Source organism: Phoenix dactylifera, chromosome 5, assembly GCF_051530095.1.
Source record: "Phoenix dactylifera cultivar Ajwa chromosome 5, Ajwa_hap1_PhDact_Kaust_v1.1, whole genome shotgun sequence".
Taxonomy (NCBI): domain Eukaryota; kingdom Viridiplantae; phylum Streptophyta; class Magnoliopsida; order Arecales; family Arecaceae; genus Phoenix; species Phoenix dactylifera.
Genome location: NC_143194.1, coordinates 7081265 through 7152691, shown reverse-complemented (window position 1 = coordinate 7152691; position 71427 = coordinate 7081265). Strand labels below are relative to the sequence as shown.

General features: G+C 38.0%; 5 protein-coding genes across 10 annotated transcripts in view; 4 read left to right on the top strand and 1 right to left on the bottom strand.

Annotated features, from left to right (window-relative positions):
* LOC103715335 (Plasma-membrane choline transporter family protein) overlaps positions 1-1488 on the bottom strand; it is a 23100-nt gene extending 21612 nt beyond the window's left edge. The window contains exons 1-2 of the mRNA XM_008802922.6: positions 1262-1488; positions 662-1158 (exon numbers count right to left, since the gene is read on the bottom strand). Coding sequence (XP_008801144.3) covers positions 662-1158; positions 1262-1339 — 575 coding nt within the window. The 5' untranslated portion in view covers positions 1340-1488. The remainder of the gene's footprint in view (positions 1-661; positions 1159-1261) is intronic.
* A 12319-nt stretch (positions 1489-13807) lies between these two features.
* LOC103715336 (CURVATURE THYLAKOID 1A-like protein) lies at positions 13808-16496 on the top strand. Its single transcript, XM_008802923.6, has 5 exons — positions 13808-14062; positions 15086-15183; positions 15295-15402; positions 15580-15651; positions 16281-16496. Exons 1-5 carry the CDS (start codon positions 13897-13899, stop codon positions 16347-16349), a joined length of 513 nt encoding a protein of 170 aa, XP_008801145.3. The 5' UTR covers positions 13808-13896; the 3' UTR covers positions 16350-16496.
* Positions 16497-23812: 7316 nt separating this feature from the next.
* LOC103715337 (14-3-3-like protein) lies at positions 23813-38753 on the top strand. 5 transcript variants are annotated; one of them, XM_039129354.3, is made up of 6 exons: positions 23813-24024; positions 24738-25191; positions 25277-25355; positions 25654-25776; positions 36890-37006; positions 37103-38753. In XM_039129354.3, exons 2-6 carry the CDS (start codon positions 24785-24787, stop codon positions 37160-37162), a joined length of 786 nt encoding a protein of 261 aa, XP_038985282.2. In that variant the 5' UTR covers positions 23813-24024; positions 24738-24784; the 3' UTR covers positions 37163-38753. The 5 variants fall into 5 exon arrangements, with proteins under 5 accessions (XP_038985282.2, XP_008801148.3, XP_008801149.3 ...); XM_008802926.5 differs by having other exon boundaries at positions 23814-24120; XM_008802927.6 differs by having other exon boundaries at positions 23814-24126.
* An 895-nt stretch (positions 38754-39648) lies between these two features.
* On the top strand, positions 39649-45294 carry LOC103715350 (acylphosphatase family). The gene is made up of 2 exons (XM_026807784.4): positions 39649-44708; positions 44817-45294. Exons 1-2 carry the CDS (start codon positions 44487-44489, stop codon positions 45084-45086), a joined length of 492 nt encoding a protein of 163 aa, XP_026663585.3. The 5' UTR covers positions 39649-44486; the 3' UTR covers positions 45087-45294.
* Positions 45295-57237: 11943 nt separating this feature from the next.
* LOC103715338 (uncharacterized) lies at positions 57238-67839 on the top strand. Of its 2 annotated transcripts, none has more exons than XM_008802928.6 (7): positions 57238-57568; positions 61839-61997; positions 62078-62144; positions 62231-62311; positions 62424-62542; positions 66147-66226; positions 66579-67839. In XM_008802928.6, the coding sequence occupies exons 1-7, from the start codon at positions 57336-57338 to the stop codon at positions 67454-67456; spliced, it is 1617 nt and encodes a 538-aa protein (XP_008801150.4). In that variant the 5' UTR covers positions 57238-57335; the 3' UTR covers positions 67457-67839. The 2 variants fall into 2 exon arrangements, with proteins under 2 accessions (XP_008801150.4, XP_088577646.2); XM_088721520.2 differs by lacking the exon at positions 57238-57568 and adding an exon at positions 57764-57950.
* Positions 67840-71427: the final 3588 nt, after the last annotated feature.

Below are 71427 nucleotides of genomic sequence, written 5' to 3'. Positions count from 1 at the left end.
CAAAGAAAAAGACTGTCCAAACTCCAAAATGCATGCCATCTTATGAAATTGGAGCACATCTTCAAAAAACAATAAAGGGCTGTATCCTATTGCTCCATTGCTGTCCAACTGCTTAGGCCTTGACTAAATTCAGCCTCTGTACTTCTTAATTCTTAGTCAAGTTGGCTCATCCTCTTATACATGACTTTTTTCCCTTCTTTTATAAAAATTCTTTCCATTAGATTTTGAAAAGCAAATGGCGAGACTTTGTTCAGTCACCTTATATTAACAATTTATTGTTTTCCTTATCTTTAATAATAAAAAGACTTGGTAAGAGTCATGCTATCTGCATCCTAATCCAATTTAAAGGTATCCCACCAGTCGCTTCATTAACTGTTTCGTTAGACCCTAACTAAACTATAGGACCACCCCTTCTGAATCTATTTTTATAAGTTAAGCTTCTCCATGGCCTTCAAGCATAAACAAAAATGTATACAGGTCTAGTGATGTTCAAAGTTAGTGCCCAATAGTTGAATCATGCCTGTTCCTTGGTTATTCCCTAATTCATATGCAACACTTTGAAAATTCCATTTGGGGGTTATTTGCTTAAACCAAAAGCAATTCCTTTAAAGAGACAATTAGAGGGAAAAAATTGCAAAGAAAAGCATGGATGAAGCAATACCTATCTAACACCGACATCACATACAAGAAGTGCAGGGCAGCGCCGACCGCGAAAGCAATCCCCCAGAAGACGTGCTGGCCCCAGAAGCACAACACACTGATCACAGCCAGATAGGTGGTAAGGCTATGGATGGAAACCTTCATCATCTGACTTGCCTTGGAGCCGAGAAGCGAAAGCCACGCCCACGCCAGCACGATCCCGACCCCGCCCGCAACCCCGTAGAAAGGCCAGAACGTCTCCGTCAAGTCGCCCCGTGGCTGCTCCTGGGGATGGCTGGCATTTCCCATACCGGTGATGTTGGTGAAGCGATCTATATTGAGGCGGTCCGCCTTCCGGAACCGGTTGATCCCGAGGAGGGCGAGCACCGAGCCGAGGGCAACCAGGTGGACCAAGAAAACCAAAAGCCAGAACACGTCCCGCCAGTGCCTCGACGGCTCCGACGCCCTCGCCGCCCCAAGCGACGATGTCTCGCTCCCGTTCCTGCTCCGTCGCCCGTCCTGAATTGCGATCGAAAGAAATAACCAAAAAAATCGAGGAAAAAAAAAAGATATCAAGAGGAAATTTAATGCTTTTGCGGTGGAAAAAGGAGAGCAGCAGCACCTCATCATCCTCTTCGATGGTGGGGGAGGAGGCGAGATCGGTGTCGGAGAAGGCGGCCGGGGGGTCTCTGAAGCTCATGCCTGGTTTCTTGCTTGCTCTCGTGGAATGCGAGAGGGAGTTGGAGCGGGGTGAGAAGAAGGCGGAGAGAAGGAGGTCAACAGGGGGAGTGCGTAGTGAGAGGAAAAGCAGGGGAGGAAATAAATAACGGCAGGGTTTGAATGGGAACGGACGACTCCAATGCCGAAGTGGGACTCATTCAACCGATGGGAACTCACGCATCAAAAATAAATAAATAAATAAATAAAAATATGGAACCTGGAGGAGGATTTGGAACATTTCGAGCGGACTTCGGACTCGGCCCATGCCTGAGGGCTGAGAGCCCAATGGATTGGTTTTGGCTGCAGAGGGAGTAGTTTATTTAGTAATAGCTTTTATTTAATTGGATCCTTACTGATACGGATGTTGCCATGGTGGCGTCTATGATGAGTTGCTAGTGCTGGCCACGTGAGTTTCATGTCGAATAAAAAGTGGTGAGAACATTGGTGGGCCTATCCTGTTGCATCACCAAAAGCAAACGTCGCGAGCTTTACTTATAAAATATTTCTTTTGACGTGGCATTTGTTCAAAGTTCTCAAAGATTATCCAAGTATTAGAAAGCACATTAAATCATGAGAAGTTAGGATTATGATCAAGGAATTATATTTATGCAATCCCCTTCCAACCATGATGATGCTTCCTTGACTGTCCATTATGTATTGACTTAACTGCAGAGATGGCTTGGGCATCACCAGCAAACTGTGACAACGGATGAAAAGGGACATCCATGTCTGCTTTAAACCACTTTAAGCTTCGAAGTAGGTGGTTGCCATCAAGCCCATATGGTTTTACAGGAACGGTATCCTTCATGTTGGCATCCTTTTCAATAGTAATCTTCTATAAGCAGCTCTGGCTCCAGCATATAATTAATAAAGATTAATTGGAATAGCTTTAGCAAAATAATCCATATGATTGTGGCAGCAATTGTCCAAAAAGAGAGAGAGAGAGAGAGAGAGAGTCTGGGGTCGACTCTGATGGACTATTAATAAGCTACATTTCTAAGTCTTTTCTAGATCCATAGTGAAGAAGCATGATCCGATCCAGAATAGTTTTGGCTAGGTAGCATTCAAAGTGCAAGTGGTGGCAAGTCTTCTCCCTCATTTTGCTAATTCTAAATTGCTGGGTCAACATCATCCTTAGCCTAAAAGGAAACTGATTTGCGGGGAACCTTCACAAAGATGCTTCCCAGAAGAATTTTGATATGGACAATGGACTTGATTGGTTGAGGAATATTCCAACACTTGCCTCTTTTCATGAACCTTGATGTTTGTTTCCTTCAAGAAAAACATAGTTGGATCTGTTCTTGACCAAGTCTAATATTCTTCTATATATATATATATATATATATATATATATATATATATAAGCAAATGAATGGTTGAGTCTAGAGAAGAGAATGGTGACTGTAGTTCAACCTCTACCGAGGGTAATTTCTTAGTCTCACTGAACTTGATTTTTTCCAAGTATCAACACTCGGCTTTTCTGACCTATATTTTTCTTTGTCTTTATAGGGATGAAGTTCAACCTCCACGAGCTCATTAAAACCGCCCATAAAAGGAAGCTTGGCGTGAGTGAGGCTAGGCCGTCGAGGAAAAGAAAGGTGACGACACCTGCCGCTCCCTTCATCTTTGACACTGAGCTCCCTGCAGCTCCAAACTCGACAAGTGTTGCTCAAGCCAAGGGCAACCTAGCGAGGTGAGGTCACATGAGGTGGAGGTGATCGCCTCAGTTTCTATCCATCCACCTATCTCAGTGGATCCCCTGACGGCAATTCTTAAAAGGGCCCCCGAGGTGGCGCCAGTTTCTATGTCCGAGACTCCTGTGGATCTGACCTTGGATTTTGCAGCCGCTGCAGAGTTTGTTCAGACACTAGAGACCATTGATTAAGCTACTTTTGCCCTCGAGCCTGCCTCTACACCAAAACTTGCTCCAACTCATGCCATTGAGGCTCTAGGAGCATCGACCTCCCAACTGCCCTTGTCTTCATCTCAGGGAGCCAAGCTGGATATCTACCAACCAGCATGGTCGATCAAGACCACTGACTCAGTCATCGATTCCCATGAGTACTTTGGCGAGTTAGTTAGATGGTTGATGCTTTCAGAAGACGAGAAGCATCTTCAGGCGATGATGGTAAGAGAGCTCATCAATGCCACTTACATTAGGACATTGAGGTGAGCATCGAGGTTTCAGAGTTTTCATTTAGTATGTCTGATTCTTCTTATTGTCTTGACTTTCTCATTTTGACTATAGTGCGCCTACACTATCCATGCCATCTGAGCTATTCTTGTAGCCTTCCTGTAGAGGGTAGTGGTGGCCAAGCGCCAAGCCTGCAAAGCCAAGCATGGAAGGGCCTTGGAGGAGTCGGAGTTAGCGATGGCTCAAAAGACAAAAGAGCGTCTCGAGGAGCAAGCTCGTCTTACCTGGGAGAAGAAATACCACTTCAAGTCTGCACTCTCTGAGGTGCAAAAGAGGCTCGAGGTGGCAAGGCAAAAGTCAGAGAAGACAATGGTTCAGCTCAAAGAAGAGATTGCTCGGCTCAAGGAGGTAACAACAGAGGTAGAGGGTAGAATTTCTTGAGTCGGGGAGCAATTCACCTTGGCAAAGAGCTGAGTAGTCTGAATCAAGGAGCAAGATGTCGGGGATGAGGAGATGGCTATTCAAGTTGAGGAGCAAGCTGCCAAGGTCGAGAAGAAAGCTCGACAGACAATCAAGGACTTAAGGACTCACAGGACTTCTGCAGCGAAATGTTGAAGGCAGCCATGACTCCTTTAAGAAAGGGTTTGAGGCATGCTGCATGATGGTCAGCGAGCTATGCCCACATATTGACCTCAGTCGCATCGTTCCTGGAGGACCTGCTGCTGCCGAAGAGGAAGGAGAAGGAGAAGAAGGAGAGGAGTAGAATAGGTTTTTTTTTTGGCTTGGCCTTGAGGCAAGCTTTCTTCTGTATTTTTCTTTTTCTACTCCTACCATTTTGCAATCATCCTATAGTTTTTTAATATAAAGAATAGCTTCTTAAGAATCTCGTCCCTTTCTTTATTTTGGTGACAAGTGTTGTAGCTTGGGCCAATACTAATAGCTCATCTATAGAATTCATAGAGCTCATTTGTTGACGTCTTTTGGTCTACGCTTGGAAAAATCTTGAACTTTCAATCTACTTACTCTTTAATTTCAATTCAGCCGAGATCAAAGATCACTAACTCTCGAGGCCACTTGGTAGCTTTTTGAACAGGAGATTGAGTGACGTCACTTCAACTGTCTTCGATTGTTTTGAAAAAGTTTTCTCAATCCCACTATTCAGAGAGATTATTTTATCAAATCCTAAGTCATCTTTATGAGGGCTCTAATTGCACAGCGATGATCTCCAAAAGTTGAGCCTCAGGGAGAATTTCCTAAAGGAAGGCCTACCATTAGGGCTCCAAGGGCATGTCACGTGTCCAGCGATCATAGGGACTCAAAGGCACGCCATATGTCCGACAATTAGGCCAGGTGAGTTAATCCCAGTCATTAAGGTTCTTTATAAAAGGAGGAGAATTATCCCTCGTGGATGGCATAAATCCCATCCATTTTCTTCTTCCTTGTCAAGCCTAAAGGATGAATTTTGATGATTACAAAACACTTGAGATGATGCTGTGTACTAATGACATTGGCTTAATTGTGAAGTTTTATAAGTCAAGAAAAATCAGAAGAATTGAAGCACTGCAAAATCTTAAGTTCTTCGTAAATATCTCATTGGACATGTTCTAAAAGGAAATGATCTTAATCTAGTCCATGGAGATCATAGATGAAGTCTAAAGTTTTCTGTTTGAAAGACTTGAGTCAACCCCTAAGCAAAAAAGGACAAGTTTATGTTGATTCTGATATATTTTATTCAAGAAACACAGTCAATGAGTCGACCCCCACAAAACATGAGTCGACCCTTGTATAGTTCAAAGTAAACATAAAGCTTTCACCGCCTGAGACAAAGTCTGAAGAGTCGACCCCCGAAATTGAAGAGTCGATCCTTGCGTTTGAAAAGTCGACCCCTGCTCAGTCTCAGCGCCGGCCGAAAAACCAAAGCGTGAGCCGACCCTTGTGTTTAAAGAGACGACTCCTGATGAAGATGAGCCGACCCTTATGGATAAAGAGTCGACCCTTTGCAAATATTACAGCATAAGCCTTCTCGGCATTTTGAAGTGCCGATCCAGAATGAACATGAGTCGACCCCTGAGTTACATGAGTCGACCCTTGTACTGCTGGGACCACAATAGAAAATTTTGAACGACTTTTGTCTTCTTCTATAACAGAAAAAGATTCTCATCAGAATGGGAAAAAAGAATTTCAAATCCCGCCGAAGAATTTGTCTATAAATACGAGGAAACCTCAGAATGGAAACAACAAGAATAAGGAAAAAATTTTATAGAAAACAAAAAGGTTTCCACTAAGAAAAAGAGAAGAAAAGCTTAACAGTTCATCATCCTCACTGGCATTGAATCAAAAACTTTCTTCTGTGAGGAAATCAGTCGAAGCTTCTCACTGCAACGTGAATAGCTACTGTTCGGACATTGGAACATCCTTCCATAGCCAACTTCTTCATCGACTTCAGTTTTTATTTTCATTGATTCACTCTTTATATTCTGAAGCTTTAAGTTTACTGGTTACAGCATTCTTTTAGTTGGATTAATTGTTGCTGTAACAGTTTCATTGATTTAAAACTTGTAAAGGCTCTTCCAAGCCTCGATTGGAAGTTGCAGAATCGGGAACATTCAGGAAGGTTTAGAGTTTTGGTTGGTTTATCTAAAAACCGACTGGGTTGTTTGTGAGCCCGGAAAAACAAACGGTATAGAGTTTTTGGTTGGTTTATCTGAAAACCAACTGGGTTGTTTGTGATCCTGAAAAACAAAAAATTTTCGGTTGGATGCCTAAGAAAACCAACTGGGTTTTGATTATGAGCCCGAAAAATAATCAAGCTGTAATCTGCTGGGTTATAGTGAAATCTCAAGCTAGGCTTGAGGAGTGGATGTAGGTGCTGGGAGTGTACCGAACTACTATAAACATTGGTGTTTGTGATTGTGGTTCTTCTCTTCCTTTCCTCTGTATTTTTCTGACTGCTTTTCTAACTTTATTCGCTATCCTATTTATGTAATCTTATTTCCGCTGCTGAATCTATAAGATAACAGTAACCCATACTCTCTATACATTTTATCTTTAATTATTTTTTAAAGAGACCCAATTCATCCCCCCTTCCTCTTGGGCTACACCTCTGGGCAACATTCCTCCACCTCCTTTGTTCTTCAATCACATAGACCCTTTGCCGGTGAACTGACTTTCCAATCACCTCGAGGCACTCTAGTTCATCCTATCATAGGCCATAGAAAGAGTGGCCAAAATTGAGATAGAGCTAGAGCTTCTATGAAGTCAGTTGACTACAAAGAAGGCCGCTGATGCTTGTCAGAGGGTAACAGAAATGAAGGCTGAGCTAAGAGAAGCCCAAGTTGGGACGGAGGTGGAGCTTCGGCTTTTTGAGCTCAGGAAGGAGTTGGGGGTTGCTTGCCATCAAGCTGCAGAAGCAGAGAGGAAGGTTGCTCGAGCGATGGAGTGGGAGTCTTTGGCCGAGTTCAAGTGAGACATCATCAAGTCCTCACTAGGAACTAATCAAGGAAGGATGCCTCCTTCATGAAAGAGCATAGTGTGAGGTGAAGGCCGGATTCCTTCTAGATATTGTAGTCAACGAAGACTCCTAAATATTGTAGTCAACAAAAATCCAGCCAATCTCCAGCTACTTTTGGATGAGGGTGAAGCATTGACTAAGAGGAAGTATGGCTTCTCATCTAATTTGTAGAGTCAATCTCGTAGTATCCAAGTCTTGTACTCATTTTGTCAAATCTTTTAGCCTTCAAGGTGACGCCATTTTGTAATTATAGTAATGAATGGAAGTGACTTTGGCTCACATTTTCTCACTTCATTTGTTTGAACTTGTATATGAAAATGTTCATTGGCCTGATAAGGTGGGTAGGTCAACTTCATACATGGTTGTCCCGATCAACCCTCATGTCAATGCATTCAAAAGTCGAGAAACTAGATCATCCATAGTAGATAGTAGGGACTTTGCTTTTCTTCAGCTAGTCATAGGGGCTATGCCCCCATTCCTAGCCTCCTTGGTTGAAAATGGGGAGTTGTACTCTTTTGAGGAAGCATCCATGGGCTCGATGAGCTCGCCACTGGTCATAGGGGCCTTTCTCCCATTTGTGGCCATGCTTGGATGAAGCTGGGGACTTAAAATTTTTGTTGAGAAAGCATCCACAGGCTTGGTGGACTTAGGGCATGTATTTGAGCTCTTAAGATCTAAGGATTGCATTGTTGTCAACAAAAGTGATGGAGCTTGGAATTATGTGTCGTTGTAGGCATCAGCTGCCTTGAGATAATCAAATCTCCTTGATGGAGAGATTTAGTTGCCTTCATGATTATCTGAAAGTCGTCATCTCCATTCGGGCCATCGTGACCTAAAGAGGTAGGTTAGCTAGTCAGATCATCAATGCGAGGGATGATTTGTCCACCCAAGCCATTCCGACCTAGAGAGGTCAATTAGCTTACCAGGCCTTCGGCACGAGGGCTAGTTTCTCTACCTGGGTTGTCCTAACCTAGAGAGGCCGGTTAGTTTGCTGAATCTTCAGTGCGAGGATTGATTCCTCCACTCAAGCCCTCCCAGCCTAGAGAGGTTTGTTAGCTCACTAGGTCTTCGATGCAAGGGCCGATAACCTCCTCAGGGCATTAGATGGCCTGACTGATCTATGGTTGCTACGTAGACTTGTAGGATGGAGGTGTTGCCTCCTTGAGGCCATTAGATGGCTAACTCGACCTATAAAATCCGCATATGCTGGCAGGACAGAGGTGCAACCTCCTCGAAGATGTTAGATTCTTGCCCGATCTATGACAAGCATATAGGCTTGTAGGTTGGTGGTCAATTAAGTAGACTTTTCTGGCTTGGAGCTCATGATCCACATTTTTTGGGAGGGGCACCCGATTAAGAGAGATTTAAGCATGTACGCCTATTGAGGGTTCGATGGTCGGTGGTCCTTGAAGGATGCATCCGACTCTTTATTGTTCGCTAGAGAGCGAGTCATCCAACCTGAAACACTGACAATTTTTAGAGAAAAAGATGATTCATTTGATGAGGTCAAGTTTACATAACAATAAGATTTGTCTTACTGATAGTTTATGTGGAGATTGGTAAAGTTCTATATTCAAGGTATAGGTGTCCCGTTGAGATGTTGATGCTCCAAATGGTGGGTTCCAAGGCGAACAACCTCTGACACTTTGTATGGCCCTTCTTAGTTCAGTGCAAGCTTGCCTTGTTCTATGGGCTCTGACACCTTGGTCTTCCAGAGCACCAAATCTTTGAGTTGGAAGAACATGACTTTCACTCGAGAATTATAATGTCAAGCTACTCACCGCTGATAAGCTGCCATAGGATCCAGATTTGCTTCCTCGCTTCTTCTAGTAGGTCGAGGTTGGCTCAAAAGTGCTCTGGATATTGCTACTTGTTGAATGAGTCCATCCTATGAGACAATAAGCCAACCTCCAATGGAATTACAACTTCTAAGCCGAATGCAAGGTTGAAGGGAATTTCTCCTATTGGGGTTCAATCTGTGGTTTGGAATGCCCAGAGAATATTATATAGCTTATCTGTCCAAAGTAATTTTGCTCGGTCCAGCCTTATCTTCAAGCCCTATATGATGGTTCTGTTGGCACTTTGGCTTCTTCATTAGTCTGAGGATGCCTGAGTGAAGTCAACCAATGGTCAATTTGAAGCTCAGCTTAGAACTCCTTGAAGCGAGCGTTGTCAACTGCCTCAGTGATGACTACCTGAGGAAGTCCAAATTAGCAAATAATGGCCTTCCAGATAATGTCTCGAGCATTATTCTTGACGATTTGGGCCAATAAGTCAACCTCGACCTACTTGGTGAAGGCCACTATGAGGAACTTCCTTTGCCCAATTACTGGTGGGTAAGGCCCGAGGATATTTATCCTTTATTGCATAAAAGGCCAAAGGGCACTGATCAGCATGAGTAGTGCCACCAACTACCGCTAGATGTTCACATGCCATTGGTATCCATTACACCTCTTCATGAAGTCAGTAGTATCCTTTTGAATGGTCGACTAGTAGTAGCCTTGCTGCAGGACTTTGTATGCTAAGGCCAGACCCCCCAGATTGTTGCCATGAATTTTCTCATGAACTTTTCGAAGGGCTTAGTTTGCCTCGAAAGGTCGGAGGCACCTAAAAAGAGGTAGGATGAATGACTATTTATACAATATCCCATGTTGGAGGACGTAGCGAACTTTCGGGGATTTGAGTCTCCTCAATCTTCTGGAAGCTTTTCATCTAGAAGATACACCCTCATAACTCAACGATATCACAAATTAATTTATAAAAATAAATTAGTTATCATGTCTAAATAATATAATTTATTCTACTCTTTCCATATTTTCTATAGTTGTACAGCTCCCTCATAACTTAACGATATCACAAATTGATTGTCATAATCTTTTCTTATCAGAAAATTATATCCACAAATTAGGTTTGAGATGGAGGGAGTTTCTTATGTGGGAAGTCGCATCAATTGTTTCCATAAAAGAAGAATCCTATCTATTTATTTCTATTAACCATGGTATAGGAAGAAATAAATAAGCTAGAACTAAGATGGATAGGATTGGAGACAATGTTATGGAATAAATAATAGGCTCTAGGCCTCACAATTTCAATGGCATTAGAGAGGCTCCCAATACAAAACTAAAGTCGATCACTATGGGCGAGATAGGTTTCTATATGAGCTAACCATATCCATATATTTTTTTTCTCCAGACTACAAAAATACCCTTCATCCAAGAAGTCTTTTCGCATGGAAGTATATACTACTAGGACACATGGCAGATAGAGAGCAATATTGTTTGGACACATGGCTGATGGAGAGATTTGAGCTAACAAAGCCTTCCTTTAACTAACTAACTAACTATATATATATATATATATATATATATATATATATATATATATATATATATATATATATATATATATATATATATATATATATATATATATATATATATATATATATATATGATGTATAGTACTGATCATATTATATTTTATTTTTAGTTAATTTATTTTAACTAAAGGGTTGTTGCTTTTCAGCCAATATAATCTGAGTTCTTGTTTTCTCTTTTTTTTTGTTGAATCAGCAGCTTACACATCCCTTAAATAAATACACCCACTTGCATCAGCCATCAACAAATCCCAAAATTGACTAGGTAATGTAAAGGAGGATTCCTACAACTTAGATCTACCATGATCAGAAACAAAGGATGCTACCTAGTTAGCCACTCTATTAGCCTCTTCGAAGATATGTTTTCTTCACACAAAGTGATAGTCGGCTTTAATCTCCAAATGTCCAACATTAATGGATGAGTATGTCCCTGCAAATGATCATCTGACATAATCCCAAAAATAACTATTCTAGAATCTCCTTCCAACATGATATGATCAGCATGTAAAACTATGACAGCATAAACCAATCCTTCCTAAACATCTCTCAGTTTAGTCATATGGACCATAATATCAGTGAGATGGGAGCCTCCTACCAAAGCCAGCTCCACTAAATTAGCCTTTATTCCACACATTGCCATCAAAATTGATTTTGAGAAAATTAGGGGGTCGAGGTTTCCTAGTGAAATAAATTAACTGAGATGTAGGAACTACAAATAGGAAACCCCAGATTTTCCTAACACTCATCACTCATCAACAACCAGCGCGCCCAGCATTTCTTCTTTGACTACCACCTCCAATAGTTTGAAGAATATTCTCTAAATTCCAAGGATTGGTATGATGTGAGTCGCTTTAGGACACTCAAAAAGGATATAATCAATAATTTCTTCTAGATCAATGCATTGATCATGATAAAGAGATATAGGAATGCATGTATGATAAAGAACCACTCTACATGGTATCCTATTCCAAACCACTTTCCAGATAAACAAACCCACTTGGGCAAACCTCTAGCTTCCGGACCCAGACTGCATCCTGTTCCCACCTCGAGGGGCTCCTAAGAAGATTGTAAAGTTCACTGACTTTGGCCTGATTGCCACTCGTTCCATCCCATTTAATACTATCAACTGATTCTCCTAATGAAATTTCTAAAGGCAACACATGGGAACTCAACTCATCTCCAATACTCTGCTCAATAGATCCTTTGTCCCCTTTTCTTCCACCAACAACTGTGAGGTCTCACATAACCTTATCTTCTAGAGCCTCATAATCAATAAGAGAAGGGCAGTGAGCCCATGGTACTGTACATATCTAAGGATCACTAAATTACATTAAAGTTCTATCATCACTAATCATCCATCTGAATTTGAATGTCAAGGTAGGCATGAATGAGTAAACTGCTTTCCAAATAAATAGACCTTTACGATGAAAGTTTATAGAAGTGCCTAATCCTCCCTCCCCATACTTTGCTCTTATCAACATACTCCAAAAATTTTGAGGCTCCAATAAAAACTTCACCGTTTATCTCATCACCCATGCGTCCTATCTCACTGCTAGCAAGTGGATGCCAAGACCACCATTCTAAACTAGTTGGCACACTATGTCCCATGAGAGAAGATGGATCCTCCTTGCCTGATCAGAACTCAATAAGATTTTTCTACATAATATGGACATCAATCAATACATTTGGTGTATATGTTGAAGCAAAATGGTCCCAGTGTTGCCACTTACTTGTCAAAAGAAAAAAAGAAAAAGAAAAGAAAGAAAGAAAAAGGGAATCAGCTTGAGGTGGCTATGTTAATGCCAGAAGCATGAAACAAGTGAGTTAGCAAAATAAGTTCATATATAGCCATGACTATGGCTCTATATTTGATACTATAAATATTTTTCTTGTCTTCTAATGCATAGGATTGGAACCAAGTAGAATATAAAATTCTGTTGCAGAGTAATGCATTGTTAAACAACTAAACCAATTTGAATCACAGTATACACGTGATTATAAAAAAATGTTAATTAGTTGATTATGCAAGGCCTTCACCGGTTATTCTTTGAAATATCTCAATAAATGAAGAGCAACTTCCACTTGTGATTAATGAGATTAATATCCAACTATGTGACTGTAAATTAATCAGAGTAGACAATAAATGGGATGAACAAGTGGAAGCTCACCATTAAACGTGGCCGATCTAATGATTTGTTTTATTTGAAATTCAGCTGTATGGGCACTAGTGAGACAAGAACCATAAAGAACATTTAGAATTCTACTTCTGCTAGTTGATGAGTAAGATTTGGAGCAGGCTACCTCAATGCCAAGAAATACTTAAGCTGGCCAAGTTCTTTCATATGAAAGTGTTAGTGTAGATACAACTTGATGAATGAAAAGAGAATTCTTTGATAATTATGATATCATGAACATGCACTAGCACAAGAATAACACTGCCATTCTTATGCATGGAGAATAATGAATAGTAATAAGCTCTCGATTATGTAAAATTAGCTTTGAAGAGCATATGAAAATTTTGCAAATTAATTTCTGAAAGCTTACTTTAATGCATAAATCATCTTATCAAGATGACAAACCATATTCTACCGCTTGCTACAATACCTAGGAGGATATATAAACTTCTTCATCCAATGGTCCATGTAAAATCTGCAATAGAAATTGAGCTAGAGTAAGATTTAGTTTTTATTTGCAATGGCGACAAGTAAAACATTAATATTCTCAAGTTTTGCTACAGGGATAAATATCTCATGCACTCTAATATGAGTACAACGTTTGGCAAATAAAATGAACTTTATAGCACTTGATTAACCCATCTAAATATCTTGCAAGTAACAGGAGAATTGACCATGTGGTATTAGCTTGAAGTGCTGAAATTTTAGTATTCATAGCAGCATGCTATACTTGAAATTGGCATTTTTTTGGGGTTCAACAAGGAATACCAAGGAAGCAAGGACCAATTGAACACAATATAAGAAATAAAGAATTTCAAGTGAAAAGGCATTGGTAATTTAGAAACATAGCATTGGGCGATTGGAACGACATGAACATCAAGAAGGTGAAGGTTTAGGACTAATTTCGAGCTCGAAAAACTAAATCAAGCTTGGCATGATTGATCTAAATTATAACTTGAACCTGAAAATAATCCAAATTCGAGTAGCTTGAATCAATTACCTGCCCTCCTACTGTTAAAGCAGTTACATTGTATGATAGACGACTGGTATTACAACGTAAGGTCAAAACCACGGCCATAGGTTACATTGCCCGGCCAAGGGGGATATGTGCACTCAAAGGCCTAAGAGCAGCCCTGGATTTTAAGATAGGCTCTCAGCCAATCAGAGCCAACCTTAGTTGCCACGCGTCCAGCGGCCTCCAAGCGAGTGGTCACAGCGAAGGCGAGGTCGAAAAGATTCGGGAAAAAAAAGAACGTGAGGATTAGAGGGGAAAAAGAACGACAGGAAAGAGAGGCGAGTCAACAACCGCCGCGAGCGGAAGATAAAGTGAAGGCGAAGCTCCATGGCGGCGGCGACAACAACGGCGGCGTACACGGCGGTGCTGGGGGGAACTCGCCTCCCCTCGGCGGCTTCCGCCGCTCCTCGGAACCCCTACCTCCTCCTCTCGCCTTCCCCTCGCCGCTTCTCTTCCTCCTCCCTCCCTCTTGCTTCGTCGTCTCTCCTCCCAGGTAACTCCAATTCCCCACCTTTTCTAACTGGAAAGTTTTGGTTTATATTTGATTTCGTATCTCAGGGATGTCCGTAGCTTAAATTTTTGTTCCTAATTCTCCTATTTTTTAGCTTAATTTCGGAATTATGTTGGAAGTGAGCTTCGTTTCTGTCTAGTAGTATAGAAGTTTGGATCTTTCACATCAGGGCTAATAGGGGAACTCTGGCATGATAATTCTGCACAACCTTATCAAGCATTGTGAATTTCTAGAAACGGGAGTTTTTACGAGAAAAATACGTTCTGCTGGGTGCTGCATGCTTGTTTTGTTTCGTTCCAGCTTGTTAGAAATTTGTTTGGGTTTCACAACTAAGAGAATTTTGAACTCTGATGTTCAAATTTTAGATGTGCTAATCACTTACTTTTGGTGTTGTTAATCGCTCTTTCAGTAATAGAATGTAAAATCTAGATGATTTAATACAAGAAGTTTCCCTTGACTACTTTGATTTGTTGTTCAAAATGTCCCTTTTAATAGAGAAATTGGGAATTTTAAGATAGTGCATCTTGCTTGCTCTCAACTTATTTAAATCTTCTTCTTCTTCCCCCCTCCCCTCCTGTAGAAAGCTTCCTCCAATCTATAATTATTAAGATTCAGCTCTCACTTTTCGAGTTGTAGGCAATGTTATTGATTCTACTTACTCTAGTATTCTTGTAATTATACCATTTTTTTTGTCTTTTTTTTTTTTTTTTGGGGGGGGGGGGGGGGGTGAGAATGTAAGACCTACAAGATAATTTAAAAGATCCCTAAAATTTTTTAATTCAATTTGCCAAAATTCCCCTTTGGACTGGTTGAGAGAGTAAAAGAGTTGTGCTCTTCCTTTATTTTCATATGCCCTTGATTTTGCTTAAACTAGTCTCCATCTATTTGGACAGATTAAGAGGACTAAATGGACTGCTCTTACTCATTTGCTATAGGTGGGAAACTAGATTCTTTTTTTCTTATAAGAGATACTAGAAGGCATTTAATTTAAATTCTTTTTGACAGATGCACACAGGTTTTCTTCACTCCATGTAAAAGCCACTTCTTCGTCAGAAGAGACATCTAGTTCTGCTGACGACCTCCTGGCGGATTTAAAGGAGAAGGTATTGTCTATTTACTCACCAAAAAGCTTCTTTTTTTTAATATTCTTCTACAAAAAAAGCTATTTTTGTTGCTGTATTCTTAATGGTTTATTAACAACATTATGGTCACAGTGGGATGCTATCGAGAACAAATCCACAGTTTTCCTTTATGGAGGAGGTGCAGTTGTTGCAGTTTGGCTGTCTTCCATTCTTGTTGGTGCCATCAATTCTGTCCCGCTGGTATTTGCTTGACTTGCATTGCTTCATCCTTCAATTGATTTCTGCTCTAGATAAAATAATGCTCTGTTGTAGCTTTTATATGTTTCACTTTGCAAAATTTATACCAGTTGGGCCGCAACTCTTGAACTTTGTGCTTCTAATTAGTACCTTTCATACCTCTTCTCCCATGGATAACAGCTTCCGAAGCTAATGGAGTTAGTGGGGCTTGGATATACTGGATGGTTTGTGTATCGCTACCTACTTTTCAAGGTAATTTTAGAGATTTCTTGTAGTTGGTATCATAGTAAATTATAAAATATCTTCTTTCATGATCTCTTGCATCTTTGTTCTGAGACATGTGACTGAGCAATCTGTGCCAGCCATGCTTTGTCCAGTTAATTATTATACACATGATCCAACATTATTGTATTGTACAACATTATGGATACTAATCATACAGCATTTAATAAGGAAATTCCTTATGCAAACCAAAGGATGTATAATATATGCCATTAGATGATACTGCATATCTAACAGCTTATGTGGGAAGTACCTACACATAAGGAAAATTCTTTTGGATGCCGTGCTGTTCATTCTAAAACAATTAAACTGAAGATAATTAATTTTATATTCTTCCAGTTTAACTGCCAGAATGTAGTTTTGATGATCATAACCATTAAATAATCCAAGGAGAATGACACAATGTGCAGCATTCGATATAGAAAAAAATTTCTCTATAATCATCATCTGGTTTCGTGAAATGCTTCTTTCTATTTAATTATCTCATGTTTGACTTCATTCCAGATAGCTAAGCGGAATTATGCTAAATTCTGTTCTCTTCTCATCTTATCCTTTTCATCTGTCTGTTCTTGCTGACAAAATGAACTTCTCTTCCACAGCAAAGCAGAAAAGAGTTAGCCAGCGATATTGAAGCTTTAAAGAAAAAGATTGCAGGAACAGGTGAATAACTGCAGTTGGCCTAGCAATTTCTGAAGTACCTCCAGACCGCCTGTATTAGAGACATTTTCAATAATGTATTTGTAACTGCTGTATGTCATTTCTATTATTGAACAGTTTTTCTCCCTATAATGGCATTAACTATTTGTGATTAACAATTTTTATTTGAAGTATGTTGTTTTCTTATACAATCCTTTGTCTTTTTCTCCTTTTCCCTTCCAAAGAACTAAACCTTTCTTCCCTTTGTGTTAGTTTTGGATCTCTGCCCTTATGACATGGCTATTTGGATTTTTCATTTAAAACCATGTAGAGTAATATAATTTAGAGTGGATACTGATGCTGATATGGTATCAAAGGAATATAGTACTACATAAGAAAAGCATAATATCTGCTGTTTGATCAACTAAAGTATAGGATACTTCAACCAAACCACGGTGTAGAAGTTATTTGTCCAGGGCACGGGCTCAACTAATTTAGTTTCAAGATTATCCTCCTCCAATGGTCTCGCTACACCATCATCTTTTGCCTCGCAGAATCATTGGTGTCCTGGTATGCTTTGCATCTATCCTTCATGGTGGACTTCCGAATGACTTTGAAACATTGTTAGTGATGCAGTGACACATTGTTTTGACTAAAATGGGATCTTGTCTACATCCATCGAACATTTTTACAAAATAACTAAGTCAGTCCATAACTTATTGGTCTAGTTAGCATTGCATAGATATTTACAATCTATACAAGATAGAAGAAAACAACACATTATTATTCAAATGTATGCCTGATTCACCAGGCTCAGTTAGGTATACAACATCTCTAACATGTCTATCTTTTCCTTCCATAGAGTTTCCACATAGGACCTAGCTTCTTATTACCTAAGGATTCTAGATATAGCACTCGGGTACTTCTTGACAAAGTTCTTAAAGAAGTTTCTCTTACAAACCATATGCTTAACATGTTAAAATGTTAGGACTTCATTCGCAAAGGTTTATCCAGTGCATAGCCAATACAAAACTAAACACATATCTATTCGGATTTTTATATACTCTCTCGGTTCAACCCTAGATGTCCTTGCCAACCCAAAGTTCACATTCATGCAAATACATTTACAAGTACCATAAATCCAATTGCAAATGCCATAATCGGCCCGTGTTTAGCCCTAATAGGCCCATGCTTGTAGGCTGGCTTCGAATATCTGTGCCTTGCTCCCTTGCCTGAAGAGGCTGGTTATTTGGCCATTTGAGTCTTTGATTGTTTATTTAGAGCTTGGCTTGTCATTCCAGTGCTTCATTCCCCTTTCTTGAAAAGGTGGGGGTTTGGCCCTTTGGGTCTTCAATGTTTGTTTAGCCCTCATCTCCTTATCCTGTTGCATGGTTCCCCTTTCCTAAAAAGATGGGTAGTTTGGTTTTCTAGGTCTTTGGTTGGCTAGTTGGAGATTAGCTTGTCATCCCGGTGCCAGTTTCCCTTTCTTGAATAGGCAAGTAGTTTGGTCCTTTGAGGCTTTGGCTGATTGGGTGTTTCGGACAACTAGCACCTCGTCGATCATGCTAGGCATGCTTCCTCTAATCTGAGCCCTATTTCAACTAGGTCCGTGACTTGAGTATAACATCGTCAGTGGTCATTATGTGACTTATTTGATATTTTATTTGTGATCGGTGATTTGGCATTCTTGCCAGGCCCACAAAAATTGTGATTGGCGATCTATAAGAGACTCATCCGACAGTTGCTTTTGGAAATTTCTTTGTCGGCAATTGGGGCATCTGACCTGCAGTACCTGGCTATTTTTGGAGCATAAATACAAATTTTATTATTATCAAAAATAAAGGAGTACAAAGTTTAAAATTACAACTCTTATTGATGGTATGCTTAGAGGTTATCAGAGTTTCATAACCGAGGTACTAATGTTCAATCAAATTGCTCGAGTTGGTAGGCATCTAGTCGAATGACTTTCATAATTCTATACGATCCTTCCCACTTAGGTGCATATTTCCGATGGTTGCCTTATTAGGTCACCTCGTCTTTTATGAAGATGAGTTCCCCCAATTAGAAGAGCTTTGCCTTGATTCTGGAGTTGTAGTACTAGGCTACACATTGCTAGTAGGCAATCAACCCGTGCTCATTCTCTTACTCTTCTAGTAAGTCCAAGTTGCCATGGAGACCCTTGGTGTTAACTTGCTTGTTATATGACTCCACCCGGTAGGATGGGAGGTTGATCTCTATAGGAATAATGGCTTCAGAACCAAAGGAGAGGTTAAATGGGGTTTCTCCAGTTTGGACACAAAAAGTTGAGGGTAGGCCTATAGAATACTGGGCAGCTCATCTGCCCAAAGGCCCTTGGCTCGATCAAGTCTAGTCTACAATCCCTACAAAATAGTGTAGTTAGTTACCTCAGCCTCTTCATTGGCTTGAGGATGTTTGACTCAAGTAAGCTGAACGGTCGATGTTGAGCTCGGTGCAAAATTTCTTAAACTGAGCATTGTTGAATTGTCGGCTATTATCGATGATGAGGACTCGAGGAATTATGAATCGATGGATTATGGATTTTCAAGTGAAACTCCATGCATTCTCTTCGGTGTTTAGAACTAAAGGTTCCGCTTTGACCCATTTCATGAAATAGTCAACAACGACGATGAGGAACTTTCTCAAATTGGTAGCTTGTGGAAAAGTGCTAAGAATGTCCTTATTAGGCAAACGACTATGGAGTGCCGATCGGAGTTAACTCTACAACTGTTTGGTGTTGAATATTAGCATTTCTCTGGTAGTGATCGCTCTACTTCATGAAATGAGTAACATTCTTTTGCAGTGTTAGCCAGAAATACCCCTACCTTTGTACCTTATGTGCTAGGGCTCTGCCCCTCAAGTGTTTTTTGCAAATTCTTCATGGACTTCTTGGAGGCATACTCAACTTTAGTAGGTTGGAGGCACTTGAGGAATGGCAAAATAAAGGACCTCTTGTATAGTCGGTCGCCAATCAGAGTATATCAAGCAGCCTAATGCTTAATCTTATGAGCCTCCTTCTGATCAGCGAGGAGTCCTCCCTCTTTGAGATAATAGATGATGGGATCCATCTAGCTCGGCTCGTCCTCTACTTAGAGTATTTGGTCATGTTCTTCCTCAATACTAGGCTTATCAAGAACTTCAAAATAAGTTGTCCCGCACAAGTTAGAGCATTCTGAATTGGCTAATTTGCATAGAGCCTTCATGTTGTCTTCCCAAGTATCTTCCGAATTTCAAATGTGTCAAAGGTAGAGGTCTCTCTCACATTCTATAGATACTTCATCATGGTCAAATCTCAGGCTTTGTACTTTTCTTGCACTTGATTAATGACTAGCTAGGAATCGTTGTAGGTCTTAAGTCAGGTTACCCCAACAGCTTGGGCTAAATTTTAGTCTGGTGATCAGTACATGGTATTCACCTTATTATTGAAGGGCTTAAAGTGGAACCTCAAAGCATACTAGGTGATGACGTCCTTAGGGTTGGCCAAAATCAATCCAACTCCACATCCACCTGCATTAAGGACCCGCCAACATGAAGTGTCCAAAAAGGTTGTGCCTCTGATTCATTTTGCTCGTGCTCGGCTTTGGCTTTTGCTTTGTCCTCATCCTTGGCTTCTTTCGGCACAGTGCACTCAACAATGAAGCCAGCAAGTACATGCGCCTTAATGGAGAGATGATCCACTTAACTAGCGGTCAAAAGTTATTGGCTTCTGCACTACCGACCTCAGCGACTAATGGGTCATCACCATGATGGTATGAGTTTGAAAGTATGGTCATAGTTTTTATGCTGAAATGATCAAGACATAGGCCATTTTTTCCGTTCTTGGGTACCTTGTCTTAGCATCCTAAAGTAACTTGCTCATATAGTAGATTACGCTTTGATTTCCGCCCTCTTCCCTAATGAGGACCAAGCTAATTGCCAAGGGAGAGACGACCATGTAAAGATGCTGATTCTCTTCAACCTCGGGCTTAGTGAGAAGTGGAGGAGATTCGTAGTACTACTCTAGTTGATTGAACACCGATTGGCATTCCTCAATCAATTCAAATTTTTTGGTATTTCTTACAACCTTGAAAAAAGGGAGACACCTTTCTGCTGACCTAATACATATCGGCTGAGGGTGGTCACCTAACCAGCAAGCCATTGGACCTCCTTCGCTGTTTTTGGAACAATCATTCTTAACACTGCTTGGATCTTCTCTAGATTGGCTTCAATTCCTCACTGGATTACCATGAAGCCTAGAAACTTTCTTGACAAGCCGTTAGTATGTAGCTCCAACATTCTTGAATCCAAATGGAATCATCCGATAACAATATAGCCTCTTGTCGGTCGAACAAGATTTTGTCCTCATCTTTTAGGAACATCTTGATCTGATCGTATCCCGAGAATGCATCCATAAAACTAAGGAGCTGTTGACCCAAAAGTGGTGTCAACAAGTTTGTCGATCCTCAGTAGTGAAAACTATCCTTTGAACTCGCTTTATTAAGATCAGCAAAGTCTGTCCAACGCTTATTAGCCTTTTTAATGAGCACCACATTAGCTAACCATTCTAGGTAGTCAACTTCACGGATGATCTCAGCCTCCATAAGCTTGCTAATCTTTTCGTCAAAGGCTTGTCGCCATTCAAGGGTGAAGCTCTCTTTTTCTGCCACACTAGTTGATGCTTGGAGTCTACATTCAACCTATGCATCACAAAAAATTTATACCTAGCATATTGATGGTCGATAAGCAAATATGTCGATGTTGGAGCGAAGGAACTGAATGAGTCAGTTCTTCATATCTTTGTCAAGTAACGAGCTGATTTGGACTGCTCGGTTGTCTTCTTGGTCGAAAGCGGGATGAAGGTGAGCTCCTTGATGGGTCCTCATGTTGTTCCTTCTGTTCATATTGGATGTCCAGATTTTCAATGAGCAACCTCTCTAGAGGCTTGGTATTTTTTCTGAGGGTGGCTACATAACACTGCCGAGCCACTGCCTGGTCATCTCTAACTTTGCCAACCCCATTGCTGTTGTAGAATCTCATCATTAGGTGATAAGTGGATACCACGACTCACATTATATTTAATCCGGGCCGGCTAAGAATAACGTTGTATGCTGAGGAGACCTTGACGATCAGGAAGTGTAACATGACGGTCCCATATCAACATTCTCAGCCTATTATGATGAAAGGGTGATTACTCCTTCCGTACGTACATGGTCTCTGAAAAAACTGATCAAAGGAGAGTCAATCCTCCTTAGTCAATCTGCTAGTAAATTTATTTTTTAGAATGCCTCATAGAATAAGATATCTACAAAGCTTTCATTATCCACTAATACTCTTCTTACATCATCATTTCCTAATGTCGGAAATTTTACAACTACGTCACCATGGAGGGTTTGCAGTTGTTGTATGACCAGATTAAATTGCTTGGCCATTACTACCTTGAGAGCTGGCTGTAGAGTCGAAGATTGTTGAGGGCTAGTTTGGAAGTTATTAGACTCTTGCTAGAGTTGGTGGGTGAAATGATGATTGTTTCTTCTGAACTTTATTTCTTGTAAATATCCAAGAAAATCTTAAAATAAGAGGATCCTTCCTCTGGAGCCAATATGTTGCTACTCAAAATCCGATTTGATGGGTGGACGAGGTGACGAGTGGGTTGCTTTGCATGGTTGGGCTAGAGGAGCATTGTACGATACTAGAACTGACTTGCAATCACAAAAAATGATTAGAGAATCATTGGAATGTGTCTGGCTGGAGACTCTTCAATGCTTAAGTTAGATAGAATTTCAAGAGAAAATAAGAGAGATGAAAGAGACATTGAAGTATGAGATATGATATTCTGATTTTCTCATACCTGGGGATTCTTGTGCCTGGTATTTATAGAAGAGAGGGTGCTAATCTGCTCAATTAGGATCGTACGATTTGCAGACAAGCAGTTAAGCTTTTTTCTTATCCACTGATCAGGGCGGTTAAGATATTTCTTTTTAGGCACACTATGATCGGACCCTTCCTTTTCAGTTGATCTGGTTAGTTACGATATTTTTTTTCGGGCACTAGGCTATAACTGATTATTCGGAGATTTGATTGCCATTGATTACATAGGACATGTGTCATTATCTGGTTAGCAGGCTATGTTATTAGGCAAGATTTTAGGTATGGCGAGTCCGAACCATATCAATTAATTATAACAATCCCATGTTATCAATTTGCGGAAATATCCTTGAAGAAACTATTTGCAATAGCTAATTTCGATGAGAGAATTTTTCTTGCAAAATTTTCTATGAACAATCAAATCATAGGGAATTCTCGAACCATCATATAATTTTTTTTTTTTGAAGTAACTCTCCAAAGTATTGACTATTTTTAGAGTATTTTTTATACTCTAGAATTTTATTTTAGTATATCCAAACAAACTCTAAATATAATTTTCCATAGCCTAAACCCAAAACTCATGCAACTCATGACAACCAATCATCAATTACTACATCTATCTAATTTATAAATACAATGATGATGTTCAAATAGTTTATCTTTGGCTAGTTATACATATAAGATATTTATATCTGACAAATAACATTTCATCAATTGCATAAAATACAACTATTACTATGTGCATCAAGTTGTTCCTCCTTTGAAAACAATCACATGCCCCTCATGTTTTGAACTTTATTATTTCAATTAAATTTTAAAAAGTTATCTCCAAAAAGAACACATCTGATTTTATTTTTGAAAAGATAATAATGATACCCCTTCAATTTTAGATATTTCCTAAAGATATCTCATCAATTTTAAGAAGCTTCAAACCGATGCTTCAAGTCTTCAGATCATTCCAAACTAGTCTTGTCGTTCATCTCTGTTAATAGAATTGTGTTGCATAACCATTATATAGTGGCACAAAATTATATTATGATCAAAATATTTTTTGTATCGGTTGTTTGTGGGGTGAAATATTGGCAAAGATCGCAAAGAACCCACCGCATAGATCTCAAAGCACTCTAACCTATGCACAAATATCAAAGCACCCTTAATATAGATTTATAATTAAAAATTATCCACTGCGCAGATTTTAAAGATCCCGATCTCAAAGCATCTTAGTATAGATCTATAGTTAAAAATTATCTACCGTGAAAATCTCAAAAAATTCTGAACCTTTTCATCCATTCATCCGCACAGAATTTAAGGCATTCCGAACAATTTTATTCATAATTTTTTGCACAAATCTCAAAATATTCTTAATATATGATTTATCGTAAAGGCCCATATATCTCAAAGCACTTCCAGCTTCTTGGTTCATCCGTATTTTGAAAAGAGCGAAACTATTTTGATCATGACAGACAAATATTGTGAGAGTTGAAGCGGCAATTTGGAATGATTTAGAAATTTAAAATACCGATTTGAATTTCTTTTAAACGAAGAGGATATTTCAGGAAAACGTTTATAGTTGAGACTGGCGAGGGGGCCATTATAATTTCTCCTGTTTTTTTCTCCTGACGGGGCGGGGTGTGAATGTAGCGGCGATTCACGCCTCTCACGCGAGCACCGCACCTGTCTAAATCTGGCCATGCATCGCGCAAGCTGGCTTCCAGCGGCGCCATGCTTTCTTCCTCGCCTCGGTCGCGCAGCCGTCGGTCAGCAACTGCGCAGGCTCACGAGTCTTTCCACTACCTGTCGCTTCCCCATTGGCTAATTGGCTATCCGTGCCCGAGCTTTTTAGGGGTCGACACCTCTGCCAACCTCCCAGCCCCCACCTTCTCTCCGCCCTCGAAAACCCAAAACCGGAGAAAGAGAGAACGCGGCTAAGGACGGAGAGAAGTCTCGGTTTTCTCAGCTCTTTTTTCTTTTCCGTTTTCCTTTCCGCTTTATTCCGTGAGATTTCTTCTTGTCGTCTCTATCGTCTCTGCCTTGCTCCATGCTTAGAAAGTTTATCTGTTTGTTATTAGTTTGATTGATACGATTCCTTGCATCCATTTTATTGATTTGGACCATTCTTCTCGCTTCCGTTTTTCTGCGGTCCAAGGAATTTGTATTTTTTTTATTAGGAGGTTAGATTTCATGATTTATATGTTGTTTTCTTCAAATTTTTGTTCAAGTGAAAATTCGGTTTCATTTGAAGGATTAATCTTTGATGGAAGCCGTACATTTCCCCTAAGTTTGCTCTCCTTTTTTTTTTTATTTGTTCCGAGAATCCAATTGATGATTCATAGCAGACTTCGGAAGACTGGAAAAAAAAGGAAAAAAAAGGATGAAAGAATTCGAGCAAATGCATATTCTCGTTTTTCTCTCCATAGTTTCTTGATTCGATTTTTAGCTTTTCTAGTTAATCGAGCTCCGCCGGCAAATAAAAATAAATAATTTTGTACTTTATTATATGTATATATATTTTAATTCCATTGAAGTTTTGATCTAGATCTGTTATTAAATGACTACAGAATATACGAGAGAGTGAGAAGTTCTACATAAAAGAGGAGGAGAAAAGATGTCTTCGGCGGAATCAACTCGTGTGGAGAATGTGTACATGGCCAAGTTGGCCGAGCAGGCAGAGAGGTATGAGGAGATGGTAGAATTCATGGAGAAGGTGGCAAAGACTGTGGATGTGGAGGAGCTCAATGTAGAGGAGCGCAACCTTCTGTCTGTGGCCTACAAGAATGTGATCGGGGCCCGCCGGGCCTCGTGGCGCATCATCTCCTCGATTGAGCAGAAGGAGGAGAGCCGTGGGAATGAGGATCATGTTTCCACGATCAAGGAGTACCGGGGCAAGATTGAGGCTGAGCTCAGCAAGATCTGTGATGGCATCCTGAAGCTGCTTGATTCCCACCTCATCCCCTCTGCCGCTGCTGCTGAGTCGAAGGTGTTCTACCTCAAGATGAAGGGAGATTACCACAGGTTGGTGGGATTATAGAGAATTTTAGAGTTGGGAGGCAGATGAAAAACAGCGTTCAGAATGTTATTGAATGATCATGCTAAACAGGTACCTTGCGGAGTTTAAGACAGGGTCGGAGAGGAAGGACGCTGCTGAGAATACACTGATGGCTTACAAGTCTGCTCAGGTCAGCCTTTTTCTTTTATTCTATCATTGCTGATATCTTGGTAGTGGCCTGGTACTAGTATCTCTTGGAGAAAGAAGAAGCAAATATTTCGACTGATAAAGAATTCTAAATTTATCAAAAGTTTATTTTTTTTCTCATACTCCTATTCATTTACATTGAATCTAGAAAAGTTGGTTTATCGTGATGATTCGGAAGAACTTTGCTTATCAAACTTTGTTCTCTTCAAGTATATTTTCCATGAATTTTGCCAAATCACTCATATTTTATTAGTTTAGAAATGATTTTGAATGTTTTGTAGGATATTGCACTGGCTGAACTGGCCCCAACTCATCCAATAAGGCTTGGGCTTGCACTTAATTTCTCTGTTTTCTACTATGAGATCCTGAACTCCCCGGACCGTGCTTGCAGTCTTGCAAAACAGGTTTCTTCCTGCTAATTATACTTCGTTTGATTTCATATGAAGTCGTTGAGTATTGGCTAGTTCTTGAGCAGTTTGTATTCAGATCTGTTCAGCAGGTATAATTCTTTCTGTTTGTTCTTGCTTCTTAAGCAGAACCAAGAACTCTTACATACAATGCATAAATAGAACTATTAGAATATGTTTGTCCAACCAAAGATTTTCCAAAGTCTGTTAAAAGTTTGCACAGATAGGCAAAAAAAAAAAAAAAAAGCTATTACAAAAGTTTTTACAAGCCTTGTTTACATCATCACATGAGTTGACTGCATTCTCCTTTGCCAGGTTATATCCATAAATGATGTCTGCGGTATTATCTAATATGGGCTATCTCTTGGAGTAAAATATTTATGAAGTGGAACTTAGGATACTTGATTGGTAACCTTGTAATAGACTATTCTTCGCCTTACCTAGGATTAAAATAGATAAGTGTGCAATTTCCCCTCAGTTATGTGTTGATGTTTGCATGCTTGGCATGATGGTGAGTGTGCAGGTGTCAGTCTGGATGTGCATACATTTGTGTTTTTGCATTCATGTCTGTTATAGGTGGATGATTTGTACTGCTATAATAGATAGAATCTATGTTAGGTAATGATTAAATATATAATATCATTCATACAAGAGCAAGGTTAAAATTTTGGTTTTAAAATTGTTTTAATCTGTTTTTAGGACAAATGGATCTGGAGCCTCTCATTGTTTCAGTCAAATTCGAATTCAAATGAACTAAAATTTTTAAAAAGATAATTTTTAAGTTAAGAAGTAAAAGATTGAAAACTCATTTCCACATATGCTGATATGTAATATATAAACTTTAAAACTTTTCTTGGTACAAACCCTATAATTTGTTTATTTTATCATTGATTTCTTTTTGGTGCAGTATATTGTGATTGTTAGTACACAATAGAATGATAACTAATGCTTGTGTGGGGGAGGATTAAGCAAGTTGAAAAAAACATACATGTCTCATTAAATATTGGAATGTAGTAGTTGATATTGTGTGTTCTGAATTTGTGGGTTAGGACTAGGATTGCTTGTCAAGCAGTAATTACTATCATTTATTTGGTCCAGATGATCTTCTGAGAGACATGTTTTGAAGGAAAGCAATTAGTCTATTGCAGGCCGGAATGGGACCAACTATCCTGTTCTAATTGGGTAGGCTAGGGATAAAAACAGCTAAAATGTTTCTCTGAATCTGCACAACAGCCAAAGTTATAAATCTTGGGCACATGGAAATGCATGTAATGCTTTCATTATTAGTTGAATGGTTAAGATTAGATATACTTCATAACTTATCTTTGGTAACAAACTTGCATTTTTAGCTTACTTTAATGAAAACAACTAAACAAAAGAGTTCATCTAGAAAAAGGGATTACTTGTATTATTTACCAAAATAATTCATGATCCCCACCTTCCTTTTTTAATGTGTGTGTGTGTGTGGGGGGGGTGCTTAGGACTTGGAGGATGTGAGTTTTTTGAGAGTTGCATCTTGGAGTGGAGATATAGTGGCAAGTGCTTATACTATAAAACTAGAGAGTAGTAGGAGAAAAGATCAACTACTTTTTTCATATGTTTGGTTCTTCTCTTATATTCTTTGTGAAGTCATAAGTTTACCATTCCATATTCCATGTCAAGATAATTAATGCGGTTAGGTTCATTCATCTATTAGGACAATTTTATACTAGCTTTCTCAGAATTACATGATGACCTCAATTTTATGATATAGGATTAGTTTTCACTTTCTCTTCAAGCAAAATATTACTCATTTCTTTGGGAAGGTGCAAGAATGCACTTTAATACAAATCTTCTGAGAAAGATATACCAAGTTAAGAGTTTAATTTATTGTATATGGTTGAGGAGTTTGAACATATTGTGTAAAAGTTGATCAATAAAAGGGCTACTAAGGTGACCAATAGGTAAAAGTGGGCCTTGCAAATAAGAGACACGTGTGAAGTGCTTTGTTTCTGAAAATGAAAACAACAAATTAAAATATATCCATTTTCACATAACTCTCTTAAAAAATTCTGCAACCTAGAGGTGAATTTCCTGAAATTTTTCTAGCATGTATCAAATTTTTTAGAAGAAACGCATATGGCAATGAATGCTGACCCAGGAAAAAGACTTCAACAACATGAAGAGAACCTTAAGAAGCTTGATTATAAGATTAATAAATTCTAGTGGTCTATTAATGGTATGGAAATTAAAATAGGAGAGATTTAAAACAGCATGAAGCAAATTGATGGCCTAGAGGGGAGCATGGAAGAACTCAAGGCATGATTTGACAACATGATGAATAATTTCTTAATTTTTTCAATTTTTTGTTTTCTTAAATTTTTGTTTCTATCTACAATTTTGATCATCATCGTTGTCGTATTTGTAATTTTATCGTTGTTTTGATGTCACTTATACAATGAAATGATATGGAATTTTAGTAGATTAGTTAATATATTTGTAAGTAAATATACACACAATACAACATATGGAGTACTTTAATGTATTTAAATTACAAAAAACGTACCGACATCTAAAATCTTGTGGAGTATCAATATCTCTCGTAGACATCGGCATTGTGCTTGTAGCTGGGCTCGACACAACAAAACAAGACTCCAAGAACATTGCGGCATAGTCCTGCATCTATATCCTCCCATAATTTGAGCTTGTTGGATAGCTATCTTGAGACAAGTAATTTGTGTACTCTAGATAGGTGGCTTGAGAGGAGTTATTTGTCTGATATTGGGCTAGCTATCTGAAAATCCCAGAAGCAAAATCTAATCCACAAGATACTTGAGACTGTGATGGATGGTGCCCGCTTAAATACGATATCTTAGACAAACTATATCCATATTGTCACTATCTGTCTATATGAAATAAGATCCAATATACGACTCAGATCTAAATATGTCTAAGGAACCTACTCACGTGCCATATCATCTACATTAGCAGTGTCATATCTTAAACAACCTCGAGAGGCCCATTTTTTATATGTAATAGTATCCTAGTGGGCTCTATTAGGTTGTACATCGTGGTTCTTGTCCTGTATGGTATGAGTAAATTGGAATTATTGGTGAATTGAAGACCATCTTGGGGTTGAGTCATAAACTGTCGTGTCACTTTGGTTACCAAATGCATCATCGCTTGAGCTGTCGACATCACTACAATCGTGGGATGATCTGGTCTCAAAATTTGAGCGAACAAACTCCTTGACTCTCTTGAATGGATGTACAACTACTTTTTCTATTCGTTTCTTGCTAGCTTGAGCACCTGCCTTCTTTCCCTGGATGCTCCTTTTTGTCTAGCTCAAGGTCCGCTAAAGGTACCGGCTCAGGCTGAACCGAATCCACCAAATTGGTAGGGCGTGCTAGTTCACGGAATGGTATGCCCTTTTCTTGATGACTCCATTCCTGTAGGTATATCAAGTACGCCCGTTAATCTAATACACAATCCTATTTTTTCAATTTTTTTAATTTATTTATATATTTTTAATAATTTTTAATTTCAAAAAATGTTTATATATCATAAATTCAGAAAAAATATGATTTCTACCTTAGAAATTACTTCTGAATTATGTAATACATACTACTAATTTCATAATTTTTTGTATTAATTATATATTTTTAATAATTTTTAATTTCAAAAAATATTTATATATCATAATTTCAAAAAATAAGATTTTTACCTCAGAAATTACTTTTGAATTACGTAATACGCACTACTAATTTTTCGTAATTTTTTAGTAATTATATACTTTTAATTATTTTTTGAATTTAAAAATAATTTTTAAATATTAATATTTTTTTAAAAAATTAGCTCAGATCCATGTAGAAATCAATAATGGATGCTACATATATTTTTCTAGGCCTTCGCGTATGCATCAAAGGCAACTTATTTCTCAATTTTTTTAAAATTTAGGCTTAGACTACTGTACGCATGATCGTATCAAAACTTGAATGAATCAACACCAAATTTTTATAGAGAGTAACTTGCATGTCCTTAAATACATTTTTAATTTTACATTTTTTAATTTATATTTATTTTAAAAAATTATTTTTTTAATCCAAAAATATATTTTTAATTTTTAAAAATTACATATAATTCAAAAATTGAAAATTTTTATGTCAGCGTATACATCGTCCATAGATCTACAACATATAAAAAAAGCCCAAATCAAAAAATTTGGCATGATCTTTTATTTTGCAATTTTTAAGTTATTTTTTCAAACTCCCAAAAAGAAAGGAGATAGAAAAGAGGAAGCACACTTTATTTAGTCTTGGCCCTTCTTTCTGATAGCCTGAATCAATATTGTTTGTGGACTTTTTGGAAAGAAGAAGCCTTGGCTCTGTGTGGACTGACCGTTGAGAAGACCTTCTCGAGCCTTCCCTTTCAGTGGCATTGGATTTTTAAAGCTAGTGGCCGCGCTGTGGCATGATAATGCCACAACGCCCTTGACTTGGTGACCGGTTTGCACCGAGTCCATATCAAACCTAACCTAACCGGTTCCAGCAGGTGCCATTGACGTTCCGACTCTAGGGGGCTGGAACCGTTTTTATATAGCGAACCGACCTAGTTTGGCACCGGGTCGATTCGATACTTTCTGCGGCACGGCATGGTTTGGTAGACCCTGGCTCGTACTGTGAGGGCTCAAATGGATTTCTGTGCCTAGTAATCTCGTCCATCGGCTATTTTTTAGTTAGGTTCGCCTGGATGGCAGTTTGAATCTACGTCTTCTCATCATCCGGTACGGACTCGTAGCTTTTTGGATCCTTGGAGTGGTATGATGAAGGCTTTGCTACCTAATGCTTTAGCTTTATTCTCTTCTTAACTACTTTCTCCTTGGCCACCTTAAAATCAATGAAGTACTTCATTAGCTGGTGGACCTCCGATGCGCATTTTTGGCAGGCAAACATGTCAGGGTAACTACCGGCCGAATGATGCATTAATGGTTACCCCTTCTCTCCTCGAACTTTATGTTGCAGCACTTGCACCTCTAGTGGTGCCGACACTCGAGCGTGACCTCATGATTCGAAACAATATTACACTTTGCCTCCTTCACTGGATCTATTCCTGCAAGTTTATCGAACATATGTCAAACATTTTTTTGTCAATTGATGATTTGAAAATTAGTGAAATTGCATTGTAATTAAAAAAATACCAAATTAGTTTGGAAAAATACTTGTACATTATCTATATGTAATACAATATTTAATAATTTTTAGACTTTCTTAAATATTTTTAATTAATTTTTTATAATAATTTGATAGACAAATCTAAAAAATTATTTTAATTCATAATAATGTAGAACTCTAACATAGATCTAGATATATTTTTATCTTAGATTATTATTATTTAATTAGTTATTTAAAAATAGTGAAATTTTACTATAATGCAATAAATCAATTTCTACTTTAGAAAGTATTTTTGAATTATCAATGCATAATACTACTTTTTATAATTTTTTTGTATTATCTAAATTTTTTAACTATTATTTTAGTTGTAAAAATGATTTTAAAAATAAAATATTCAGAAAATTAATTTGAGTTTGGATCAGTGTAGATCCTACCAAGGATGCTACATTTATTTTTATCGAGTCCATGGGTTTTTATGCACAGTAGGCTGCTTATTTTTTAAATTTATTGAAATTTGAGCCTATGCCTTTATGTGCATGATCATGCCCAAACTTAAATCAATCGATACCAATTTAGAAAGTAGCATGCCCACCCCTAAATATGCTACTAGTTTTACAATATTTTTTATCATTATTTTAATTTTTTATTAGTTTTTTATCCGAAAATATATTCTTAATTTAAAAAATTATGCAATTAACAAAAAATTATGATTTTGATGGCATTTTTAGGTCATCTATAGATCTAAATTATATCATGAAATCGTGCCAAAATTTTTGATTTGCTCCTATTTTCTTATTTTCTTGTCGATTTTTGGCCTTGAACGAAAAAGAGAGGAAGAAGGGAAGGGAGAGGGGCATTAATTGTTTCTACCTCCAATCTAGCTTAAATCTGCAAATTTCCTACCCTTCTAGAAATTTTCTATGATTTCTTTTAGAAAAATGAGGGAGAGGCTCAGAAGGTATGGGAGGCCTTTTAATTCTTCCACCTTAATTATTTAAGAGGGGAGGGGCTGATTGTAAGGGTGGCAAAAAGTAACCCGACTTGTCAACGCGACCCGTATCCGATTTGCAATAAAAAGGTTTGGATTCGGGCTAAACAGGATCAGGTCGCAAACATGTTGACTCATTTAAACTATTTGATAATTGGGTTGGGTTTGGGTTCCAAATTCTTGACCTGCTTAAGTTGTTTAACTCATTTAATAATTGAGTCAGGTCGGGTAAGCTGTTTAAAACACATCACACACTTCAAATATTTGCGCTTTTGGAGAGTTCTAGAGCACCCTTTCCTCTCCTCATTGTTCTCTCTCTATCTCTTTCTCCCTTCCCTTCACCATCAGATCCATGCTCCCCTGGCTCCATAATCGGAGGCTCTCACCAAGGGTTTTCATCACCATGCCGCCTTCTAAGCATCCTCACAGTCACTATCTTGTCGAGCCACTTCTACTTTCCATCCTCTCCCCCTCATCCTTCTCCTCCTTCTCCCCTTCTCTTTCCCCTTCTCTTTGTCTCACAATCGATGTCTTCTTCCTAAGGCTAAAGGGGTCTCTCCTAGGGACAAGCCACAACTATGAGGGCATTCTCTTTAGGGTTTTGAGCTCCATCTCACAGTCACCCATTGTACCCTCCGAGGCAACCACCATCTCCAAGAAGCTCACTGGAGTTCTAGCCATGCCACCTGGATCACCAGCACCACCTTCCTTGTCCTGGTGGTGCCCCTAATCATTGAGATGGACTGGGAACAGCAGATGAATGATATCGAGATGCAGCAGGCCAGCCTTCTTGGCACCGCTATCCCTCCGTGGCCACCCCGCCCCTCCTAAGTGATCGTTGGTTAGGTCAGCAAGGTTCTCCCCACTTAGGGCTTTCATTATGTTTAGTGTTCTTGATCTTGTAAGAAGCTCAAACCATGGGCCATAAAGGTTTTGCCTTTTGAAGTTACTATAGCCTATAATTGAAGTCATTATCTCTATCTCGTGTTTAATGTTCTGATGGAATTAGTTCTATTTGGTTTATCTTTGGTAATTATATCAAATGGAATGTTTTCAAGGTGATGTATTTCCTTTGATTCTTGGTTGTATTGCTAAATCCATGTCCGAGTTACTTATCTTGAATTCATCAAGAACTCGATTCCTTTGTGTTCTTTGATAGACAATAAAATTCACTTTATTTAGTTTTAGCAACAAAACAACCTATTAGACAGGTTAAGCAGGTTGCATCAAGTTACCTGTTATTAAACACGATAGGTCTAGGTTTCAAATCCTATCACTCTCATGAATTTCAAAGGAGAACCTGTGTTCTGAGAGAGAGGGGGACAATGGTAAATGGTTAAATATATCAAAGATTTTCAGATTTAACTGAAGATAGATTGTGGGGTATGATTACTAGAAAGAGTAGTTATACAAACCTATTTGATCTCATCAACTCATAGGGAGATTGAATTTTCAGCACTAAAAATTATCTCTGTTATTATAATGCAGGTTGTGGGGGTTGCATCTCAACACCATGAACTCCACTTCACCCTTTTTTTGACTTCTCCCTCTTTTTCATCATTTTTGTAAATGCCCTTTTTTTTATACTTTTCTAATAGCACTCCTACCCTGGTTTGTTTCTTGCTTTCCTTCTTGCCCAATGAGATCGAATAGGTTTCTAGTTAAGGAATGGCCTTGATGCATCCATGTCGAACCCACTAGAATATGAGTTCCCAGAATATTAGCTAGCTGTCTTTCTGACACATGCACCCCATTTGCAAAGTACTGGTTTGTGTAATGGAAATTGGATATGGAAAAGGTGAAGCTAGAGGCGTTCAAAATAATTACTAGAGCCTCCATGCATGGTAATTTTACAAGCCTATGAGGATCATAATGTGGCAACAAATGGACTAGAAAGGTGAGCATGAACTACTTATGATCAAATGCTGCCAAGTCGGTGCATAAATGAAGCATTTAAACAATAGTAGATTGGCAAGGTATTTGTTTCAAAGAGATGGATGCGGTGTGTAGGTTGTCAAGGGATTGCACAGCACGTGTTTTATGGGCTGCATATGTAGGTCACTAATGCAATCACTATTTTTAAAATATTAATAAATAAATAAATATAATAAAAGCAATAATAGTAGTTTCTTTTGATAAACAATCGCAATATTTTTAATAACAAGATCAACTAAAACAATTAATTTTTGTTATTTAGTATGTAATAGCAATAGTTAAACCAATATATTAATATTCATTCCTGTAACCAGCCAACTCGAAATGCATGTGCAACCCATCCAACGGTAGGAATGGCACTGGGTAGGGTATTTGCAAAATTTTCCCTACCCGTATCTGAACCCATTTAAAATCCTACTATCCAAATCCGATTAAAAATTTGTCCAAAAATTTCAAACTCGTCCCATCAAACCGATTAATCTTTATTTGGATCGGGTCATGTAGGTTCGGCCAAGTAGCCGACCTGAAATTACAAAAAATAAAAAATAAAATAGTGGGGGAGCATAGGGAAGGACCTTTGCATAGTGCAGGAGAGAGAGGGAGAGAGGGAGGAGAGAGAGGGAGAGGAAGAAAGGGAGAGGGAGGGGGAGAGAGAGAGAGGGAGAAGGAGAAAGAGAGGGCTTGAAAGCCCTCGTCATCGGGCATGGGGAGCTCGAAACCCTAACCCTATCCCCACGTGTGAGAGAGAGGAAGAGAGGGAGAAAGGGGGATGCATACCTTTAACATCGATGGGGGTGGGCAAGAGGCGAGGCTCGCGAGCACTAGGGGAGGCGAGGGTTGCAAATCGAATGGATGGGCCAGCAGGTGAGGGCGCTTTATACTGAACCAAATGGATAGTTTGAACTTTGAACTGTGCTGGTAGTAGACCGTTTTGGTTCGATATGCCCCAAACTTGCTGGTTCGATATAGTTTGGCAAACATTACTTTGAATTGCAGTCATCTGAAGTATGTACCCCTTTTTTTTAATGAATTATCTTATGCTCATGTTTGTAGTATGTAATTTCTTTTTTCCAAATAAATTGTACTTTGCCATCTTATGCTTAGATAATTTTTTTCCAAATTTGCAGTATTCTAATGTCAAATCTAATGAACTTGCTGAAGTTCATGTGAATACTTCACCTGGATCTGTCAAATATGTGCTCTCCAAGTAATATGGGAGATATCAAATTAACTGTTGTTAAAAGCAAGTTATATATTGCTGAAGTTCATGTGAATACTATGGTTCTTTTCTTTTAAATTATTAGATGAGTGTATAACCTTCTCTGCAAGACTGGAAATTCGGTTTGCATCAGATTCTGTTATAGTCCCCCCCCCCCCCCCCCCCCCCCCCCCCCCCCCCCCCCAAACAAAAAAAAAGTGGCTAAGACAAGTGTGGAGGCTCAAGAGGCATATATACAATATAGGGCTCGGTATTTATAAGGGGGTTTGATTTGAATTGGGATAGCCTAAAAGTTATGCCCAGTTTTAAAGGCATGGATCAAGGAACTTATCCATGCAATTGATTTAGATGCAAACTGGAAACTTCTTAAATGATGGCTTACCATCATGTATTATTTTTTAATCAAAATGAATAAGGGTGTAACTAAATCAGGGTTAAGCATGCCTTCAATGAGAAAGACCAGGCTGTCTTGATGAAATATTTTATGAGATTGAAGACACATAAAATTGGATAATATTCTGGAAATCTGTTTTCAAGAATATTGCGTTGAATTGGTGTAACAGAGTACCGGTTGCATTGTTAGACAAAAGGAAGCATGTGCTGCTCGTATCTGGCTAGGAGTTCAAATAGTTGGGTCATAAAGGATATATGTTTTTTAATAATTTGTTATCTCAATCTAGAATTAAATTTCAGGAATACTTTTAAGGGGTAGGGCATCTTGTGATCTTTGTGCTGGTGATGAGACTTTGACGTTGTCATTCGATCTTTATTGTCAGTTCTGCCTCTGTTTTGCTTGTGTGAAATCAGGTTTCTTAGTTCCTCCTCAAAAAAAAGAAATCAGGTTTCTTAATTAATTGAATATGTTTACAAGAAACCTAGTTTTGGTAAAGAATGCAAAATTTCTGATTGGTTTTGATATTCATATGCTCTTGAATGAGCGATGAATTTAATTCATAATTTAGTATAAAAATTTTAAAGATGAATTATTCAACTACATGATAGTATCTGCTTCCTCTGTTTACCTGCCATTTCCCAAGTTAGTATGGTTTTGACTATGTTCTCTAAAATTCCGTCATTTAGACCTTCTCTAAACCATTTTGAATCATTAACTCCAGTCACTTTACATTATTTTTAATCTAGTGCTAAAAACCCTTAGAATTAAACAAGAAGTCCAACTTTTAATGAATATCCAATCTGGTGGAAAAATATTAGCAGTATGTGAGTTAGAAGTCAATTAAGAACCCTATATCTACACCCTCCTCTGCAATAACAGTAAATTTTGAACCTTAAAAATCAATACATGTATTAATCCCTTTTAGTGCCAATTAAGCCATAAAAAATTCGAAGGCTTGGAACCCTAGCCTAATTCAGAATTGCAACTTCATATAAAGCAACACTGACATTTATCCTTGACCTTAATCCCAAATCTGAGAACTTGACCTTCTTCTATGCATCATTCTCTTAAAATTTATTGATCATTACTATAATTAAGTTTGAATGGCAGCTATCTTATTCTTCATATGCTCTCATATGATTCCACATTTCTAAAATTGAATTTTGCTAGATGTAAAAAAAGAAACTAAAGTGCCTTACTTTCCATCTTTTCCATTTTAAATGTAAAATTACAGACCAGTGCCATGACTGTTTTAAGAGATTGATGGATACCTTGTCTATGTTTCATTTGAAATTTTCAACAAGGTTTTTTTTTTAATTTTGTTTTTTTATTTTAATATGGTTGATTCCAGATCTGGCTGAGATTTCCCTTCGATCAGGTGGTTTTTCTTTGTTATCTTTGTTAAAATGTTTTGTGCTTTTCAGGCTTTTGATGAGGCTATATCTGAGTTAGACACTTTGGGCGAGGAATCCTATAAGGACAGTACACTGATCATGCAGCTTCTCCGGGACAACTTGACCCTTTGGACCTCTGATATCATGGTCTTATTCTTGCCTTCAGAAATTTCCGCTATTTTGTCCGTTATTTGATATTTGTATCATCCACCCTTACGATCTTTCATGTGTTATGGTTTCCAGGAAGATGCTGGGGATGAGATCAAAGAAGCTCCAAAGAAGGAAGCAGGAGAGGGGCAGTAATGGACCCATCCGTTCTTTCAGGATGGTGCCATGTACCCTGGAGTTTGTGGTTTCTTTTAAGTAGATATAGTGGCAATTCACATAAGCATGCAGGATGTCACTCGAAACTGCTGTTGTGTGTGGGTGCACCTCCTTTCTATTTGACCTACCAGCAAACATGTTTTACTTATTGATTGCTGTTCTAATTGTGCAAACTCGTTTTCTTTTTTTATTCATGTGGTGGATGGTGTTCTGTTGAAATATATTAAATTATAGACTGAGGATTTGAAAGAGTAAAGAAAGGCATGTGGCGACTTTGGATCGCCAGTGAACGATGGGCCAGGGTATGCGGCTCTCGCAATTGCAGGATATGAGGCAGATCAGATGTGCGGGACCTTGCCTCTAATGCTGAGCTTTTTTTATATAAATATTATATTTTATCAAGTGCTGAGACAAATCTTTGTTGCCTCATTATTGTTATATTTTATCAGCGAGAACTTTTAGGCTAGCACATTAGTAACTCCTACTGAAATCAACCTGGTGAATATTGTACTGGACAATTTTGGAAGTTGTGGAGTGCTGTGTGAGAGCATTCGAAAAGACTCCTTCAATGATGTACAACTTAATCTTGTTGACTTTACCAGGTCAAACTGTTTAAAATCTTTCCAGATTTCACCAGTTTGAACTGTTGAAATCTTAATAGCTTTACTACTTATGGATGTGGAAATCATACTTTGCTTTTTCTAGGTTGAAGCCTATGAAGGTCTGTTGCCCTCTAATTTTACTGCTGATAGAGCTGTTCATCTATCACTCATGAATTTCAAAGGAGAACCTGTATGTTCTGAGAGAGAGGGGGGACAATGGTAAATGGTTAAATATATCAAAGATTTTCAGATTTAATTGAAGATAGATTGAGGGGTGTGATTACTAGAAAGCATAGTTATACAAACCTATTCGATCTCATGAACTCGGAGATTGGATTTTCAGCACTAAAAATTCTCTGTTATTATAATGCAAGTTGTAGGGGTTGCATCTCAAAACCTTGAACTCCACTTCACCCTTTCTTTGACTTCTCCCTGCTTTTCATCTTTTTAGTAAGCACATCCTTTCTGTCAATCCTTTTCTAGTTGCACTCCTACCCTGGTTTGTTTCTTGCTCTCCTTGCCCAAAGAGATCGAATAGGTTTCTTGTTAATCAATGGCCTTGATGCACTATGTCGAACCCACTAGAATATGAGTTGCCAGAATATTAGCTAGCTGTTTTTCTGACACATGCACCACATTTGCAAAGTACTTGTTTGGGTAATGGATATTGGATACGGAAACGGTGAAGCTAGAGCGAGGCGAACAAAATGATTACTGGAGCCTCTTTTACAAGCCTATTGAGGATCATAACGGGGCAACGAATGGACTAGAAAGGTGAGCATCAACTACTTATAATCAAGTGCTGCCAAGCCAGTGCATAAATGAAGCATTTAAACAGTAGTAGATTGGCATGGTATTAGTTTTCAAAGAGATGGATATAAGGTCTGTTAACGAGCCGAGTTGCCAGAGCTTGGCTCGTTAGTCAAACGAGTCCAAATCCGAGTCAAAAATGAGGCCCGTTTAAATTCGAGCCCGAGCCCAAGCAGCTCACGACCCTTTTCGAGCTTGTGACTTAACACTGCCCAGTGCCCACCGAGTACTTCGAGGCAACAAAGAAAAAAAAAAGAACCCACACAAGGGCAAGAAGAGAGAGAGAGAGAGAGAGAGAGAGAGAGAGTTCTCTCCACGATATCCTCAAATCCTCTTCTCCCTCGTGCCCCGATTCGTCGATCCCTCCCCCTCCTCGCCTCCTCGCAATCCCTCGATCCCTCCCTCCGCTCCCCATCGAATCGAGCCCCCATGAAGAAGCCCCCTCTCCTCGCAGCCTTCCCTGACCTCCCCCATCGGGAGATCCATCTACACCGCGGCGGCGGATGGAGCGCCAACTCGATCGAACTCATTTGGCTTTCAGCTTCTTGGGGTTAGATCTTGGAAGGTTTCTCGCCGTTCTAGGAATTTCTAGGGTTTTCTTTGCTTTCTTGGCTCCAAAGCGTGGGTTTGGGGTGGTTCCTCTTCAATTTACCCCTCCTCTCCAACTCACTCCTCCCCTTGCCCCCCCATGCCCTGCTCCACCTTCGGCGCCACGGCTATGGCGACATGGAAGGCTGATTCGGTGCTGCCAATCGCGGCGACGGGAGGAGGGGAGTGGAGAGAGGAGTTCTGAAAGCAACTGGAGGGGATAGGGTACTGCCTGTTCTGGAGTTCGGAGAGGAGTACCGTCGGGAGAGCATGGCGGTGCGGAAGAACCGGAGGAAGTACCTCATGGTGGTGGTCTCCAGCGGGGTGAACCAGCAGCGAAACCAGATCGTCGACGCGGTGGTCATTGCCCGGATCCTTGGTGCCGCCCTCGTCGTCCCAATCCTCTAGGTCAACGTTATCTGGGGAGACGAAAGGTACTATCATCATCATCGGAATTGCAATTGAAGCCTAAATTCTTTGCCTTTTATCGAGCTCGAGCTTTAGCTTGGGCTTGGGCTCGGGTTTGAACTCGTATATTGAAATAGGCTTTACGAGCTCAAGCCCGAGTTCGAGCCCAATACATAGCTCGGTACGGAGCCCGAGCCCGAGATTCTGTGAAACGAGTCAAGTCCGAGCACGACTCGGCTCGTTAACAGGCCTAGATGGATACGGTATGTAGGCTGACAAGAGATTGCACAACACGTGTTATATGGGCTGCATATGTAGGTCGCTAATGCGATCACTATTTTTAAAATATTAATAATAAATAAATATAATAAAAATAATAGTAGCAGTTTCTTTTGATAAACAATAGCAATATTTTTAATAACAAAATCAACTAAAACAATTAATTTTTGTTATTTTGTATGTAATGACAATAGTTAAAGCTATATATTAATATTCATTATTGTAACCATGTAACTAGCCAACTTGAAAAGCATATGCAACCCAACCATCGGTAGGAATTACAACAAGTAGGGTACTTGCAAAATTTACCCTACCCATATCCGAATCCATTTAAAATCCTGCTACCTAAATCTATCTCAAATCCAATTAAAAATTTGCCGAGAAATTTCAAACTCATCCCATCAAAAAATGGTAAATTTGTCGGGTACCCTAACCCACCCGATTAATCTTTATTTGGATCGGGTTATTTCAGTTGGGCCAGGCAGCCAACTAGAAATTACAAAAAAATAAAAAATAAAAAAGTGGAGGAGCATAGGGAAGGACCTTTGCATGGAGGCTAAAGTGGTTGACATTGAGTTTGGAGATCCTCTTGGATTAGTATGTGGTGTGTTGTAGTCCCTCTTTTGATACTTAGGGTTTAATAATTGGTATCCTTCTTTAGAGAATTTTTTGATTCTATGCCTATGGATTGTAGTCCATTTTCTATGATTTGTATGCCCCATTCATTGCTTTTTCAATAGTTCTGGTACCTAGGCATCAAGTGGAACCATGTGCATGCTTGTTTACTGGTTGATTAAAAGGCTACACCGACGTTGTTATATTAGGGTTTTTTTAATGCTAAACTATGTGTGTTTGCAACAACTTAAAAAGTAGAGGGGTGTCGCAACAATAGAATGAAAGAAGACGGGTGCATTAGTGGAACTATTTAAAAAGTAGAAGAGGTGTCCGTGGAACCGACACAAAAGTAGAGAAGATGTGGGTGGGTCCGGTGGGACAATGTAAAAGTTTAGAGGATGTCTTTATTGGATAAATATGTTTATTAGACATATTATTGGAATATAAAGCATATATTTTTTCTATATTTTCTCAATTATTGGAAAGATCATGCTTAATCTTTAAATCTATTCATCCTTAGTTTTTTTTTTTTAATTATATAGTAGATGATCATTTCCTGTACCACTTTGTTATAGAAATAGCATAATGTAACTAAAGCCTAGAAACTTAGCTTATAGGACAACAACTATAATTTTAGTTATCCCCCAAAAAATGCAATGATATAACATTGACTAATTATATCCAACTTTAAAAGCCACCCATGAGATTAAGTAATAGAATTATTTAAACAAGTATAAATAAAAATATTTTTCTCAATGTTACAGTGTTTTATGCATTATATGGGTGGTCATAATTGCCGGATAATACTTTGAGCATATTAAAGAAAACTTCCAACTTTAACAAATAATTTTTTTAAGAAAAATGACAAATAATATATATTTTACATAAAGAAAAGTGCTAATTACATGTTAAATTGATTGTCATATTCATTTTTTATTAAGAAGGTTATGAAACTTCAAATTAATTTCTCTCTCCTCTGGATCTTTTTTTACTTTGTGCTAGTTTTTGGCTAATTTTATATGTATATGCATACATAGCCTAACTAGTTGTAGAAAAAGCTGTTTCAACTATAGTTGTCACAGTTGGTAGAGTCATTTCAAAGCCTATAAACAATAGATACAAATATCTCTTTTCAACCATCTTTTGAGCAAGGTAACCAATAACCTTTCATTTTGAAAACTTGATATTGGATTGTGTATTGTTGAAGTTAATCCAGATTTCTAGTTTATCTCCATCCTTGGATTAGTTTGGCTGATTGTAGATCAAGTCCATCATTATCTCTTATATTTATCTAGTTGATGAGTTAGATGTTTATTTGTACTGGTGTGGCCAAATATAATAAAGTTTTTTTAGTTTCTCCCCCATTATAGTTTACTCTCTTCTATGTTTTTATGAGTTTGCCCCAACATATATCAATAATATGTAAGCTCCTTTTTCTTGAACATCCAATTATTTTTGTAGTTTTGAAATGATTTCTATTTTTTAAAGTACTTTTTTTAGAATAATAGTAGGAGCACCTCCAAGTAAAAATTTTTGATTTGACAATTTAGAAATAGTCTATAAAGATTTGAACCCAAATCATTCTCCTCATTTTAGGGAGTGGTGCAATATAACCATTTCTCCCTTTTTGATGAGTGAGGCTTCGATATTGAGTCTAATAATAAACTAAAAATTAAGGACTCTATTTGAGCCATCCATTTGCATTGGGAAAAGGTAGAAACTAGGAGTGTCAATTCTATTTGTTTCTATCATTGGAAGATACCTTCAATCATTAATTTTCTCTCTCTTCTATGCTAACCAAACTTTTTCTCATGGAGACTAAGTTGTCATTTGTTCGCTAAGCAAACTTCTTTGGTCCCAAAATCAATTGCCATATAGTAATTATATATTCTCTTTGGTCCTTCTTTATCTGAAATCTAATCTCGGACCCTTATCATACTTCCTAGTTTTAACTCTTGCCGAGCATCACTAGTTGAAGAAGATAATGATTATGAAAACCCAGACCTAGATATTTCTTGATTACAACCCTTCTAGACCACCACTGATAAAAGTATGAGAAAAGTGAAGGGGAGTCAGGAGAGATGGTGGAATGTAGTAGTGGTTGAATGATGATAATCATGGGCATAAAAAGTTATGACGAAGGGACTTGTGATGGTGATTGATTAAAGGTGGTGAAGTACTGGTGCTGCCAACAAACAGAAACCAAGGTCATTTGTTGTTGCTTTGTTATTACAAGGTCGAAGATGGAAGTGTGGTTGATAGGATTGTGTCAAGATAGAAAGCAAAGGAAGGCATAGAGGATGGACTTTGAAAATAACAAGTCATGCTTCATTTCATTAGAAGGTTGAACACATGGATAAATATAAATACCAAACTTTACATCCATTCAAATTATTGCTAGAAGGCAACCTATGATCATGAATACATGTAGATCTAAGCATATAAAAAGTTGGAATTAACGTCAGCCCAATATAGAAACTTACAACTCCTTACTCGAGACAACTTGTTGTCCGATAGATCATTGTAGAGTAGCCCTAAACTTCATTTGATTAATAGTTGAGTGCTTAACTTGAAAACTTGATCGAACCCAGATTTTTGCTAGGTTAGGATTATCGTTAAGTATTATAACTTAATATCCATGATAGTAGCAGTTGTAATATTGACACAGGCATTAATATATGGAAGCTTACATGTAAGAAAGCAAGCTAGTGAAGGTTTTGAAAATAACACAAAGGCGTCAAAGTAATGGAAATAAGGTGGCTACAGTTGTGTTTGGACATATAATATGCAATATAAAGGTTAATGAAATTTGTAGAAGAGGCAGAGGTGTGGATAGTAGGGTTTGAGAGGGTTAAGTGAGAGTTAGGGTGAGTTTAAGATGGACCAAAGCTAGAGTTAGGGTAATAAACATAGGCTACAGATTATGACAGTGCTCATCAAGTCCTAGTTGTTGGTTGCCATTGATGGGTTGAAGGAGTTTGCTAGTATCAATTCTTTAATAATATAGGAAGAGGGAATGAACGTGAAGATAAATGAGATAAGATTTTGTCAGAAAAGTATTAGAAGTCAAATTGCACTTTTCATTCTTTCTATCCCTTTATTTTTTTTGTTTTTAGGATTGGGAACTTATTCTTGGAACCCTAGTAGTGTTAATATAATAGAATATATTTAGGGTATAAACAACATATATTGGTAATATAACTTTTCTTTTAATTAATATACTTAAAAGAATTGCATTGGGCTCTAATATTAAGTCCGTCTCAACTAAAAGTTAAGCAATTATGATGAGCTACAACTAAGGTTAATCGAATCATAGTTTAAATCCTACTCAAATTAATCTCATATTTTCACATATCCAAGCTAGACTTAGAACTCGAGGGAGTCTAGTTGGGTTTCTCCCAATCTCAAGCCCAGCCAAAATATACGGTTCGAGTCGGGCCTAGGCCCAAGAATAGAGCTCGACTAAACCCTGAACCAAGCCCAGACTAAAGGCTTACTGATCTTGATCCGATAAGCACGATGGCTTAGACCCTACTAAGCCCGACTGTGCCTGGCCCAAATGCCATGCAAAATCCGCAATACCAAGCCCTAATTTCCGTCCGAACCTCTTCCTTCGCCACCGTAACATCTGCGGCTTGTCCTTCCACTTGTGCCGTCAAACCATCTCTTAGTTTGTGCTTGAGAAGAAATGGAAAGAGAAGAGGGAGAGCAGGGAAGAAAGGATAAGTATAGGGCCCAAGGAGTGAAGAAGATCGCGCGCGCGCGAGAGAGAGGTGTGAGAGTACGGGTGGGAGGGCGCAGGGTTAAAAAGCGTTCGGGGCATGGATGGTGGCCGTCTGGGCTTAATCGGGCTTGAGCTGGGTTTAGGCTGGGCCTAGACTTTAATAGGGATGTATAACCCGAGGCAGACTTGAGCCGATCTCTTTCTCGAAGCCGACCGGACCCAATGGACCTAAGGCTGACCCGGCCCATTTCCAACTCACACCTGCATATAACGATGGATGCCTCCATCTGCGTGCATCCCACGCAAGACGCAGGGAAAAGGAACAGTGCTGATGCCGATCTCACTCTCGAACGGACCGTTCCCACGGGCCGCCAGTTTCTTCTCCCGATCCCTCCACCCCCATATTACTCTCGGGAGAAACAGAGCCTCTCAGAACCTCGCTATGAACACTTTCGCCGCCGCCGCAACGCCGCCGATGCCTCCCTCAACCAAAAAAACCGTCCGCTCCTCTCCCTCCTCTTTCCTTCCATGTTTAGTTTATTTTTAGTCCCATATGTTGATCTGTTTTCTATCCACTTAAATTCTGTCTTCGTTATCGTTGCTCCAGGTGAAGGTCGTGATCAAGGGCCGGGTCCAGGGAGTGTTCTTCCGCGACTGGACGGTCCAGAACGCCCGGGAGCTCGGCCTCAACGGCTGGGTTCGCAACCGGAGGGACGGCTCCGTCGAGGCCCTCTTCTCGGGAGACCCAAACGCCGTCAACGAGATGGTCGAGAAGAGGTGCCGGGTCGGGCCTCCCGCAGCTGCCGTCACCGCACTCAACGCCTTCCCCTCCGATGAAGATCCCGGCCAAGGTTTCGAACGCAAACCCACAATGTAAAATTTGACTAGAAATAAGAAGGGATGTGAATATAATTTGGATAAAAAAGAGTGTCAGTTGACTATCTGAATATAATTGGCCTTAACGATATGCTGTTATGCAACTTGCAGTAATAATGCATATGTTTGCAGAGCATTTCTTGTTTTATATAACTTTTGTTTGTGTTCTACTTATTCGAGCAGCTTGCTAATAGAATTTATTTTTTCAATTTTGTTTTTGATATGGCTGATATATATCTCTTTCGGTTTTTATGAGACTAATTTGATAGTTAATTGCATTCAGAATTTTGAACTCTGATATATTTTTTTTTGAGGAAAAAAAAGGTTCGTACTTCGTAGTGCTTTTTTATATGGCAGCTGTAAGTTCTTCATATGTTTGTGCTGCTCTCAAGGGTTTGTTGTTATAAAGTAGTGTTAATTATATTTCACCAAAATCAAGGTTTTCATTATTAGGAAAAAATGACATAACAACAGTTCTTTGTTTGTAACTGTTGCCTGTAGCCTTCTGCTTGCAATGGAAATGGTGCTGTACATGTGCCAAACCTCTTAAGTTGAACAATGACTTTGATTCCCTATATTGTTTGTCATTGAAGGTGAAGTTAGTGGGGTAATGCTGGATTCGATGGTTGCCTGATGATATGAATAAACTAATGATGGGTAATAGTATTCTAATCTGCTAGTAAAATTGGATTCATCAGATCGGAGTCATAACAAATTGAGCAAGCCACCTGATATGCCATGAAATCTTTGCTTTCATAGTCCCTTTGCGGTTTTCTAAACTTTTTTCTAGGAAGAATCTGGTCTTTTATTTTCATTCTTTTCTTTAGATCTTCATTTGTAATCTGATTCATCCACTATTCTAAAAAGCAGTCTATGCAGCTGCATGTGCAGAGGCGGCCCCTGGACCATGCCGCGCAGGCCATATGCGGTCCCTTTATGTGCTGGGCCACACAAGCAGGCCGATATGCCTAGGTGGGCACATATGCACCTGCATACCTTAAGTACTATATGTTTTTGCCACTTCTTTTTATAAAATGTGTACTTCAAAGTCCAAACTTTTTCTTTGGAGAAATCAAGTGAAACTTTTAAACTTTATTGGAGGCTTCTAACAATGTTTTGATGCAATTTATAGTTTACTCTTTGCTGCATTGAGCATGATCTATTGTTCATAGGATGATATTTTCATTTTATTAGGTTAACATGTCATGTTAGAACTAAGAATATGTACTCAAAAGTCTCAAATCAAGTTTGAATATGCATACTTAATTCTTATTTATTGTGAATTTTTCTATTTGTTTCTATTTTTAACACTTTATATATTTATGTATTTTAATAAAATTATGAACTGCATATATGACCACTTAAATAAGCATGAATTAGTGTGTATTAAAATATATATATTTTTTGAATTTACTGATTTATTTCTTTTCTTTAAACATTTATGTATATAATTTTATGTGTTATTTATTTGAAAATATTTAAAACTATGAACTGTATACATACCCATATATGCCTCTGCATGCCATATATGTGGTATGCCGTGAACTCATCGCCTGCATACCGCGAAGGCCTTTTAAGACTTTAGACTAATATTTGACGAATAAAAGTTAGGCATGAATTAGTGTGTATATAATAATTTTTGAATCTATTGATTTATTTCTTTTCTTTAACCATTAAAGTATATAATTATATATATTATTTATTTTAAAAATATGAACTATATATGTACCATATATGCACTCCGCATGCTGCATATGTGCTGTACAGTGACTTGACTGTCTGCATGCCATAGCCACCTTTTAAAACTTTGGATTGATATTTGAAGAATAAAAGTTTAATGTCTAATTAAGCTTCCTCCCTCCCCCTCTTGAGCTTTGTGATTGGAAAATATATGCCCCATGGAAGGCAAATATATGCTCTAGTGGAAATTATGATGTTTAAATCTTGATAAGTCCAGAGGAGTGGTCCATCCCATGATAACTTCAATATCGTTCGTATTCATGATTTCAGATAATCTGCTATCCTTTCCTTTCCTTTTTTATGAGAGAGAAAGGGAGTTTGATCCACATGTAACTATAATTATCCAGGTCAAAATACTTGGGATGCACCACCCAATAATCAAACCTAGAACCTCTTGTAGAGTGGTGTTAGCGGCACAAAAGAAGACAATATGAAGATTCATGAGTAAGGATAGGGACAACGTGAAGTTATGTGTGAAGAAGATGAAAGGGGCCAGTTAATGTTCGACCACCCAAAGGTCTTCTTTGATTATGTCAGCCGCTCTCATCTTTCCCTTTTCCTTTAATTTCTCTTATAGGACTCCTAGGGAACCTAGAATTACCATCTTCTTTTTTTAATTTTGCTAATATGGGAACAATTGGCCAACACTAGTAGGCTAACAGGATATGAAGTTTTGCAATGATTTTCCAGTATTTTTCTTTTCAAGAGTCCTACCAACTAGATTCCAATTTTAGAAGTTAGTGGTTGGCTACTTTGTATTATGTGACAGGAGTCTCAACATACTTGACTAAAGACAGTTGTCTTGTACACCTTTGTTTATTAAATTTTGTGATATGATGTGCTTACTCATTATGTAGTAGTATTTTAGTAAAATGGTGCCCTTAGGAGTCAATAAAAACAAAATGGAGCTTCATCTTCTTTCATATAGTGATTCCATTCTATGAATGTCTCCAAAAAGCCTAGCCTGGCACTTTGACATAAAGATGGTTGGCATTACTAGTTGTTTTATTCTATTTCCCACAAGCTTTCTCCTACTGTCTATATTCTCAGTTCCTCCTGTGGTTTTTCTTTTCTATTTTCATCCCTTATAACTATCACATAGCTTTCCAATCAAAAAAATGAAGTCCATAATTCTTGCTTTCTAGCATCTTATACATCTTGCTATAGAATTAGGTCCTACATTTCAAAATTGGTCAGCAGAGCATCATCATATTCTCAATTTACAGTCCAATTCCAACAACATGTAATTTTCTTTCATCTCAGAAACTTCTGGCTTTTGAATTTTATTGTGGAAACATATTCTGAAATGACTAGAATTGGCACAGAAACATAATTGACTGCTGTAGGCTTATACTTTAAAGGATATTCTGTGGATTGATTTTCCTCAATTGAATTTAAAGGATTACCTTGGCATGGTGTTTCTGCACTTGAAAATCTCTCCTCATGTTGCGAACTATGGTAAAAATGTCACCCTTATGTGTGCTAATAACCAAAGATTACAATCTAATAAACCTATTGATCATTTTATTAACTCGATGGTTGAAGCAATGAAAAGAGCACATGCTAGAACACCATATTAGGAAGTGAGAATAATGAAGATTGTGGAAATAACACTTCAGAAGGCACCAAAACTTTCAAAACAGAGAAAAGCATTTTGTTATAAGGTAACATTCTGGAAAGCCATGATGCTAAAAAGATATAGGTTTTGTCTTTGATTATCAAGAGTCAATGTTATGTTAAGGATTTTACAATGTTTATGCTAAATTATGCCATTATGATAATAGATCTAAGAAATCTTATTATAGCATTCTGAACAAATCCTGAAACTTATAAGAATGTTTAGATGCATCACAAATGTCAGAATCTAATTGCTGGATTAAATTGAGTTCTGCTCTCTGCATGAAAGAATTTAGATAAAAATAATTATTCTTTTTGTTATATATAGCCAGGTCATAGAAAAGAAGATAAATAAAAACTATAGAATGCAAGAAGCCTGATGGCTTTGGAAATCAAGAAGGATCCTCGTGTCTGAATGAACAAAATCAAATGGAGCACTTTGTCATTCTTGTTTTGTAGCTGTTCACTCCTAAGTCACATTTCTTTCAGAAAATTTCAGATCTAAAGGACAAGTTCGGGATCATCCATTTTAAATTGCAAAGAAGAATGCTTAAACCCGTGTTACCATTAAACATGAAGAAATAGATTCATTTTAAGCAAGTCATCTGAATTCTTGTTTTGTGTAATGTAAGCCTACTTACTATCTATCTTCTTGTTGTAAATCCTAAAGGACATAATGAGTTGGAAATTAGGTAATTCTATAATTTAATGTTCTTGTTGCTTTGCTTGCAACAATAAGCTCATAGGTAGTTTGGGTATAAGTAAGAAAAATGGAAATGCAAACTGAAAAGAGGTTGAGCAATCTCAATTTGGCAACCTTAAGGGACGAACATGTTAAGGTTATTGGTAAATCTGGTAAGACAAGCAATAAAGACAATTTCTCCACTTAACTGTTTGAAGCACCTGTGATGATAAACAAGGGACTTGAACTTGGAAATTGTTAGAGGAAGATGCTTATGTATCATCGACTGGAAGCTGACTTGTTTTCTGGAAATGGCACACACTTGTGTAGGGAACAAATCCTATTTTGGCAACATTAGTGGATGATTTTGCTGAGGTTATTTGCAAATTAGGTAGAGGAATATATGGTAAGAACATATGCTCCATTTACTTGTTTTGAGCACCTGTGTCAATAACCAAGAGTCTCAAACTTGGAGATGGTTAGAAGAAGATGTTAATGCAGCACTAGTTAAATGCTGACTTATTGCTTGGAATTTTGAATATATTATTGGACCACATATTGGTAGCTTCCGTGCATGATAAGCCCCCATATGGACACCTGGTAAGGTACTAGAGGCAAGACAGTAACTGTACATCTTTCCGTACAATACTGTAACAAAGCCTTGTACTGTACCGGTACCTTATTGAATCGTCTTTTGTAGCAGGTGGCACAGGTTGCTACAAAAACCTTGCTTCTTCAATCTATCGTCAAAGCTAGTGCTAATCAACAAGTCCTAGGACTAGAGGCCATAGGACTTGTTGCAAGAACCATGACGACTTAGATTGTTCTCGTTTTCAGTATGTTTCCATTATGAGTTCATTGTTTACGTATACATCCCTGACCACATTGTCTTGTAGGGCATCCACCACCTTTAGCTCCTCTTATCACTAAAGCTGCTCCACTTTAGCTGTTTTATTATTTGTTGTATCATGATACGGGGCTGTTTCCAACATTATTGAATCCTTCATATAGCACTTTCCTGTGAAACCTCGAGTATATCTTAAAGAGTGTAGCCATATCACTGCTTGTTAATATAGGAGCAAACATTTCCATACATGTCCCAAGTTCAGAAGGAGACTTCATGTATTATATCAGTAATCATAATCTTTATGTTAGCATGCCAAAGCTCTCTTTTTTCCACCTACTCCCATATATAGAAAAGACTGAATTCAAAGTCAAAATGCTTGTTATTTGATCATTTTTTTAGTCCATGTGTCATGTTGTTTGTGAGATTATCAAATGCATCATACATACAAGTACTCTTACACATTGTCACTCCCTAATTTCTTTATAAAGTCTCAATACCTTGCTGTTGCTTCCAAATTCACTCTTGCGCTCCTTTTCAATTTTAACTAAGGTGTATTATGACACAATACTATTGTTTTATACTCTTGCCCAGAATGTTAGAGACTTGCAATGTTAGATGTGATCATTTTGTCAATCTTCACAAATAAAATATGCGACTATGCATTGCTCTTTTAGACCACACCTTATACTTAGTTGAAGAATTTCAGAAATAAGAATCATTTATTTCGGGTGGCACACGTGCATTGGAATCCTCCTGCTTCTCAAACTCATGCTTCTTGTTGCTTCCATCCCATTTCCAACCATGCTTCAAAAATTGCTACGACTTAGATATAGCATGGACCTTTGTTCTATTATCAGTTTTCCTTTATGCTACTTGTTGTATCTTTATCAAACTCCTAACAATTCTAACATATAGACACTAGATTCCCCCAAAAGAAGGTGAAAAAAAAGAGAAACAGAATATGTGAACATTTATTTCTGATTTTATATTATATTATTTTATACTATTAGCTCTAGGTGTTTCTTAGAATCCTCAAGTCCAAGCCTTCTTCTTTTTTCTTTTTCTTTTTTTTTTTTTCTTTTAAGAGCACTTCTTTGCCACTCCTAGTTTGCTTATGTTGGTTGGAAAACTCAGGGGTGCTTGTTAATCAGTTTATTGATAGCAATGTGGTGGATAATAGTTTAGATTTAAGATTGGAGGGTCTGTTGGTGTGCATGATGGGTTGGAGGAACCCCTTTTTTTTTCTTTTTCTCCTTGTCTTCTTTTTGTTTTTGTTTTTCTTTTCTTCTTAGGCCAGGGGGATGCGGTGGAGTGATGGGATGTCATTAGAGCATAGTTGGACAGAGATAGTTGAAAAGGTGGAATGGAAGTGGATGCCATCCATGTGCGACTTAAGGGGCTAGGGAGAGACCAATATGGACATTGTCACAAATGGGATTGGTGGAGTGGGTTGCCAAGGAGGAAAGAACTGGCAAGGGTTGTCATAAGATGGCAACAAGGCAAAGTGTCTAGTGATGGTCATATAAGCCAGCCCTCCACAGACAAAAAATATTTTTCTTTTTTGTGTGCAAAAACATCAGCCTCGGGACAAAAAAAAGATTAAAATAATAGAATCATGCCTAAGACTTGAAAAAATGTGTTCCATTTTTGGAGATGCACTTGTCCTGATTCTCAAAAGAAAGAGATTAAATGTTGCATGTTCATTGAAAAAGCAACACATTTGTCAATTTTGGCATATTAGCCTTGGATATGCAATGCTGTTGAGCTTTTTGGAGATTTGTCTTTGATCCAATGTCTACTGGATCCCATTTGCATAATCCATGCCTGATAATTTGCATTAAATTCAGATTGGAATATTGATGGGGATATCAGAGCCGTTCGATCAGACGATCGAGCCATTATAGCCACTCACTCACGTTCGTACCAAGGACTGACATCATTATGGTTACGAGAGGATCCTGAGCCACTAGATTGACTCAGACTCAGATTGAGTCCATTTGAGTCTGAGTCACTTTTATTTTATTTTATTGCATTATTTATTTTTGTCTTAGTCAAGTCAATTTGGTCAGTTGTTTTGTTATTAATCAAGTCAATTGAGTCAAGTAATTAGATTGAGTGATTGGATCGATTTTGGTACGTAATCAATCGGTTGACTTAGTCAACGGATTGAGGGTCCAATTTTGGTATGTCGTCAATTGATTAACTTCACTTGGTCATAATGTAAGATCTATATAAAGGCCAACCCTTTCATGTACGAGGAGATTGAATGATTGAATAAAAAAATTCTAGCCTCCTTTCTGCTTCTTCTTCTTCTTCCTCCTCTTCTCTTCTTCCTGCATCTTTATAACCTCTTCTTCCTGTGTCTCTATAACCTCTTCTTTCTCTTCCTTTTCTTTTTCTTCCTCTTTCTCTCTTCTCCCTGCAGTGGTCCGCCATCATAACCACTGGGGTGGTTACCCTCCAGCCCTCAAAATAGGTTAAGTTGCAATGTAGGTGGATTGAACTGTTACCCTCCATCCGTTGCCCCAAGGGAATGACTAGTTCTGATAGCAGGGCTATATATTGGCATGATTCCACCAAATTTTTTCCTAGAAGCTTATTGGCAAACCCGAATGGCCGTAATCCATCTTAGGTTCCATTATCGTCCTGATGTTGATCGAGCCATCGGTGATTGCCTATTCAGTCTGACCTCTTGAATTGACTTATAAGGTACCTTCCTCATCACATCGGTCTATAACTCCCGAGAACTCTCTAAAGTGGTCTTAAGCCTTATTCATCTTATAGGCCAAAAATTGAAAATTACATTTCTTGAGGACCTCAACATTTTCATATTGTAAAATTTGCTATATTGATTTGCTCTCTGCAAGGATAAGACCAGCCAATTTTACCACAATAAGCATCAAAGCATACTATGGCACATAATATTTGCTCTTGCTGTTATCACATCCAAAGATACATTGTGTCGTTCCATAAGTGACCTTAATATAGCAGGCACTTGATATGTGAATACTTCTAATTGGCCGCACTAGCTTTCATCCATGTAGGATTTGAACTGCATAATCATTTTCTGGTAGGAACTAGGTAGCGGATGAATCATTTCTGCATGTGGAACATATCTTTCAAGGCCAGCCTCCTTAGTAGAAGTGGAGCCGATCTGGTCACCAAAGATGTCAACTCCCTAGAGGTTGGAGGAACTAGTTCATATGGCCTGGGAACTTGGCGACTGCTGGTGTGACGGACTCTCTAGTAGTCCTGATGATGGATTATCAATCCTTTTTCTCGGTGGCATAATAATAGGTACCTAAAATGTCCCACTAGACATGCCAAAAAAGGAAGGTGTTGGCTGGAAAATCCTCTAAATATTCTTTTATCCTTTCAAATCTATTATTTATAGATAAGTTTCTTCCTTTAGAAAACTTAATACAAATAAGTTCTCAGCCATAGATTAAATCTAATGGCTAAGGTAGGAATTTTGAGGGTGTCTGTCTTGTTGAAACTTCTTGAACTAACCTCTGACGTTGGTTCCTTCTCTCCAACTCTCCTCTCTCTCTCTCTCTCTCTCTCTCTCTCTCTCTCTCTCTCACATTAGGCCTAAATGTCCATAACACACAATCACTTTCCATACAACCATCGGTTTACCCATAGTCTGCCGAATCGAGGTGAACTGTCTGATTGAAGCAGTGCCGAGCCGATCTGGTGCAAAACCAGGTCGGTTTACCTTAGTATTTCGGTTCTGAGGCGGTACCATTACTTTCCATACAACCATTGGTTATGAGATTTACGGACGCACTCATGATATGTTGGCTTGGCATAATCCTATAAAAAAATCCACGATAGCTTCAATTTGGGGTGCAAAGTGTAGGAATTGAGCTTATTTGATGTGTTTGGCTGGCGGGTTAGGTCAGTTGGGAGGATCAGGATTGGGTGATCTAGGATTAGGATCAGGTGGTTTAGTGTTGAATAAGGTGGTTGGGCATCGGATCGTGTGGTCTAAGGGTTTATCAGGTGGTCTAGAGTTGGATTGGGTGGTTTAGGGCTAGAATTATGTTGGTCTAGGGGTTGGATTACTATGCAACCAATTCAAGAATTTACTTGGCCCTGCTACAGCTAGGGGCGTCTACAACAACATCATAGGAATTCGAATGTATTTACAAGGATCAGAGACTCAAACATTTGCATTTGCTTGTTTATACACCAGTTATCTTTTGAGCTATTAGTGAGAACTCACAAGTGCATAATATTTGAGTCCATTATTTATGAGAGAGGAACCTGGTACTATAATGGGGCAATGACCAGCACCTCTCAAACTATCATTCCTAACTTTGATGAAGAATAAATTTCAGGAGTCAAAACTTGAGACTTCTCGTATCTAAAGAATACTGCTTTTCCAATTCCAAATTAAACCCCCAGGTTGGCCTCTCCATGCATGTCCCACAGGGCATCAAGTTATTTGCTGGCTATAGAGGTAAAACTTATGGATTACTCTAGATATTTTCTTTTTCAGATTCAAATTAAAACCCTTCTTATGCCCTTCTCCATTTATGTTCCATGGAGGATTTGAGCAATTTGCTGTCTACAAGGTTATGTTTAAGAATGCACCAAGTATTTTCCGAGTTCGAAATATCCTTTGAAAGGATATAAATTTGGGCACTTTCTTTATGTCATGATTTTGAAAGATTGCTCCATTACTTTTCCAAAATCTGTGCACTATGTCAATTTTTTATGACAAAAAAAAATTATATAAAAAATTCTCTCTTTTTTTTAGAAGAAATTATATTCTATGCTCGATGTACCACGGTATACTGGGCTAAATATTTTTTGCCACATCATGTGCTTGACTATCTTAGTGTAAGTTAAAAAAAAGAAAAAGAAAAAGGGAATTGCCAGCCATCCCCCTCAGCAAATGACGAAGAGCTCGTGCCACCCACATCCTAATCTCGCAAGCAAATGACAGAGAACTAGCACCTATTTCCTTTTTATGTTGTTTTCCGCGAGTGAGATTTCTCGAATGAGCTTTTGTCCAAGTTCAATATTAGGAATAGAGCCCTACCAGTGGGGATCTCATGGTCGACATGGCGAGATAACCTCGCCCAGAAGACTAACCGAGTGCTTTGGGATCTGATAGTTTCGATGTTTGTATGGAAAATGTGGAAGGTGCGAAATTACATAGTTTTAGCCCGTAAACTCGTTAGAATAAGATGTTCATGTTCATCATATGCCCATTATTCAACATCATACCTGAATGAATGTATTAATATCATGGATCATTCTTGTCTAAGAAAGCTCTCCACCATCCGCTCGGTAGAGGAAGTGGAGTGCTTGCTTGCTCAATATAATTTCTCCTTTCATGGGCTCTTGGCATGGCAATGTATTTCATCCAGTTCCCTTAAAACAGAAAAAGAAACCCAACGCTTCTAGATGACACGCGCCGGATACCGTGGAAGTGCTATGCAGACATGTCCTTCGGGAGGTGAACCAAGCTGCTAATTGGGTCGCCTTATTTGCTGCTCGTTGATGGGGAAAAAAGTGGACCATCCCACAAAATACAATTAAAGCACCTGGATCCGACGACAGACATAGGCCCTATTTGGGGAAGCTTTTGGAGGGTCAAAAAGCACTTTCTGGCCCTCCAAAAATACTTTTAGATAAAAATGATGTTTGATAAAATTTTCGAAAAGCTGTTTCAGCTTTTGCGGGAAGCTGAAAACAGCTTTTGGGGAGAAGCTCCAATTTGGAGCTTTTAGAAAATGTTGTTTTCAGCTTTGTCGGAAAGCTGTTTTTTAGACCAAAATACCTCCATTTAAATCTTACTTTTTTCCCCAAAACCCTTATCCCACCTCTTCCTCTCTCACCCATCCTCTCCCTCTCCCTCTCTATCTTCTTCTTCCTCTCAACGCTACCGCCTCTATTCCTTCTTCCTCTTCTTTTTTTTTTTCGTTTTTTTTGGGAGCTCGTGGCTGCCCACAGTGACAACCACTATGCCGGCCACCACCCATGGCCGGTGACCCTTCTATATTTCAATAAAATAAAATAATAAATAAATAAAATAAATAACTAAATAAAATAAATAAAAAGAAAAATAATGAGTGAGTGGCAAATAATCTGATCTAAATAAATAAATAAATAAATAAAAATATTAGTAATTATTTAACCAATTTTATCACCTAGCTAGAAAATTTGTTAGAAAGATAAATGGCCATTAGAAGGATGAAAAATTAATTTACACTAATAATTATAATATTTTATATATTTATTATTGTATTATACTATAAATATAATATTATATTACATTATATCATAATACATTGATATGTTATGTTAAATAATTTAATATTATATTAAATTATTATTCTATAATACATAATGTTATAGTACTATATTATAATAATATTATATTATATTACATTAATATTATATTATATCATATATTTATGTATTAATACGTATTATATTTTATTATGCTCTGTTGTATAATACTGGTAATATCCTTTATAGTCATTTTGTCACACAAAAGTACTTTCTCAGTTTGTTTACCAAATAATGTTAAAGTGTCACAACACTTTAGAAATGTAGTTACCAAACAGCAAACAGCTTTTTATAAACGCTCTGCTTCAGACAACTCTACTTTCAACAGCTTTACTTCCAAAAGCTTTACTACTAACAGCTCCCCCAAACAGGGCCGTAATCTCAATAAGAATAGCACCGACAAGCACGACCTTGGCAGGAACGACCTCGGCACGCATGGTCTCGGCTGAGCAAAGCCCGATTGACCTCGAGCCGACCCCAACTCCACCAACAATCAAGTCAGTCCGCCTAAGGAAAGGGCCACCAAATCCTCCATATTCGGGATCAAATCCTGCAATCTCCGCCACAACGGCTGTCAATATTTGAATCCATGCAATCTCAACCGATCACCAGCTAGCCCGAAATCTTGGGCCATCTAAGGTAATTTATTTAAACCAAGATTGCGCAATCACGTCCGATTGTGTATAACCGCTACACCCCCTCCTATAAAAGGGGGGGACTCTAGGGACATCATCTTATTTCCTTGCCAGAAAACACCTCTTCATTAAAATATCTCCAAAGTCCCTCTCTAACTTAAGCATCGGAGGGCCTTCGCCGGATCCCCTGGCCAAAAGCTTTTTGCAGGTCCGTCGGAGACAGCCGTTTGCCACCGCACTGTAGCAGAAGCTCCTTCTTCTCGGTTTGCGGTCACCTCCGGGTCTATTTCCAGCAACACTCATGATTCAGAAGAATTTTTCTATTAAGAAGAAATCTTCTAAGTATTCCATGCCAGGTTATTATTCCCCTCCTTGGCAGAGCCATACTTGTAGGCCGTCTGGATCGTACACGTATTTCCGTGCATGTTTCTACAGCATCCAAAAAGGAAATCCCACTTCCCATTTTCCTCCCCCTTCATCTCGCTCTACATGCTTGGGGCGTCCGCGGCAATGGCGAAGGAAATGGAACTAGAGGAGGCGGACCTTCTGGACCCGACCCCCGACATCCACGCCCTCTTCTGCCACTACGACTCCCTGTACTTCGAGGACACCCTTGGCGCCTGCGTCGTCAAATGGAGCTCTCCTCGCATGACCAGGTCTCTCTCTCCCCCCCTTTCTCTCTCCTTGCTAATAATCTGACATTCGGCCATGTTTAGACCTCACAACGAAGATGACTGCGGGTATTTGTAATTTTAATCCACTATTGGGAAGTTTTTGAGTTGTTAGCAACTCTGCAAATTTTGATTGCTTGTGGGTTTCGGAATCCACTCTTCATTTCACGGTCTGCCAAGCTTGCTTTGAAAAGGAGTGCCAGTAATACAGCTTAACATCGCGGAAAATTTTATGTTTTTATTTATCTATTACTTTAAGTAGGATGGTTAAATCTTAACCTGTTTCAGATGAGGTGCTAGAGTTGTGAATTACACCAAACCACATGAAACTGGTTAATCCCCAGATTGCCAAGGAGTACCTAAGCAGGTAAGATAATGACGCTTGGTGGCATTATGTAAACTAGGAAGAATTGTTAGTCTGTAGTCTGTGCTACATGTGGTTCTGTTATCATCGCTTTGAAACTGAAGAATAAAAGAGTAGAACAAAGTTATTAAATCCATGAATGCTTGGTATGGAAGAAGTAAGATGGATTTGACTGAACTGCATCGAGGAAAGGGTAATGCATTTTTTGTTTGCTTTTTAGATGCTTATGAACGCATTGCTGGTATGCATAAGAGTGCGGATTTGAAGTTGTGCCTAATTTGTCTGCTTTGAGTGCTATTTAAAAAAAATAAGAATGTCGCTCGAGGATTTTCCAATTGATGAGCTTTGGTAGGTAATGGCCTGCTTCTACTAGAGGATTTACTAAAATCCCATGTTTTCTATATCCGTAATGGTTCACCTGGATGCCGTGTTTGTTGCTATTGTCTTGAACAAATAGTTCTTCTCATTTTAGTTGCTATGGTCTGGATTATGCTCCTGACCTTTGGCTGAAAGATGCCATATGTGATCTGGTGTCCACAGTGCTGACAAAGCAAAGGGACAAAAAACTATATGCTGTTTATGTTAATCTGACTTAAATGGACTTTGGAAAGAGAAGTGTAAACAATTCACTATCAGAGTGGAAACCAACAAATAAGCAATTGATAAAGGGACTGCTACAATGGAGTTTTGTGGAAAACTTTTATATATCTTTTACTGAAAACTTGTCCCGAATTTTCCTCTAGAAATTTATTTTGGGGTGAAATATCTCGAATTTTCAAGTATTTAAGATAAAAGTAATGTTTGAACTAGAGAAATTCCATGGCAGGATTGTCTTAAGCAAAGATTGGAAGCTAGCTTTTGGTTTTGATTTTGGTGAGCTATGCGAAGTTCTGGTTTCCACATTTCCTCATTTTGGGAGTTCAATTCCAAGTTTTGGAGTTTTTGTCAAGAAAATCAAGAAAAATTCAAAAAATTGAAAACATGGATTTGCTTAGAACCCTAGATTAACCCACTTAACCAGTTATCCTTAGTTGTGCCACCTGAAGTTCTGGTTAAAAGAACCATTACCTATGGTAATCTCCAAACCTAGAAGCAATTATTCAAGGAACAATTGATATCATTATGAACTTTTTGGAGAGCCTTCCCTGGTGGTGGAACACTAATGCTACCTACAACTTGCCCCACTTGAGAGAAGCTACCTCCTCCCATTCCACAGCTTTCCTTTCCATGTTGTTAGTTATTTGAGCATGCTTCTACCATGAATCTCATGAGGGACTTATCACTGTGGATTAGATTACCAATGTGGATATCTCTCACCCAACCATGTCTTGTCTTCTTCTTATACAAGGATCGCCCTTGCCTAATTTCTATGTATTTCTATGTGTGTGTATGTGTGTCCGTGACCTAGCCTTGTGTGGGCCTGCTCAACTAGATTACCTCCTCCCCTTTATCATCTTTCTCTTTTTTGTGATTGGCTAGTTGGGTGCGCCTACTGAAATAATGATGGAAGCGGCATTGGCAATTTGAGAGTTGAGATAGCATGCATTCAACTAATTTACCGTTCAAAGTTTCATAAACATTTTAACTGGTAAGCCAATGATGATACTAACCTCCGACTATACTCTCAAATTCGAGGGCTAGGTTTTAACTTCTGAAACAAATACATTGAAGGAAAAAGGTACCAAAGGAAAATACTTGAAAGTATTGAAAAATAAAATGATTGTAGAAAAAAAAATATTACAGAATATTTTGGATTTTCTCAATTTAAGCTAGTTTTGGAAGTTCTAATCTAATAAGCTTTGTGTGATCGGCAAAAAAGATATCCTTGTCAGGATTTGGGGAGGATGGCATGACTACTTCCAAACATCAAAAGTTGTAGTAGGTGTCTATATGAATGATGCATCTAGAGTTAAGTGTGGGTCCTATATAAAGATGGGTTTGTGTCGAACAGGGATGGGGAGAGGTGCTTAGGAGAATCAAGTCTGAAGGGAAATGCATGGAGTATGGTTACATTGGTTGTAAATCATGTACGTGATAAAATACTCATTGCCATCCATCCGATATTGTATTTAGGATGGGAGAAGTAGAAAGTGACAGATGGGCATATGGAAGTGGATCCCCTTGAAATACTGTTTGGGTTCGTGGAAATGGTGGTAGCCTTGTGGTAGTTCCCTCTCATTTTATTGATTTTCTAAGGCTTAAGCTAATGATATAGAGCACAGTGTAACCAGACTTGTGTGGGTGGAAATGCTCATCGGAAGTGACGGGTTGCACTGAACAGCTAGCCAGAGTTGGTTTTGATGAGAGCCTATTATTCAGGATTCGCAAGCAAACGCTAGAACTGTGGTACTAATTTCGAAAGTTGAAACAGAGGTGGTTCATTGGAGGTAGTAGAGCACAAGAAAAATTCATTACTATTTAACTTTGTACTTAAAATAGAAGTTAGAGAAATGAAATGAACTTTAGCAAGAAATTAAAAGTGTATATATATATATATGTATGTATGTATGTATGTATGTATGTATGTAGAAACCTCTGTCTGAGAGGCTTGGCATACCATAGCATGTGATGTTTCCAGGTTTTACAGAGGCATCATGACTATATTTCAGTATGTTTTTTCCCTTTTTTTTTGGAAGTGCATTCTGCAAGGTTAACTTTTTGTTTAAAATGTTCTGTTTTGATTATCCTAGGGATGAAAAATATGATTCAACGAAAATATATATTGAAACCGATTTACTAGTCATGTAGTTGAATCATCCTTTTTTGGCTGTGATAGCAGAAACTTTTCAATTTTAGTTTCATTAGGTTTGAAACATTTCAGATAACTTAAATTTTTGTTTGATGGTATTCAGTTTGAGACCAAATGGATGAAATAGGTCCTGAAAAAGGTTAAACTAATTTTCTTTTAATTATAGAACTCAAATCGCTTGTGTATGCTGAAAGTTTATCATATAATAGATGAAGACATTTCAGTGTTTTCTTTCTTTTTTCTTTTCTTTTTTGGCTGTATCTGTTCCTTGTCTTATGACACTAATGCACATTTATTAAATATATAGGACTGCACAGAGTCCATTATACTTGCACTTGCCTCTTTGGATTGAACGCATGTTAAGTCACTAATGGGCTATTTAACTTAAAGATGCTTTTATGATCTAGAACGCTGATGCTTGTCGTGTTTTTGAGATCTCCAAACTTTGCATCAAGTGACAGCAAATTGACAGCATAGTGGCATGGTATAATGTTTTGATATGATCTACAGTTAGGAAGTCTCGGAACCTATGGATCTTTTGTTGATGCATGGGTCAAGATGCATAGATTATGATCAACAATGTCAATTTTCATTTTACATATCTTATTATATGTTCTCAAACTAGCATTATGTAGGAGATTTGATGCATATGTTTAATAGTGTGGATCTTCAATTTGGATTATGTATTTTTAGTGTTGCAATATTCATTCCACTGTCTAAGATTTAATGGAAAGTGTGGAGTCCATCACACACATGTACATCTGTTGTATGCCTACTAATATTAGGCACATGCGTCGCACATGTCTGTTTCAAGGATTCTTAGACAAGCTTCACAGAAGTGTCAGGACTCTGTTATAGAAATGAAATTCCTATTTTGCATTTTGGGACTCATGGGAAGGAAAAAAGATATGCAAACGTTTTTGATTAGAAGATACTTATGTTAATATATTTTGTATTTTTGTATGTGGATGGAATCAGAGATAAGTTGTATGTACATGGTAATGCACAGACTATCTTAAATTCTAAGTGCACTTGTCCACTTGTTTCTTTTTCCATAAATTACTTGGTAATACACAATGATTATATTGAGTAGATACTAGATACTAGTAAAAAGGATTTAATTTTACATTGATGTAATGCAGATGTGCTGGAACATGTCATTATCAGAAAGGAGGTGGCTGTGAAATACACCTCTCAGAGCCTTTACTAAAACTTCGTTCAATTTCTGATCTCAAGAACACTTTATTACATGAGATGATTCACGCATTTTTATGGATTACAAAAAGGAACAGGGGCCATAGGTAATAGTTCAATTTTATTACAAAGTTATGATGCATGCTTATAAGTTAGTATGACTTAAAGTCTTACTCTGAATATGCAGCGATCACGGCCCAAGTTTCCAGGCTATTATGAACTCTATAAATTCCAGCTCATTGACAGATCACCAGGTTAGTTAACATTAAGTATCATAAAGAACTATTTTGGAGTTTGGGACTTTAGCTGTGCTACTTAATTTGTTTATTATTAATTGTAGAGACCTTCTGGTGGGTACAAAATCACTATCTACCATGACTTTCATGAGGAAGTTGACAGCTACAGAGTTCATCAATGGATTGTAACTTTGACTTCCATTTGTCTCATTTCACAAAATGCTTTTAGATTTTGATTTGTGGACTTTTATCTATGTATAGGTTTTCTACAACTAACTTTGAGTTGCTCCTGTCCAGTGTGAATCTTGCGGGGATTTGATCAAGAGATCCATGAACAGACAACCTTCGGCTAGTGACTGCCTTGAACATGTAGGCCATGTTGAATTTTGTGGCAACTTGTCATGTCACTGGCATAGGTAAGAACATTCTAGAATCAGACATTTGATTAAAATTTTAGTCTTTCTTTATGTTACCTTCTGCACAACCAAGGCTTTAGTAACAGCTGAAATAACATTGTAATGACAATAATTTTGGTTTTGCCTCCCTCTATCCCATTACATTGTATATAATACATCCTTTCATACATATACATGTACATATGTCTCATAAATACACAAACACAAATATCTATAACACCCAATCATAAAATGTATGTTGAAATATGATATGGATTTAAAATTTGTTATTCATGAATTTCCAGGGTACTGCTTGTTTTGTGCATAACAACCTAATCCAATTATGTTAAGAATTAAGAGCCGGCTAGGTTGTTGATCATAAGCAAGGTCTCAAAACATGATTACTATCACCCGTAAAACGTAATGCAAGATAATCCTTTTGTGATGAGAAATGAGCAAACATTTTCTAGGTTTAGGTAATATGGCACAATGGTAATCAATTAGATTGGTAAGCAGACAAGAAATGCATCAAATAAAGCAAAACACACATAGAAGCTGCAAGGAAGGAGGGGATCTAATTTGCTACTTGCAATGTTAGAACTTTAATGGAAGGTGTGGCTTTTGGATACAATGATATGAAGGACAATTAGTACAACCAGTTCATAAGAAAGCAAATGGAAAGGTGGAGAGTGCAAGGACATATGTGATGGTTACATACTTTTATGTCCATGGAAGATTAAATAAAAATGGGGTTGGAATGGTAATGGATTAAAAAAAAATGAAGGTTAAGACTACAGATGTTAAAATGATTAATGACAGGTTAATGGTTAAAGTTTTAGATTAAGAGATTTAATACGTTTAGCACTGTGCAGCAGTTGTAGGTTTGGATGAAACAATTAGAAGTAATTCAGAGATGAGATTAATAGAAATGAAAGATATTCTAGAGGGAGAAAGAATAATTGTATGTAGTGGCTTAAATGGGCATGTCGGGAAGAGTTGTATGGGATACAGGGCGTATTTGGTGGATATGGATTTGGTGATAGGAATTTAGTAAAAGATTTGATCTTAAGTTTGTAATGGCTTATGATTAAGCAATTTATTATACAAATTTGTAGAAGAGAAATGAACATCTAGTTACCATCAAGGGTTGCTCAAAATTGTTCCGAATAGATTACAGTTTCATATGAAGAAGAGAGAGACAGAGATCGATATGCAAATATTGTAAGGTGATACTAGGGGAAAGTCTGATAACAAAATATAAGCTAATACTCTTACATTCCTGTACCAAAATGTAAGAACTAAGAAGATTAGAAATTAAAAATACTCTATAGTAAGATGGAATGTGAAAGGGAACTATTCTATATTTAGGGATAAATAGTTAAATAAGGGAAATGAAAATATAAGAACTGAACCATAAAATTGCAGAATCAGATGGCTGATTACATTAAAAGAGCAGCTAAAGTCGTTCTTAAGGGTCAAAGGCAAAAGGCTTGCGGATAAGGAACTTAAGAACAGTTGGGTATAGGAGGCAATTAAGGTAAAGAGGATTTACCATAAATATGGTAAGGAACAAATCATGTTGAGGTCTTGGAAATATTTAAGAAGCCTAAGAAAGGGAAAAAGCGTAGAAAAGTGTAATTCCGAATTTTCCACTTTGAGTAGTATATTTAATGATTATGCCTTTCCCAATCACCATGATTGTCAATGTATTGCCAACAAAAATTGACAACTCTTGGGGGTTTTTCTCACATGGAATAACTGTGGCAACAACAACAGTATTGTGCATTTCATAAGCATGTAAATATTGTTGCGTAAACACATCTCCACCAGATACATGAGATGGTACATACTTTGTTTGCTTGATGGGCTAGGCTGGCTTTGAATTGATCTCCAAAGGAGCAAGAATATTTTGCAATCAACAAAGATCTGGGTCCAAACCAGGGTACGCTGAACTGGTATCGGTAGGCGTACCGGTCGTCTACCGGACTGGCTCATACCGGAACCGGTCTGGTACGAACTGGTTCGTACCGGAACTGGTCCGGTATGAACCAATCTCTTGCCCTTTTCTTTCGGTTTATGTCTGCGCGCGGACGCGAGTAGATAAGAGGCTAAATGCCACTCTGTGGCATTTATGACCCGCACTCTGTGGCATTTATGACCCGCGCGGGGCATCGCGCCCGCGCGCTGCCCTGCGTGGATGAATTGGCCTGCACCCGCGCGGGCGGGGAAACCGCGCGCGGGGCGGTTCCCAGCGTGGGGAATCGCGCCTGCATGCGGTGGAATCGGGCCCGCACGCAGTGGAACCGCACCCGAAAATGTGCGGGGTTGGGAACCGCGCGCGGGCGCACGGCCTTGATCCTGCGTGGGGCGCTATGCCTTGCGCGTGGGACACTCTACCCAAAGGGAGCGCATGGCCTGACACCATAGTGCACGTGCTGTGATTAAAAAAAAAAAGGATACCGGTGCGAACTGGTACGGGCTGGTACAAGACCGGTACGCAGCCGGTACGCATGTGTACCGGTCGGTACCGGCCCAAAAATAGCTGGAACCGGTTTCCACGCTATCCGGGTACCGGTTTCAGGCCGGACCCGGCCGAACCGGCTGGTATGGTCCTGTTCGGTAGACCATGGTCCAAACAGTATACAACAAATGCATATCTTTCTCTCTTTCTTTTTTCCTTAAGGAATATAATGGAGATACCACCTTCTTGACTTCAACTGCAGAACCTCTCCCTAGATCATGTGCTGAGGAGAGAGGTACCAACTTAGTTATGCAACTCATCTTAGCACATGGCATATGCATATCTTTTTCCATTTCTCTCTTTTTGGTATTGGAGGGGTTGGGTAAGTCTCTCAATGTATTTATGGTGCAAAAAAGTATATGATAGAATGGAAAAGACACCAAGTCTATATGGTGCATATGCAATATACTGCTTGCAGCCTATTGAGCTATTGGTCCTCCATGAGATATATGTTGGAAAATTGATGCATGTAGAAATATGCTAATGTCTCATGTCATGTTAAGAAAGGCTTATTTTTAAGGCGATGCTCACTTGAAACATCTTGAGGTTCATTAGTGATGCTATGTAGAGCAACTCATGCACATTATATCAGTAAACCCACTTTGTACCATATATTGTGTGAGAAGTCCAAGAGTAAGGCTTCAATTATTTCTGTGACCAATGAAAGATAATCTGTAGATCCTTTTCTTGTTATTGCTTGTCATCATTTAACATAGAACTATGCCAACTGAGGTAGTGGAAGAAATATTACTGGGAACAAACTATTAAGATCTGTGCATGTGTTGTATTGCAACGTCTAGTCAATACCAGTTTGAGAACCTAGTCTTAACATGACTTTCAAATTCTTTTACTGTAGTTTTACATTTTTTAAGAAAATAAAGAAACATACACTTTATTATGTGCTACTTATGTCTCACCTCATTGAGAATGTAAAGACCTTCCAATACACCTCTGCCTATTCTAATATTGGTCATTCATGTTAGTTTTATTGCACACCCATGCTTGTGCAAAATGAGATATCCTACATCGCACCATTTCCTTGATCAAGGCAATTAGGCTTACTGAAACACATATCAATTTGATTCATTTGCTTGTTTTCTATAGACACATGATGTCATGCGGTGGTAGTTATATGAAGATAGCAGAACCACCTGCATTTAAAGACAAGCGAAGGGTTTCAAAAGGTTAGATTCTATTGAAACCATTGTTCTCATTAATTGTTTATGCTCTTGACATGCTACCTATCCATATTGTTACTTCAAATTTTGTCCAATGAAAGGAAGTGTGAAACTCGGAAGAGTGGAAAAGAAAAGCTGTATATGCCTTTATGAGAGATGATTGTTTGCAGAAAGTTGATTTTATAAATATGTGCATGTTAATGACGGCAGTGTTCATAAGGGCATTGTTGATGGTAAGAATACTTGCCATTGCTAGCATCATAATGGTTCTGGAAATGCTGAAAGAATAGGTGCATTTCTTCCAAGCTTTTATATTCTCTTGGAAGCATTTGCTTAATATTGTCTCATGGTTATCCAGGGGTGCAAGAGCTTCAAGAGGACGAAGGTTCGAAACTATTATCCTATGTGACTAGAGAGAGTAGTTGGAGAATGCAAAAGAGTACAAATGTTAAAGGGTCAAGCAAAATAACAAATTTCTTCTCATTTGTCCATGATGTGAACCGAAATTTAGGCAGTAGTTCTCCCTCTGATAATTCCTTTCAGAGGGATATCAAGTCTACAGAGTTGATGGCGATTGAATTGCAGACTTGGATTCATGCTATGGCTCCTGAAATACCTAAGCAAGCAAGAACACCAGCATGCAGGAAGAAGCGCAAGTTCCCTTTGAAGCAAGGAGATGTCATAAGGCCCCACCTGATTCCTAGAAAGGAAAAGAAGCAGGAGTTCACTTGCAAGAGGAAAAGAATTGATAAACTCAATAATGAGTTCACAGTTATTAGCAAATGGTTGGACTTTTATGCAGATGAAGAAACAGGTGAAGACATGGAACCTTTAGTCAATAAGAGATCGGAGAGGAGGAAAAAGCAAAAGCTGCTGAAACATCAAATGGCAAGAGAACCAGACACAAAGTCCGTAGAAATTGCTTGCCTCCCCTATGTAGGCAATTGCAGCAAACGTGGAGATAGATATTGTCCTTCACCATGCCATAGAAGTGGGGGGCAATGGAGACCAAGTACCATAGCAAAGAGTGAAATGGAAGTATATGAGATTCCTGTGGGTGCAGGCACTGAGCAACAGCCTGCAAGCTTCCAAGCATGTGTAGAGAGTGGAAATAATACCAGTGTTTCTGGTCACTATAGGAGTACGAAGAATCATAATCTCTCCAAAGGTGAATTGCCCTTGAGTTCTCAAGTTAGAGATAATACTATAGATATTATAGATATCTCTGATGGCTGAGCAATAGGGCTTGGTTCTGTTGTCGATGCACCATAGTTGCAATATTCACCTGTTCTGAGTAATGAAAGCTGCAGGTTTGTTTTGTTATTCTATTTCACAATATAACACTTGAGTTTTGGGGCAAATTTTACAAGTGTTTTTTGTGAACAAATAGAGAAAAGCAACTTCTTAGCATCAAGCTTGGTCAGGTACCCATACAAGGTCCGATGAAGAGTTTCTAAGAGATGGGCACAGAGAGTAGGCATTTTTTTCCCCTCTGGAGGAGTGCAAACAAGTTTTCTAAGTGATATTTGTTATATATGTTGGTCTCGAGGTGTTGTGTTGCAGATGTCTTCGAATCCTTAACTTTTTATGTTTAATTTTAAATCAGTTTGATTTATTTCTTTTGGAGTTGGTTCATTTTATATGCTTCTTTTTGACTCTTAAGGAAAAAATGTTCCTAGTCCATTAGTCGAAGCAAGCTATCAGATTCGTGCATGTTGAATGCTGAAGAGTTACTTAACACACTATCAAGAGAAACTTTCTCTCTGTTTTGTCTTTGTTTTGCGAGCAGAACTGAGCCCTTGTGTAAGCTATAAATTTCTTAAAAACATTTTTATCATATTAAGCTTTTGTAACATGACATTATCCTCAGATCTTGACATTGTTGAAGAATTGCACAGGTAGCAAGGCTTGAAACATATTGGAGCCTTTTTGAAGCAATGGGATCGTCAAACCGGATTTCTGAGTGTATATGTCAGTGGATTAACCTATTAACTAGAATTTGTTATCAAATCGCCAACTTTTGCTGCATCTTAGCAGTATAGTCCCTGATCATAACTCCACCGGGCAAAGTCGCAATCTTTGCTGAATTTGACTCTGATATCTGCAGCGTTCTCATTTGATACAAACTCTGGTCCTATTTTGTGATAAACTGTGGTACTAGGGCTAAATCTATTTGTTACCGTAATAAAAGTAGGAAGGGAATATTTATTTCCTGGATCTCTGTTGATCCATCTATTGATCCTCGCGTGGAGCAATGGAGAACAACGAAGTATATAACATATTTATTATATATAACAACCGGAAAAAGGATATATAACATGTATATTAGGAAATAATGGTTAATAGTAAGAAACACTATATTTCACAAAATGATCTAGTTTTAAAATATTATTTTATTTGTATAAAATTTTAAATTAATTTTACTTAGATGAAAATGGAAATTATTTTTTTTATCAATATAAATTGTAAAACATGAATCAGTGGCAATATCTTTTATTTTAAGAAATGGCATCTAATGAAATTATAGCTAAATTGTAATAGTTCTTATGGTATTATAATATATTAAGAGGCCTCTTGAAGCATTATATTGGTTGCTACTTAACTTATCATACATTCCAAAAATAGTGGCCTTAAATGGATGGGATCATTCCATAATAAAATTTTTAATGATTTTAATAAATATATTTTATTTTATATTTTTTTTTTTACTTTATGCTTATTAATCATTAATTAAAGAGCGAATATCGAATGATAATTTCATAAGCTCACTTCGTTTTTATTGATACTAAAGCTTGGCATGTATCGTACACATGCAGTCAAGCTACCATGAACAATCGTGATTTATGATCTTCCAATCCAAAAATATAACATTTTATTATTTTAACAAAATATATAATTACAGGAAGTGTACTACTATATTTTTTTTGGTGATAAAGAAAAGAATTAACGTGTGAGATATATTTATTAAGGGTAGGAATACCATAGCAGGATCAGATTAACTATTTTCACAAAGCTTCATTACTCATGTTAATCTTCAATGCTAATTTTATAACTAAATCAATTTTATCATTACTTTATCATTACTGATATGTTTTACTACATAATAAATAATCTATGTCAAATATAAATATTTTGTTTATATGGAAGAATATTAAATGTGATCAGCAGAATCGATAAAAGATGATTATCCTTTTATATTTACTTAGTTTCATAAATTATTAAAATAATATTTTTATCAATCAAATATCCATAAAATTGATTTTTTTACAAATTATTATTTTGTATTTGTAAATAGATTATTATTTTTAAACAAAATAATTATTTTGTTTATGTTTTATGGGTAACTCCTGTACTAGTAGGTTATCAAGCAGCTTGGGTTTATAGAGTAGTACGAGGCTATGAGCCCATGCATTGGCCCGCATGAAGGAGCAAACATATCTACTGACATAACACTTGACACATTTTAGAGAAGATTTAGTAAGAGGTAGAGGGAGATATTGTTTCCAAGGAAATATACATCCTTAGCCTTAGATATAATCCTTGATCTTTCTAAGATGATCTGGCAAAATGTATCTGGTCTGATTTGTCAATATAGAGCACATAGTTTGATCAAGCATTACTGGAATAAAATGTTTCAATCATACCAAACATTCGGAATTTCCTTTTCATAAGAGTGGTGATGGAAATGACAATGGGATTGATTTGTAGTTACATAATGGTTTTGCAAAGATGCAAGTAGCAACTTTCATGACTTATAACTGGATGAAATTAAATACCGATAGTGAAAAGCAGAAGGAAATTATAATATGATCCCTGAGAGAGAAAGCTTTATCTTTTAGATGAAATTCTTTAGTAAATGTCCAATTTCTTTTGTTTGAATGTTGGTAAGCGAATCATATGTTTGCTTAAATGCTCTCTGTGAAGGTGAGAGCATTGGATAATTGCTTCTAAGAGAGATGTCAGTAGTTCTGGTAGTTTCATATTCTTAGTACTAAAATTCCTCAAGTTGTTATTAAGTGGCTTGTAATTATGAGGCAAAGCAATTGTCGGTAAACAAACAAAATAGATCAAAAATTTGTCAACCCGAACTTGATCTGTTTACTAAACGAACAAAAGTCTAGATCCAAACCTAACCATTTTATTAAACAAGTAACCTGGCTCGATCTACAATGGGTCGAAATAAGTTAAACAAGTTAAATGATTAAGTTTGCCACCTCTAATTACAGGCTTATAAGTTCATCCCATTCTTAGGAAAACTGTGACTAAGTCACCAGTGCTTCACTAAGAAAATGAAATAATGTTCCTAGAGCAGTAATTTCATCACTTTTGCAGTCCCAGACAAGCAACAAACTGAACATTGAACCAAGATTTAGACAATGCCTTTTCTGCATGGACCAGAACCAATGTAAATTGAATTTATCCTTTTAACTTAGACTAATCTAACACGAAAATGAAATGTAAAAAACCGGGCTCTGTAGAAATTGGATGCATTATAAAGCCACATCAGAACTTTTTAGATTAAACTAACTCTTGCTGGTAACTTATGGACTATAGAAAAATGTCCATGCATGTCAGAGCTGTATTAGATGGCTGAATTATGTTCAATCTTTGTGATTGGCGAGTGATCCTTCTTGCCGAGCTTTGAACAGTTTTGCATGCAAATTTTAAAGTCGGTATAATTGGCAAGACAACCATATACGGTCTCTCAACTTTGACTCTTTTTTTATTATTTAGTAATCTATTTGTTCCTTTTTGTTTCATCATTAAGAATCTTTTTCTTTACTTTAGTTTTTCCTCTTTTTTCTTTTATGAAAAAGGAGTCACAGAGCTCCACTGCATAACTGAGAGAATGAAGGGAAACACAAAGTTAAGCCTAACCATTTTTAGGCCAGAATTACACATGGAGCAAAAAGAAGTCGAGAAAGAACAACATGGTAACTGCAACGAGGATGGAAGTTTCAAAACCAATATGTGGAACCGAGGGTCAATCTTCTAGGTGATGATGGGTTGGAAAATTAGGAGGAGGATGGTCTAAAGCACCGATTGCTGTGAAGTTTGTTTGTTGGGCAAGGCATGGTTGTTCCTCTACTTTCATACAGACCAACATGTTGCAAGGACAAGTGAATTCAAGGCCATTCTGAAGTTGGTAAGCTGTAGACGTCATCTCCGTCTACTTTTTCATAGGCAACTAATGGTCATATAGTTTC

What these genes read in the sequence shown, in the direction of transcription:
- LOC103715337 (XM_039129354.3), top strand. Translation starts at nt 24,785, where the DNA reads ATGTCTTCGGCGGAATCAACTCGTGTGGAGAATGTGTACATGGCCAAG. An exon ending in ATGAAGGGAGATTACCACAG is followed by an intron (nt 25,192 to 25,276) that starts GTTGGTGGGATT and finishes CATGCTAAACAG; the next exon opens with GTACCTTGCGGAGTTTAAGA. An exon ending in CTTGCAGTCTTGCAAAACAG is followed by an intron (nt 25,777 to 36,889) that starts GTTTCTTCCTGC and finishes TGTGCTTTTCAG; the next exon opens with GCTTTTGATGAGGCTATATC.
- LOC103715336 (XM_008802923.6), top strand. Translation starts at nt 13,897, where the DNA reads ATGGCGGCGGCGACAACAACGGCGGCGTACACGGCGGTGCTGGGGGGA. An exon ending in CCATCAATTCTGTCCCGCTG is followed by an intron (nt 15,403 to 15,579) that starts GTATTTGCTTGA and finishes CATGGATAACAG; the next exon opens with CTTCCGAAGCTAATGGAGTT. An exon ending in ATCGCTACCTACTTTTCAAG is followed by an intron (nt 15,652 to 16,280) that starts GTAATTTTAGAG and finishes TCTCTTCCACAG; the next exon opens with CAAAGCAGAAAAGAGTTAGC.
- LOC103715350 (XM_026807784.4), top strand. Translation starts at nt 44,487, where the DNA reads ATGCCTCCATCTGCGTGCATCCCACGCAAGACGCAGGGAAAAGGAACA. An exon ending in CTCCCTCAACCAAAAAAACC is followed by an intron (nt 44,709 to 44,816) that starts GTCCGCTCCTCT and finishes TCGTTGCTCCAG; the next exon opens with GTGAAGGTCGTGATCAAGGG.
- LOC103715338 (XM_008802928.6), top strand. Translation starts at nt 57,336, where the DNA reads ATGTTTCTACAGCATCCAAAAAGGAAATCCCACTTCCCATTTTCCTCC. An exon ending in GCTCATTGACAGATCACCAG is followed by an intron (nt 62,145 to 62,230) that starts GTTAGTTAACAT and finishes TATTAATTGTAG; the next exon opens with AGACCTTCTGGTGGGTACAA. An exon ending in ACAGAGTTCATCAATGGATT is followed by an intron (nt 62,312 to 62,423) that starts GTAACTTTGACT and finishes GCTCCTGTCCAG; the next exon opens with TGTGAATCTTGCGGGGATTT.